Source organism: Erinaceus europaeus, chromosome 9 (assembly GCF_950295315.1).
Source record: "Erinaceus europaeus chromosome 9, mEriEur2.1, whole genome shotgun sequence".
NCBI lineage: Eukaryota > Metazoa > Chordata > Mammalia > Eulipotyphla > Erinaceidae > Erinaceus > Erinaceus europaeus.
In genome coordinates, this window is record NC_080170.1 from 56,184,935 (window position 1) to 56,250,536 (window position 65,602).

Consider the following 65,602-nt stretch of genomic DNA (forward strand, 5'->3'; position numbering starts at 1 on the left):
TAGGAAACTGAAAGTCACACATGCACGTAATTTTTCTGAAGCCCCCAACATCCCACTTGACTTAGTCCTTGTGTCACCCCTCCTGGACCTTGGCAAGTCTCTGCCATTTGGAGTAAAATTGGGGCTCCCTGAGCAGTCAAAGTTCCCCAGAGTGACAAATTCCCTCACTGGAAGGTGGCAGAAAGTGACCTATATGCTGGTATGGCTATCACCATAAGCCCCCCACATCAAGGCTCAGATGCCCTCCCAGCAGACCACACTGCCTTCTGAAAAGTGCTATTAATCATAACCATCTAAACCGAGTCTGATTCACCACATTACATTTCAGTAATCCCTGAAACAATTTGCATCATTTCCAAAGACTTTTACAGGGTCAGCAAATCCCAAAAATCTGGTGTTTCAGTGCTGGCTTGATCCCCAGCTTCTCACTCATGAAGGCTTCCGCCTAACAGACCCCCTACTTGCCCCCATGCCCTTTATCATATACTGGCAGAGCCCAGGCTCTCCAGAGGAGCCACCGAATAGCCCTATGCAGACTGTGCTGTCTACACACAGGCAGCACCATTCCAGATCACCAAAAGCAATTCCTGGATCTTTCTCTTCTTGTTTATTTATATGGTAGAACAGAGAGAATTTGAGAGGGCAGGGAAGATAGAGAGTGGGAGAGTGTTGTTGTGCAGGCCACAGAGAAGAGAGAGAGGAGGTCCGGAGCGAAGAGGGAACACAAATCTTTATTTGCGCTGGCACCTCAGAGTTGGGTGCTAGAGAAGCAGGTTGGGCCATGTGGAGGTAGCAAAAATGGCCGCCTCACGCAGTAACCTTTCCTGCATCTGAACACCAAAGTGAAGCGCTGGCAAGAGAACAAGGTGCGGAAGAAGAAGGGCTTTTATAGGAGCAGCTTTCGCAAGAATGGGAAGGGGGAGGAGTAACCATAGCACTCCAGGATAGGATAATAACTCTTGTGAGAATGGGAGGGGGGAGGAGTGACCAAAGCACTCCAAATAGCGCGGGGGGGGGGGGGGGGGGGGGGGGGGAATATACAATGCCCTGAGGGCACAACATGGCGAAACAGGCACTCCGAGAATGTCCCAACTCTCCCGGGAACAAGCAGTAGCCTGAGGGGACAACATGGCAGATGTGACTGCATCTGCACAATTTCCCAGCAGGAGAGAGACCTACAGAACTGCCTGACCACTAACAAAGCTTCCCCACCTCCAGCAGGTGGGGGATGGAGGATTGAGCCCAGGTCCTCTCACATGGTAACATATGCACTTAACTAGGTGCAACAACACCTGGCCCCAGGCCTTGCTCTTTCAACATTAAAACAAAGGTTTTAAATTTGACCAAAAAAAAAAAAAAAAAAAACATGGGGAACTAGGTAGTGGGACAGTAAGATACAGGTATGAGTTTAGGTGACTTAACAATGACACTGAATTATTATTGAATCAATTCCTTCTAACCCTCTCATTATATAGGAAAGATCTCTCACCCTCTTCAACACTCCAGCTTTTTCTACAGCCTGGAGGCCTGGCCTTGGGTAGTGGTAGTTAGCAATGGGCTTCCAGAAGTGGATTCTCCTCCTTGGGTTCTGAATTCAATGTACTTGTTACGGCAGGCAGTGCTCATTGGCCACTTGTGTGTGGAAAAGTCTGAGGCTTTCTAAGTGGGGACAATGCAGTGGAAATATGAGGTGGGCAGTGGGGAGAGGTCTGAATCAGGGCAGATGCTGTGTAGGACAAGCCTGAGACCCACTCACACAGGACCTGTGAGAGAGGGACTATACTGCAGAAGAGGATTCTGCTGCCAATGACTTGAAAAGCCAGAGGGCTGTTTGGTCATGCACAGCTCTCTCCCCTTCACTTGTGAGCATGGCAGGCTCAGTGTTGAGAGTATTGGGTTTGATGTACATTGGACAGATCTTTATTTTCTTAGATCTAATGAAGCAGAACAAGCTTTAAAGACAAATAGTAAAAATAGCAACCATAATGACTGAGACTCTTCACAAGTGAAAGATGTTCCCACATGTTGTAAAGTGGGGTGAGACAGCACCTGGAAAGCTGGGTCCTGAGCCCCTCTCCTGTTGAGTGCTATGCTGTGTGGCCTGAATGCAGGTGTTGACCTTCTCTGAGTTTTCATTCTTCTAGCTCCACTCACCCTGCCAGGGGTTTCCTGAGCCTGTGACCAGGTAGCCAGTCTGTAGTGTACTGTAAACTCCAGCTAGCAGGACTCCGCAGCAGCTCTGGGGAAGACCCAGTATTAATAGCATTTTGCTTGCTAACAGCAAGCGGTAGTGGGTCACTGAGGGCAAGTCCATTCTCTCACTACACCACTTAATAGGATTGAGGCTTATGAAAGAGCCTGAGGGCCAAGAGATGGTTGTGGTCTAGTGGCCCTGGGGGGGATGGGGGTGCTCCCAAATCAGATTATCCCTGATGAGGGGCTGGAGAGAAAACAAGAGATAATGGAAGATTCCTCACCACCACTCTAGGAGAGGTTCTGCAGTGAATTACAATGGCAGCAAGGTCATGAGTCACCACCTGCTTGCCTGGGGTCCTCCTGCTCACACCAGAGGCCCTGGCAGCATCGTCAGGGCTGCAGGGGAAAAGTGAGGACTGCACCACTAATGCTGAGGAACAGAGACACCAGCAGCACTGTCCAGCTGCATGAGGTACCCAGAACAGAAAGCAGCAGCAGGGGGAGAGAGGAAGCCCACACCCCAAACATACACACACACCACATTGCAATGCAAGAGCAAGATGATATACAGAGACTCTACTATATCTTAAGAGCTGGCCTAGGTATTTTTTTTTACCCTGCATTCCTTTTGGTTTTTGTTTGTTTGCTTATTTTTTAATTATCTTTATTTTATTTACTGCATAGAAACATCCAGAAATGTAGAGAGAAGGGTGAGATAGAGAGGGAGAGAGACAGAGAAACACCTGCAGCCCCACTTCACCACTCGCAAAGCTTTCCCCTGCAGGTGGGGACCAGGGGCTTGAACCTGGGTCCTTGTACACTGTAACATGTGCACTCGGCCAGGTGTGCCACCGCCTGGTCCCATCATTCCTTTTATAAAAGCTCATTTGACATGTGGCAATTACAGTTCAGAGGGGGTCAGAGCACCTGGTAGTGCTCCCCTTGCCACATGTGACAGCCTGGTCTCAAGTTTCACACCACATGGGAGCATTCCGGACAGCACCAGAGAGCTCTAAACATGATAGAACAGTGCTGTGGTATTTCTCCTCTCTCTGTCTCTCCCTCTCTCCTGCCTCTCAAAATAATAATAATAATAATAAATTGGACCAGAGAGGCCATTCAGCAGTACTCTAGTACTGCACATGCTCCCTATTGTTGCACTAAAAAAAAACAGAAAGAGAAAGAGAGAGTGTGTTTACTGAGTAAGAAGCATGTCTTGTCATACTTGCAACCTGGATTCTATACCACATTGGACATGCTATGACACTGGAGGAAGGTCCAGTGTTGTAGTGTTTCCTCCTCTCTGTCTCTCTCTCATCTTATTCAAATGAAAAAGCAGCTCGGAGTAGTAAAACCATAGTCACTTAGAAACCTGCCTTCATCACACAACATTCAAAGACCCACATTCCAATGAGTCAATCAACATGCACTCATTCAGATAGGAATGAAGTGTTCTAATTACTGATCATGATTTCTAAATAAATCAGGAATACCACTTGAATCTTCAAATGAATACTGGATTGCTACCAGTATTCTTCATTACTGGTGAAAATAGTCTAATCATTTTAAACTGGCTAATTCATATTTGAATTTGTATGACTACCCTATAAGCCAGACTAATGCGAGTAGCATGTTATTCATTCATTTTCACAGTGCAATTACTGAGCACCAATTATGTGAGAAACACCATGATGACACAGGAGGAGATTGAAAGAATAAATAAACAATAAATTAAATCATCGTGATCTCTGATCTTAAGACTAGCACTAGTAACTCAGACGATAACAGAAGGTACCAAGTAACCGGGTATTAGAGGAGAAGGGACAAGGACACAATAAGCTGGTTGTGAAGCTTCCAGTCCTGGAGGCTGGGAACATGCTGATTCCAGGTGGGACTCTGAAGTTGGAGCAAGTTTGGGAGGAAGCCCTGGCTCTGCCTAGAGGCGGCTCAGAGACACAGGCAGAGCACCAGGACATGGCCTGCAGGTGTGTGTGAGCCAGAACAGGGGTCTTCAGGAAGCAGTCAGGGTGAACAGAGATTCAGAGTCCTTGCTTAGAGGTGACCGCTTCAACAGTTATAACCAACAAGATGGGAAAAACAGTCAAGTGAAGAACAGAGAATTTGAATACAGAGCTTGGGGAACTTGCTGTCCTACTTGGGTAGGTGTCAGAAGCTCCCACTGATACACACACACACACACACACACACACCACACACCACACACCACACACCACACACCACACACCACACACCACACACCACACACCACACACCACACACACACACACCAGTTCATGCACCCCTCCAGCCCTACAGTAGACACTGTAGGACTTCTTCTTCTAGCGTTTGCCACTGTAGGACTGCTAGCTCCCAGCAGTCTCCTAGCTACAACTGCAGGACTAGGAACACTCAGTTGGCCAAAGAAAAGCTCAGATGGCTCTTCAACACTTCAGTCTCCATGCTGCCTCTTCTAAAGTCCACAGGTAACTGAGAGTCTGAGAGGGGAAGGTCACTGGCCCTGAACATTAGTATTCATTCTTGGCTCTGAATGTAGCCTGAAACCACTCTGCCAGAGAGTGGGGGCAGATCTCAGTTCTCCAACTCTTCATGCTTGGTGGCAGGCTTTCCTTCCACTAGCTGTGCCTCAGGTTCCCAAACAGACATTTCCTTTTCTTTTTTTTTTTATTTATTGGCTAGAGACACCCAGAAATCAAGAGAGTAGAAGGTGATATATAGAGAGAGAGACAGAGAGACAACTGCAATACTGCTTCACTGCTAGCAAAATTTTCCCTCTGCAGATGGGGACTGGGGGCTCAAATCCTGGTCCTTGTACATTATAGCATGTGCATTTAATCAGGCGCACCACCACCCAGCCCCAATCCAACCAAGCATTTTCTTTCTTTTTTTTTCTAGCCAGGCATTTTCTTTTTTATTTATTTATAAAATAAAAAAATATAAAATATCAACAAAACCATAGGATAAGATGGGGTAAAATTCCACACATTTCCTACCACCAGAGTTCCATATCCCATCCCCTCCACTGGTAGTTTTCCTATTCTCTATCTCTCTGGGAGTATGGACCCAGGATCATTATGGGGTGCAGAAGGTGGAAGTCTGGCTTCTGTAATTGCTTCTCTGCTAGACATGGGCATTGGAAGTCCAACCAGACATTTTCTAAAATGAGTATTTCTTGAGTTAGCAGTGCTCAGGCAGGGACTCCTAGGCCTGATTTACTTTATGTTCCTGAAATTACTTGACTTGGAAACTTTCTTTTTCAATTAGTGGCTCTGATTCTACAGAGAAACTGGGAACAGGACTGAACTTAACCTCTAGGCAGCATTCAAGCCATACTAGCCGGCAGTCGCAACTGTGTATGGAAGCCAACCTGCACTATCTCCACAGGCCCTAGTGGCCCAGTGTGGCTGTCCCTGCCAGGGACATGGTTCCAAGGTGAGGCAGGTCTGAGCAGCAGCTGGACAAGTGCTGAGCCCATGCTGGCTGGTGTTTGGGCTAGCAGACAACTTAGCCTGGGCCTCACATCACTGCAGAGAACAGTGCCTGCTGCACAGGCTGAGAACTGTCCAAGCATGTGCAGGGACTCAGCCAGACTGTGTCTTGACCACAGTGGAGAAGTACCACCACTTACCTTTTGCTTTCTTCTCTCCCTTCTTAGCCTGGCTGCGTCTAAGGAGGTTGATGCCGCCCGCTCCGCACCCAAGCCCATGTCTCCCTCAGATTTCCTGGATAAGTTAATGGGGAGAACATCTGGATACGATGCCAGGATCAGGCCCAATTTCAAAGGTAGAGAAAATTTCCCTCCTGATCCCCAGGGGTATGCTTCCCTAGATGACAGGAGCAAACAGCATGGAATAGTGTGCAGATGGCAAACAGGAAATTGAATCCCTAGACTCCTCTCTACCCAGGGAGGCAGACACTGGTCTTTTCCCCAGGAACCCAGACTCACACTCAATTCAACAGTGCCCCCAGCTGTCTGGAATGTGAATTAACAGCTGCTTGCTAGGCTCCAGTCAAGTGAACAGAGAGTTTAATGTGCATTATGGAGAAAAGAATTCAATTTTTGGGACCAGGAGATAGCTCACCTAGTAAAGCAAGTACTTTACAGTGTGCAGAGACCTGGGTTTGACCACCCAGTCACCACACAGAAGCACTATGCAAAGGGAAAGCTTCACAAGTGGTGGAGCACTGATGTCATTCTTTCTCATTCTTATCTGGAAAAAAGAAAAGAAAAAAAAAAAGGGGGGAGGTCTGCTGGGAGAGATGGATTTGTGTAGGCACAAAGAACCAGTGAAACCTTGGAGGAGAAAAAAAAAGGGGGGGAGATGTAAGTAGGTTTAGTTTTAGCTTTAAGCCCAGGCAGACTCTGAGCTTAGCAAGAATTCTTCTGTCTTGGGTCTGTTCCTCTGCTCTGCAGTGATGGAGCTGTATATAGACTGTACGTCAGAGTTCCAGGGCTTCAGCCATATGCCCAAAAGGAAGAGGCAGAGGCCAAGGTGACAGGCTCATGTGTTTCTTGCCCAAGAATTAGATCCATTTCTATTTGTCTAACAAGAAGTTTCAGCTCAATTTCATCCACTATGAACTTTCTATGTTAAGACACAATCACAGTTTCTAATACTTAGGGATTGAGTAATTGAGAAAGGCAATTAGGGGTAGTGGAAAGTGTGGCAAAATAGTCCCAGGTTCTGTTCTATCAAACCACCCAGCTTTCTGAGAAGATCCAGAAATGGAGATTCAAGCAAAATTTTCTCTTTCCCAAGACACAAAATGTGCATGCACACAAAATGTATCTGTGAGGTAGATATGCTCTGAAAAAGGCCAGTTTATAACCCAACCCAGTTATCTGAAGAGCTCTCTTTGCTCTCATTATCCTGTGAGATCTCCACCCACAAAAAGAGGGGCTGCTGTGACCACAATGCCTTGGGGGGTTTCAACCATCTCCACTTGCCAAGCACAGCCTTCTGGTAGCAGCCTGCTGGAAATGCCCAATGTCCCTCCTTGTACTCCTCAGAAGTCTCACTTCAAGGACTCACAACCAGCTTCATTATTTCTTCACTCTAGATGCCCTTCCTTGCTGCCCCTTCTGGCTCAAGACCAAGATCAAACAAGGGATGTGACAGCTGGTAGCAGCTTCCTAATATACCCATCTGTCCCCAATCTTCCCCCACCCCTTCTCAGAGCTCTGCACCCAGGCAGTCCTGTGAGAGCTATACTTAGTACAACTGACCATCCCCCCCCCACACACACACACACATACACACTCAGTTCTGACCTAGTCTCCCATTGTTAATCCATAAACTAGATCTCCTCCCCCACCACCACCACCACCAAGGACAACTACAGCAGATACCTTGAGTGGCCAGGCAGCTGATGAAGCAGAAGAGTGAGAAAAGAAGACCAATGTACCTCAAGTCAGGCGTTTGGGGTGAAACCTTCTACATCAGCAGCTAATTTACATCTTTTTGGAACAGTGGTGATCAAATCAGAAGGCTGGGAATGTTGACCACTGGGGCCTCCTCCAGCTCTCAAGAACTCAGCTCATTAACCCCTAGGGGCTCCCCTGAGCTGCACCCTGGGAGGGATCAAGGCATGTCAGGAGAAAGGAGGCACCACTGTCCCAGTAGTCAAGTGTCAATCACCCGAGTGCATGCCACCACACTGGGTGCACAGAAGGTCTGAAACACATGTTCGTGAATCAATGAGAAGACAGCCAAGAAAGATGCCAAGGCTTCAAGGATTCAAAACAAAGTGCTCAAACCCAGCCAGCTAAATTACTCTGACTTACTTTTGATCTAATGCCACTGATTTGTTTATCTGCTTATCAATTTACTTAGTTGCTCACTTACTTAGCAATAGAAAGAGTTTTAGAAAAAAATTGAATTTCACCCCAGACTATACAGTCACTGAAATAGGCCATTCCCATTCACAGTCTCAGAACTTCACTCTAAACTGCAATCCACTGGGGCAGATAGTCTCAGGCCTCTCTTAGCCCTGAACCATCTCCCATACTTTCCACACCTTTGAGTCCAATTTGAGACAAGGTGCTGTTTCTGGGCCCCTTCTCCCAGGCCAGGTATCTCCGCTCCCCTTGCAAGGACTGGGGACTGGAATACTAGCAAAAAGAGATTCCAGCCCTGAGCCCCATGGCCTTTTTTACACACCCATCCAAGCACAAATAAGGTTCCCTGAGCCTCATATAATCATAGCAACTGAAAAGGCCATCGGATTAGGCCAATGTGAGCACACACAGCAGGGAAGGGCCTGCACTATTTGCAAACTTCATGGAGACATACCTCTCCTGAAGCTGAGAGGGTGGGGAAGGGGCTGAAGGCAGGAGAGGGGGCAGGGACCAGCACACAGCAGCAATTCAAAACAGAGGGAGAGAATGCCAGCACTGGACTCTAGCCCTCCCGACACTGACCTGAGCTGTGTGACCAGCCACATCTGAATCTGTTTCTGCAGACAGACTCCACCAGCTTGGTTGCTCTGCATCTTCTTTAAGATGGTGGATCCCAGCTCCTGGGACCAGGGGTACAGCCCAGTGCAAACACTAACACAAAGCAAAATTAAACTTTAATATTTAATGAAATATATACATTATCCTGTTGCCAGAGGCAGGCAGATTGCAATTTTCTTGAGGATAATTTAATTTCAGATTTATCTGAATGAACCGTACCTCCCCATGGGGTCCTTTCAGCTGGTGCCCTCTCACACTCATAAATCAGGACCTAATTTATATGGGAGTCACAGTAGTAGTAGCCACTTACAAGGCCTGGGCAGGAGCCTGTGCCATCTCAAGATGTGGCAGTAACTCTTTGGGTATCTTAATGGCACAAGGCAAAACAAAAGAGAAGCCTGGATCTGAGTCTCAATGGGGGGATGGGGGTGTAAAATCTAATGGGCCTTTGTTTCATGAAGTGGCAAAGCTGATTTGCTTGTGGAAGGAATTACTATTAGCAGATAGAGCCACCCAAGGCAGATAGTGACCGAAACAGAATTCCCCACCCAGGCCTGGTGGCTCCTGTACGCTGCTGTGCTCAACAACCACTCAGGTGGTACATTAAACCCACATAGATTGGGGTTCACTGGATCTGGGGTGAATGTAGGAAACTGCAGTTTAACAGTTTAACCACACCATGCAATCCCACTGAGAACAGCCCTTTTGGCACATTCCTTTGGGAAGCAGTTGACTAGCTGGCCAATTACAGAATCTGCCAGCCTTGAGACCCACAGCCATATCATAGCTAACTTCCACAGGCTACTCCCTACCAACAGAGTTGAACTGCCCAGATCAGGAGCTACCAGCCTCCAGATGCCTGAAGACACTAAAGGCCAGAGGAAGGAAGGCTATCTCACCTCAGCCAGTTGACAGGTCTTTGCCAAAGACCCACAGTGCTGGCAGCCCCTTACAGGAAGACCTGATCCTCGCCTGAAGATTGTGTCACCTCCTACACGCTAAGGTTGTAGAAAAGGAGGAAATCTAGGTTCAGTGTCAGTAAAATGCTTCAGTGACATTTCAAGAGGGAGTGAAATGCATAGGCTGCAGAGGGCATGAGACCACCACATTCCTCCCCTGTATTAGAAAATTGGGCTTAAGCCCCACCCCACCACTTGCAGGCTAGATGAGCCAGGACTCCTCTAACCCTCTCTCCTCTTATGAAACAGAGACAGTCGTTCTGCCAACCAGGCTCACGCCTTCCTACGGTCAATGGAAAATTACTTATGTTTGCATCAATCTTCATGTGAAAGGTGACTACCCACATCTTGCCTACCTTCAAGGTCAGCTCAAGGCGAGTGCTTCCCACAGTCTTTGATGCCTCCAGAACCTGTCTCCTGCCTGGACTCCCACTGCATAACTCAGTCTTGTCAAGGGTCACCTGCTCCCCTCTTGCCAGTTCATGTGGAAGCAGACAAGCTCAATATTCTAGATGCTGCACTGTCTGTTTGAGCTTGAGCGTGACTCTCTGAGCCTCCTCCCAACAAGTGGAGCCATCAATACCACCAGCTTTGGAGTGAAGCAACTGTACTCAAATTCTGCTCAACTATCTCCCAGCTGTGTGGCTACTGGCCGAGTCTCTGAGTCTGTGTCCTCTCTGTGAAATAGAATTCCAGTGCTTTCTCACAGACAGCTGAAAGAATGGAAGGAGATGTTAGTAACACCTAACAGCACAGCAGCAAGCCTATGTTGCTTAGCAAACAGTAACTGCTAGAATAAATAGCACAAAATGAGGAGAACGGGCTTCAACTGGGCAGAGGTGTCTCTGGCAGTTAAGATTCCTCAGGGCAACTGCTCCCTGCTTCTCTCTCCTGTCCTTTGCAGTAGGGTTGGAAAAGTATTTAACAAAGACATATGGACTTCCCTTGAGGTCCTCTCTGGATTCATTAGCTAGTAATCCACATCAACACCCTTTCAGGCAATCATTCTTGGTTCATAAGTTCAAGGCAAAGAACTTGCTGTTCCTTGTGATTCCCAAGATGGTCTCCAAATGTTGTTGCCATAAATACATCTCCGCTACAAATTAGAAGCCAGTCGAGGGTGTTTGGGGAAGGGATTTCAACCATATGGCAGGATAATGAATCATCCTGTGTTAATGAAAGTACATCTCAGCTCAGTCTCCTGTGTTCTGTACCTGGTACTTACTTGGGGAGCTGGGAGCTGGGTGTAGCAATAGGGCTGGGAGCCCTGGGCACTCACTGTGGGGTAGAAGACAAGCAAGAGTATCCTCCACCAGAGTGTCCCATCCCTAAAGTCCATGCTCAGAAGCAAGGCAGATTCTGTGGTTTCCTCAAGGTCCTGGAACTAAGCAAGCATCTCTTGATTGGCAGGTCCCCCAGTGAATGTGAGCTGCAACATTTTCATCAACAGCTTTGGCTCCATCGCTGAGACAACAATGGTGAGTAAATCCAAACACAAGCTGCTCTCTCCTGCTAACTTTCTTATTTCCCAAAATAGGTGTCGTCTCCTCTGGTTTCCTGAAGGAGCCAAGGTCTGGTGCTTTTTCAGTCTGCAGTGTTCTGCCATGGGTTTGGAAGTAGTTACTTTCCTGGTTGTTTCAGGTGAAAACACACATCTGAAAATGACCACAGGCTCACATGTCAAACAACAAACTCAAGTTTTATCATTTTTTTCCTATGGGCCAGGTTAAGCACACATATCACCAAGCACAAGGACCTGGGTTCAAATTCCCACTCCCCACCTGCAGGGGGGACACTTCATGAGCCATGAAGCAAGTCTGCAGGTGTCTATTTTTCTCTCTATCTCTCTGTCCTTTCTTAATTTCTCTCTGTCCTACTTAATAAGAATTAGAAAGAAAGGAAAAGAAAAGAAGAGAAAACAAAAGAAAAAGCAAAAAAAAAAAAAAAAAAAGGCTGCCAGGAATGGTGGACTTGTAGCATCAGCACAGAGCCCTAGAAGTAACCCTAGTGGCAATAAAAATAATAATAAAATAAAAATGTAAATAATAATAATAATTTTATTTCATTTTAAAATTTGATTTGTGGGCCTAGAAGATGGTTCAGTGAGCTTGGCACTGAACTTGAGAGCATAACATCCCCAAGTTTGATCCCTGGTATTCCATGTGCCATAGCGATACTCTGGATCTCTTTTTCTCTCAAATAAGTAAATAAATAAATAGTTCTTAAAATACTTATTTATTTAAGACAAAGAGAGCCAGAATATCACTCTGGTATATGCAGAGCAAGCGATTAAACTCAGGACCCCATGTATGAGGATTCAATGCTTTATCCGCTGTATAATTTCCTAGGATGCCAGATTAACATTTTAGATTCAAAGGAAATGGAGGAGCCAAAGAGGTGGTTCAGCAAGTAAAGAACATTCCTTGCATGTGTGAGGTACTGGGTGTGTTCCCTAGAGCCACAGAAAATGGCAGAGTAGTGCTTTGACCTCTATTAATAATTAGGAAAAAATATGGAAAGACCTGTTTGCAAGTTTGACACTCAACTGCAAAATGGTAGATGGCTGGTTAGAGAGCCCGATAGGTCCACTCTACACTCTACTGTTGTATTTTAAATTCCCCATAGTGAAAAGTTTAAAATAAATCAGTTTAAAAAAATAGGGCTAGAAAGGGTATGTCAAAGTGTTAATAGCCATTATCTAGTTCATGGAGTTAAAGATAATTTCTTTTTAGCATTTTTATATTTCTCAAATTCCTGCAAGGAGCAAACAGCAAAGTGGTAATTATACAGGTAATGATGCTTTAAATTTTAGTTCTCAATCCTTGAAAACAAAAGAATTCACCATGCAGATGTGAGTAAAGAACCCATTCCTTGAGGAAATAGAGGTGGCATGTGGAAACAGTAGGAAACTGCCAATGTCCCATCAGGGCCGTCCTGCCTGGAGCCCTCTAGATCTCCTCCACTCCTCTGTTCTAGTGCTCACTTCTCCTCACATTACTGCAAAGAATGCCAGTCTTCATATACATATTTTTTTCTGATAGAGAGAGAAATTGAGAGGGGGGAGAGAGAAGGAGAAAGAGAGACACCTACAGCACTGCCCCACCACTTGTGAAGCTTCCCTCATGCAGGTGGGGACCAGAGTCTTGAACACAGGTCCTTGTACTTGGTAACCTGTGTTCTACCAGATGTGCCAGCACACAGCCACCTCAACTTTCATTTTGACCTCACTCTCTTCTTCCAATAGGGTCTCTAAGATATTGGGCTTCCTACACCCTGCTTCCCACCTCCCAATGGCACCCCTTACCTTTAGCACTAAGCCTGGTCCTCTGAAAATATTGAAAGCACTTGTGATCCTGTTCCTCTTCTTCCCTCACTTCCTCTCAGGAGTGGATGAGGTCTCTGAGCCCATGCAGGTGGGCCCTCAGCCCATCACCTCTGTGCATGTTGCTCTTGCCCAGTGTCCTCACCCAGGCTGTTCTTGTTCTCCTGTCAGTCTCTGCTCACAGTGCTGCCATGGAAAGCCTCCACACTCTCATGTGAGGCTGGACTTTGTTGCTGTAACCATTCACATAGTCACTTTGTCTCTTCTTGGTGAGCTAGACTCTCTGTTTCATTTCTGGTGAGACCCTCAGCCACTAGCAGTGATTAAGTAACATGTACTCACTTTTTTTTAAATAACTAAACCAAATAAGCTATCATGTCAATGCTCACTAACTTGCTTCAAAACATTGGGGGAGAATATATATATATGCACTCTCAGTTACATAAGGGTATAGCTCTCTGAGCTCTGGAGGTAATGGGGCAAATGTCCCAAAGTCTGTCCTTTTGCAAAAGACAAGGTCTAACATTTCTTCCCACTATGAAAATAGCTGATCAAATTTCCAGAACTCTCAGACCTCTCCTCTCCAAGTAGAATGGTCAGGAATAATCATGACAGCTTCAAATGAAGTCCAGATTCCAAAGCCAAGCTTTCCCACTTGAGGTAGATGACTTATGAGAGTCCTTGTGAACATCCCATTTTCTTTCTTATCCCACAAAAAGGCAGCTGATATGGGCATATTCTCAGCCCCTGAGGCAGAGCACTCACTTCTCTGAAGTGAACAGACTCAAGCCAAGGCAGGATTCCAAGTAACATAAAGAATGAGGGTACTCAAACAGAGGTGCATCTCTGTACCCACATCTATCACAATGACATGCAGAGACCTGCTTCTCTGATGCAGGTTCTCTGATGTGGAAAGACAGCCCACACCTTGAACTTACGTTCATCCAGCCCACAGTGGAGTTGTCCAGACCTGGGCTCATAGCCTACAGTGTGGAGCACTGCATGTGTCTGTGCTTCAATTTCCCTACCTGTAAAAAAAAAAAAACAAAAAAAACAGCCCAGTGATTAGCAAGCTGATGACTGATGTTTTGGAGTCAGTGCTATGTGCAAACAGTTTTGCTCAAAGAAAGCTTTGTAGGAGCTTTTAATGCTTCTGTGACGGTAAGGATGGAGACTGGAGGCTACAGCTCAAGCCTATCACTGGTCTATCTTTCCTGACAGTCTCTGGTCTCAATTTGCTCCACACACTCAGTCAGTCAGTGGTCACCATCTCCCCAGTGTTGTATGCACCCAGTTCTTCTTCTTCTTCTAGCGTTTGCCCTTCTTCCATAGCCAGTCAACAGCGTCAGGTTGAGCCTGATGTAAAGTTTCGAGACCTCCTTTGAATCTGGAGAGGTGGCAGTCATTGACTATGTGGGTCATAGTCTGTCTGTAGTCGCAGGGGCAGTTCGGGTCGTCTCTGGCTCCCCAGCGATGGAGCATAGCGGTGCACCGGCCATGGCCTGTTCGATAGCAATTGAGGAGGGCCCAATCATAACGTGCTAGGTCAAAGCCAGGTTGACGCTTGCAGGGGTCTGTGATAAGGTGTTTGTTCTTTACCTCAGCTGACTGCCAACTCTGTTTCCAAGAGTCTGGAACAGAGAAGATCAGTGTAGGCATAGGAGACCAGATTGGATGACGAGACGTCAAGCGTTGAACAGGGTGGGCGAAGATATCCGCATATATTGGCAGGTCCGGTCGAGCGTAGACGTGGGAAATGAACTTAGATGATGCCGCAGTTCTGTGACTATGAGTCAGGTGAAGTCTGTAGGTGGGGGATCCAGAGTACCTACTGTGAGCTGTGAGATAAAGACATGAGCACAGGGAGTCAGGTGGTAGCACAGCAGGTCAAGTGCATGTGGCACAAAATGCAAGGACCAGCCAGTCTGAGGATCGCAGTTCGTGCCCTGGCTCCCCACCTGCAAGGGAGTCGCATCACAGGCAGTGAAGTAGGTCTGCAGGTATCTATCTTTCTCTCACCCTCTCTGATTTCCCCTCCTCTCTCCATTTCTCTCTGTCCTATCCAACAACAATGACATCAATAACAACAACAATAATAACTACAGCAATAAAACAACAAGGGCAACAAAAGGAAAAATAAATATTAAAAATTTTTTTAAAAAAACACATGAGCGACTTCCGGAGGCAGAGCTACAATCAGCAGCAGATCTCTTTCTCCCCTCTCCTCTCCTCTCCTCTCCTCTCCTCTCCCGGATCAACTAGGAATACCAAAGGAGACCACCCAGGACTGAAACAAGACAGGACTAGAATGACCACAGGAACCCACTAAATCACCGGTGAGTAGAAACATGTGTGCTGGTGACAGAGAGGAGCTTAGGGAGAGATTAAGTGATTGCTAACAGTCCAGCAGTTTCTCAGTTGAGACACCACCTCCAGTCTGCTCCACCGACAAGGGGACAGATGAAGGGAGGAGAGGACACCCCAGAGACTCACCAAGTGCAACTCTGAGTCTCCATTGCTAATGCCCTCAGAATCTGGAACAGTGACAGGGAGGGACACCAGGGGAAAGATATCTAACCAGGAAACTCAGGATAAGACCTATACCTCGGTGGCATAGCTGAGGGGCTGTGAAAGTCTCTTTGCATAACCAATGTATTATCTCTGCCACACCCTGCTTTATCTCTTGGTCTGGAGTCAGTGATTAAGCTAAGAAGTCTACTGATAGTTTAAAAGCCCTCAGACTCCCATAGCCTGAAGGGAAGAAAAAAAAAGAGGCTTTTAAACCACTGGGATTAAAATACTAGTGAACAACTCAGGGATTAAAATACTAGTGAAACAACTATTAACTTCCACCACTGTGAACCCTTTAATTACCTTACTTAGACACAAGTCAATCCAGGCAATAGTGATCAGTAATTTGAAAAGTACTAAGAGAGGGAACTCATAACATAATATATAAAATGGTTAAAACAACAAGAAGAAATATTGGAGAAACAAACCAGGACAAGAGTCCAGCTTAAAGTTCTCCAGAGGGTGAAGCACAAAATAACGAGTTCAACATCCAAACACAAGCTGAGGAAATAATAACAGGAATGAGTAAAGAATTTGAAAAAATTTTAATCAGAAATACAGGAACAACAAATGAGACTATGAAAGAAAATACTAATTATCTCATGGTTATTAGAGAGCTGAAAGCTGAAATCACTGAGCTAAGAATGCAACTAGCTGAACAAGATAAAACAGTATCAGAGCAAGGCAACAAAATAGATGAACTCCAGAAAACAGTAGAGGGCAGAGAGAATAGAATCTATGAGGCTGAAGACAGAATTAGAAAGATTGAGGATGAATTAGAGACAACTAAAAAAGAAGTAAGAGATCTCAAAAAGAGATTAAGAGATGCTGAAAACAACAACAGAGTCTTATGGGATGACTTCAAAAGAAACAATATACGCATTATTGGCATACCAGAGGAAGAAAGAGAAGGAGAAGAAGAAAGCATTTTCTAGGCCATAATAGCTGAAAATTTCTCTAGTCTAGACAACACCAAAGACATAAAGATTCAAGAAGCCCAGAGGGTCCCTAACAGAATTAACACAGACCTAAAGACACCAAGACATATCATACTTAGAATGGAAAGGAATAAAGATAAAGAAAGGATCCTGAAGGCTGCAAGAGAAAAACAGAGTCACCTACAAAGGAAAACCCATAAGATTAGCAGCAGACTTCTCCATACAAACACTACAGGCCAGAAGAGAATGGCAAGATATCTATCGAGTGCTCAATGAGAAAGGCTTTCAGCCAAGAATACTATATCCTGCTAGACTGTCATTCAGACTAGAGGGAGGCATCAAAACCTTCTCAGACAAGCAACAGTTGAAGGACTCAACTATCACCAAGCCTGCCCTGAAAGAAGTTCTGAAAGGTCTCCTATAAACAATCAGACCACCATATATAGGACATATATCAAAACACTCTAAAACTCTACAAGAATGACGTTAAAATATCTTCAATCTTTGATATCAATAAATGTCAATGGCCTGAATTCACCTATTAAATGACACAGAGTAGGAAGATGGATCAGAAAATACAACCCAACAATATGCTGTCTACAGGAAACCCACCTAACTCAACAAGACAAACATAGACTTAAAGTGAAAGGATGGAAAACTATCATACAAACAAATGGCCCACAAAAAAAGGGCAGGAACAGCTATTCTCATATCTGACACAATAGACTTTAAAATAGATAAGATTTAAAAAGATAGGAATGGACACCACTTAATGCTCAGAGGATCAGTCAATCAAGAGGACTTAACAATTATTAACATCTATGTACCCCATGAGAAGCCATCTAAATACATCAAACTTCTACTGAAAGAGCTACAGAAATATATTAACAGCAACACAGTCATAGTAGGGAACTTCAACACCCCACTCTCTCAACTTTACAGATCATCCAGGCAGAAAATCAATAAAGACATAAGGGAGCTAAATGAAGAGATAGATAAACTAGAACTATTGGACATTTTCAGAGTCATTCATCCCAAGAAACTGGAATACACATTTTACTCAAATCCACACGGGTCATTCTCAAGGATAGACCATATGTTAGGCCACAAAGACAGCATCAGAAAATTCAAGAGCATTGAAATCATCCCAAGCATCTTCTCAGACCACAGTGGAATGAAACTAACACTTAACAATCAACAAAAGATTAGTAACAGTCCCAAAATGTGGAAGCTCAACAGTACACTTCTTAACAACATCTGGGTCAAAGAGGAAATAAAGGAAGAAATCAAAATGCTTTGAGAATTCAATAAAAATGAAGACACAAGCTATCAAAATATTAGGGACACAGCTAAGGCAGTACTGAGAGGGAAGTTCATAGCTATACAAGCACACATTAGGAAACAAGAAAAAGCACAAATAAATAGCCTGATCGCACATCTTAAAAACCTAGAAGAAGAAGAACAAAGGAACCCTAAAGCAACCAGAAGGACAGAAATCACTAAAGTTAGGACAGAAATAAATAACATTGAGAATAAGAAAGCCATACAAAAGATCAACAAAAGTAAATGTTGCTTAATCGAAAGAGTGAACAAAATCGACAAATCTTTAACCAGACTCACAAAACAAAAAAGGGAGAAGACCCAAATAAATCGGATACTAAATGAAAAAGGAGATATCACAACAGACACCACAGAAATTCAACATATCATGCGAGTCTTCTATGAACAACTTTATGCCACCAAGGTAGAAAACCTGGAAGAAATGGATGATTTCCTAGATACCTACCAACTTACAAAACTAAGTAAAGAGGAAGTTGATAACATGAACAGGCCCATCACAGCTAATGAAATTGAAACAGCTGTCAAAAATCTCCGCAAAAATAAAAGTCCTGGACCAGATGGTTTTACAAATGAATTCTACAAAACCTTCAAAGAAGAACTAACACCTCTACTTTTAAAAGTCTTCCAGAAGATTGAAGACACTGGAATACTCCCTGCCAGCTTCTATGAAGCCAACATCACTTTGATACCAAAAGCAGACAGGGACACAACCAAAAAAGAAAACTACAGACCAATATCTCTGATGAACATACATGCAAAAATATTGAACAAAATTCTAGCCAACTGAATACAGCAGTATATCAAAAAGATTGTTCATCATGACCAAGTGGGGTTTATCCCAGGCATGCAAGGTTGGTTTAATATATGTAAATCAATCAATGTGATCCACCACATCAACAAAAGCAAGACCAAAAACCACATGGTCATATCAATTGATGCAGAGGAAACCTTTGACAAAATCCAACATCCGTCTATGATCAAAACACTACAAAAAATGGGAATAGATGGAAAATTCCTGAAAATAGTGGAGTCTATATATAGCAAACCTACAGCCAACATCATACTCAATGGTGAAAAACTGGAAGCATTTCCACTCAGATCAGGTACTAGACAGGGCTGCCCATTATCACCATTACTATTCAACACAGTGTTGGAAGTTCTTGCCATAGCAATCAGGCAGGAGCAAGGAATTAAAGGCATACAGACTGGAAGAGAACAAGTCAAACTCTCCCTATTTGCAGATGACATGATAGTATACACAGAAAAACCTAAGGAATCCAGCAAGAAGTTTTTGGAAATCATCAGGCAATACAGTAAGGTGTCAGGCTATAAAATTAACATTTAAAAGTCAGTGGCATTCCTCTATGTAACACTAAGTTAGAGGAAGACGAAATCCAGAAATCAATTCCTTTTACTATAGCAACAAAAACAATAAAATATCTAGGAGTAAACCTAACCAAAGAAGTGAAAGACTTGTATACTGGTAATTATGAGTCACTACTCAAGGAAATTGAAAAAGACACAAAGAAGTGGAAAGATATTTCATGTTCATGGGTTGGAAGAATCAACATCATCAAAATAAATATGCTACCCAGAGGCATCTACAAATTTAATGCTCCCCATCAAGATCCCAACCACATTTTTTAGGAGATCAGAACAAATGCTACAATGTTTATCTGGAACCAGAAAAGACCTAGAATTGCCAAAACAATCTTGAGAAAAAAGAACAGAACCGGAGGCATCACACTCCCAGATTTCCAACTGTATTATAGGGCCATTGTCATCAAAACTGCTTGGTACTGGAACATGAACAGACACACTGACCAGTGGAATAGAAGTGAGAGCCCAGAAGTGAGCCCCCACACCTATGGACATCTAATCTTTGACAAGGGGCCCAGACTATTCAATGGGGAAAGCAGAGTCTCTTCAACAAATGGTGTTGGAAATAATGGGTTGAAACATGCAGAAGAATGAAACTGAATCACTGTATTTCACCAAATACAAAAGTAAATTCCAAGTGGATCAAGGACTTGGATGTTAGACCAGAAATCATCAGATACTTAGAGGAAAATATTGGCAGAACTCTTTTCCGAATAAATTTTAAAGACATCTTCAATGAAACAAATCCAATTACAAAGAAGACTAAGGCAAGTATAAACCTATGGGACCACATCAAATTAAAAAGCTTCTACATGGCAAAAGAAACCACTACCCAAACCAAGAGACCCCTCACAGAATGGGAGAAGATCTTTACATGCCATACATCAGACAACAGTTTAATAACCAACATATATAAAGAGCTTGCCAGACTCAACAACAAGACAACAAATAACCCCATCCAAAAATGGGGGGAGGACATGGACAGAATATTCACCACAGAAGAGATCCAAAAGGCTGAGAAACACATGAAAAAATGTTCCAAGTCTCTGACTGTCAGAGAAATGCAAATAAAGACAACAATGAGACACCACTTCACTCCTGTGAGAATGTCATACATCAGAAAAGGTAACAGCAGCAAATGCTGGAGAGGGTGTGGGGTCAAAGGAACCCTCCTGCACTGCTGGTGGGAATGTAAATTGGTCCCACCTCTGTGGAGAACAGTCTGGAGAACTCTCAGAAGGCTAGAAATGGACCTACCTTATGGCCCTGCAATTCCTCTCCTGGGGATATATCCTAAGGAACCCAACATATCCATCCAAAAAGATCTGTGTACACATATGTTCTTGGCAGCACAATTTGTAATAACCAAAACCTGGAAGCAACCCAGGTGTCCAACAGATGAGTGGCTGAGCAAGTTGTGACATACATACACAATGGAATACTACTCAGCTATTAAAAATGGTGACTTCACCGTTTTCAGCCGATCTTGGATGGACCTAGAAAAATTCATGTTAAGTGAAATAAGTCAGAAACAGAAGGATGAATATGGGATGATCTCACTCTCAAGCTGAAGTTGAAAAACAAGATCAGAAAATAAAACACAAGTAGAACCTGAAATGGAATTGGCATATCGCACTAAAGTAAAAGACTATGGGGTGGGTGGATGGGGAGAATACAGGTCCATGAAGGATGATAGAGGACCTAGTGGGGGTTGTATTTTTATATGGGAAACAGGGGAATATTATGCATGTACAAACTATTGTATTTACTGTTGAATGTAAAACATTAATTCCCCAATAAAGAAATAAAAAAAAAGACATGAACACAGAAAGAGGACACAGAGTGTGGTGCTGGGCATGCAGGGTGAGGATGGCCACAGACAGTGTTCAACACATCTCACCCACTCTCTCTTTGGTTCCTTCACCCAAATGCAGGACCTCCTAGGTCCTCCTGAGTGGATGAGCTGATGCTCAGCCCCCAAGTTCACAGCTGAGGGGAGTGAGATGTAGGCCTCACTTGAAGGGCTACACCCACTGCCATGGCTTCTGAGTAAACACCAAACAAGGTCCCACAAAGCACCAAAGCAACAGCAAGGCATGGAAACCCAACTGTGTGTGATGACAGACTTCAACATGGAGGCAGCCATGTTCCTACAAAAAGCCATCCAGGGAAGGTGGCCCTGCCTCACTGAAAGTCATTTTCAAACAGGCATGCTGCCTGGGAATGGCTTCAGGTGACCAGGGTTCTCCTCACCCACCAACCTTCACCCAAGTTCAGATAGCATTTATATATATATATATTTTTTTTAGTCATATGTCTCACTTGATTCACAGATGAATGCCTTCCCAAACAGCCAGCCCCCAGGCCCCAGTCTAAGTCAAATTCATCTGGGACTAGGGAGCCAAGGCAGAGGCAATAGCACCAGGGGGCAGTGGCTGAGGAAGGATACCATGACCTGTCTCTGCATGACGAGAGGCTGTGCTGGGTTTATACAATCCTCAGAACATGTGTCTCAACAAGAGTGACCACCCAGCCTACTGCTATTGGCACAGGAGACATCAGAATACATGGGACGCGCTATTGCACTAGCTACTAATTGCCCAGATGTCTAACCACAAATGTTAACACACAGGACAGGACACAGTCACCTTGAAATGCCAACCTCTATCTGGAACTAGTTAACTGAGTGAAGGAAGCATTCTAAATCGCTAAAGATAAAGCTGAAGTTTAATCCATTCACTTTTTTCCCAACTACATGACTTAACTCAAGTGAGTGAAGTTAGCACTGCTATTCCTGCTCTGCCCTCTGCTTCTTCCTGTCTCCCTTTCTCCCCAGAAATTCCTCTACTTCCTACAGCAGTTAAGTGTTTCAGCCTAAATCAGACACAGCAAGCAGTTCCTGCCTCCATCCTAAAGCAGCTCCCTGGGGTTTTTACATGCCCTGCCCTCAGTCTAGGAGGGTCTGTGCATGAGGAGCTTAAGATCCTACAGGTCTCAACAAAGGCGCCTGGGCTGAGGGTGGGGGGGGGGCAGGAATTCCTAGCTCCCCACCAATCACTCTCTATCATCAAGTTCTAGCTCCTCCCCAGCCCCTCCCCCCCCCCCCCCCAGAGAGCTCACTCATGCAAGTCCCTATTGTTGATGATTTAGTTTGCTTTTGGAAGGGGGATGTGTCTCCATATTCTCTAGACTTCCGGTGCCCTAGACTGCCTTCCCATGGGCACTTCCACATCTGGAAACTTAAGTGCTTGGTTATATTATATTCAACACATGACAAAACAACTCTAATCTTTTCCAGATTTCATGGCCTACCTGTAAAATTGCATGGAACAAACATAGCATCATTTCATAGTACTGGACCCTGTTTCCTGAGGGGCCTTTTAGGACTCTGTAGCTTTTCACTATTACAAACAAAGCCACTATGGATAATCTCATACATAACTCTTCAAGCATCTCCTTAGGATATATCCCCAAAGTGGAATTACTACATCAAAAGACAAGCACTTATTTTCATTATCTTGACAAATACTATTGCCCAACTCACTTCCAAAGAAGCTTCAATAATTCAGCCTCCCCAAAGCAGTATTCACCTCTCCCTATCCTCACCAACTAAGGTTATTACCAGGGTTTTTTATTTCTTGGTAGCACAACAATGTCATTTGCTTTATATATATATATATTTTTAAATATCTTTTTTTATAGAGACAGAGAGAAATTGAGAGCAAAGGTAGAAGAGAAAGAGACAGAAAGGGAGACCCATGTAGCATTACTTTACCACTCATAAAGCTTCCTTCCCCTTGCCCCATCACAGGTGGAACCTGGGGGCTTGAACCCTGGTCCTTGTGCATGTTAATGTTTGTGCGCTACCATGTGTGCCAACACTAATATTTTCATTTTATCTCTAAAGTGCTAGGGAATTTGAGCACTTCTGTATATGTTTCAGGCAATTCTGAATAGTATTCTAGGCTTTTCTTTTTACATGTACCTACTTAATCCATTTAGAGCTTAGATATCTGTAAATGTATTTGGTACTGATTTAGATTTATCATTCTCTAGCTAGTAAGTTTTTCAACATCATCTTAAGTAGCCATTATTTATCCACTGATTTAAAATTGTATATTTCCCATAACAATCTCCTCCATCAATACCTGGGTCTGCTCCTGGCCTCCATTCATTGTCCTGGTCCTCTGTCTGCATCTGTTCCAACACCACACTGTTTTAATTATTTTGCTTTGGCATTGTATCTCTGTCTCCCAGAGAAATATCTCTGTTGTTCTTCTTCTCCAAGATTGTCTTGTCCTTTTGTCCTTTCCAGACAATCTTCTTTCCCAGTGGAACTTTAGAATCAGCTTGTAAAAAAAAAAAAAAAAAAAAAAAAGTCACCTTAGACTGATTGTGATTAGAGTTTAATCCGGGAAGAACTAACTTCTTTTTTTAAACTTTTTTATTTTTTATACTCATTTATTTATTTTCCTTTTTGTTGCCCTTGTTGTTTTTTATTGTTGTTGTAGTTATTATTGTTGTTGTTATTGATGTCATTGTTGTTGGATAGGACAGAAAGAAATGGAGAGAGATGGGGAAGACATAGAGGGGGAGAGAAAGATAGACCCCTGAAGACCTGCTTCACTGCCTGTAAAGCGACTCCCCTGCAGGTGGGGAGCCAGGAGCTCGAACCAGGATCCTTATGTGGGTCCTTGCACTTTGCACCACATGCACTTAACCCACTGCGCTACTGCCTGACTCCCAAGAACTAACATCTTTGCAATGTTCTATAGACATCACATGTGCCTCTCCATTTACACAGGTATTCCTTTCTACTTTTTAGCAATCTTTTAGAATTCCTGTTTCAATCTATATGACTTGCAAGTTTGTTGTTCTTGTTTTTCATCCAGGTTAAAAAGCTGTCTAAGGCACCTTCCTATTCAAACTGTAGAAGCCCTGTTTCCAGCAATTAAAAAGTCGGGGACCCTCCCCTTTAGATCCTGCCATATTACCAGCTGCCAATTTCCTGTTCCTCAAATGACTCTTTCTTAAACCACTCGCACATTTACAAAACAGCCTCTAAATAAGACATGTAGTAATTAGGTCTCCACTGATCCAGTGATTAAATGTCTTAAATCACAAGAAGCTCTGTGGGCCTTGCCCAACCCTCTATTGCATGTTCATTTCCATTATTGGTTCACTCACAGAGGACATTGCATATCTATATTTCCAAGTTTGTGTGTGTGCGTCTCACTACTGTATGCAGTATAGCCAGCATCCTCCCCTTCCCATGTAACTGCCACCCTTGAATGTTTCCTTTGGTAAGCAGTCATGAAACTATCCCCTGCTTGATTTCCCAGTCCAGGGTTCTCTGCAGTGCTCACAAAGCAGAGCTCTCAGCTGCAATGATGGGGCGGGTAGACACAGGTCTAGCCTTGTCCACTTCCTGGATACCTCAGGCATGTCCCCTATTCTAACTTGAGTGGGCAGCTGGCCTGCCCCATGTGCTGACAGAGGCTCTTATCTCTTTCCTTCTCAAACCTCTGCTTCCTCCTACACAAGGCAAGTCAAAGACAATTTGCAGCACTACTTCACCATTTGTGAAGCTTCCTTCCTCCTAACCCCCACAGGTGCAACCTGGGGGCTTGAACCCTAGTCCTAGTACATGATAATAATGTGTGAGCTCAGGTACACCACCACCATCACTTTCATTTTCACTCCAGAGTGCTAGAGAACTTGAGCATACAGAAAAAGACAGAGCCTGGAATTTGACACTTTGAGTGCAGGGGGCACAAAGAAACTCTTGTTGAATGAATGACTGGCATGGACTGAATATGCCAGTGTTTTTCCTGTCTTATAAGCAAAGCAGCTGCCAGGTTACAGGATCTCAAAAAGTGTATGGGGGGTCCTGGTGGAAATTTTCAGGCAGGCGTTCTAGAAATTCCTCTTCCCTCCTCTTCCCCCCCCCCACCCCCACCCTCGGCAACCTGCAGACCTAGCTGGGTCACCTCAAACATCTGATAGTTAAAAACCAACCACCAAGGTGGAGCCCTGGGGTGGGGAATTCTCATGTTCTCCTCTGGTTCCTGAATCTAAACATGGACCCCTGGCATGTCAAACACTGACCCATGCAAATGTAGGGCTAAGTCAGCAAAATAGCATTTTGCTCTCAGCCTATTCCATTGATCTCTTAAGACTGATTCTCTCACTCTTGTTTTCTACGAGGGAGGAGAAATCAATGGGAGCAATGCTGAAGGGGAGAGGGGGCACAGTGGAGGAAAGGAGGGCTAAAGGGGGCGGTGGGACAAGGAGGCACACTGCCAAGTACTTCCAGGCCTTCTGCCCTAGCTCTCCACTCATCATTTCATAATGAGATCCTACAGTTTTCACTCTAGATGCTGGGTGCATATACTCTTTATAATCAATATGCACTTACTTTTATAATAAGTAAAACATAATATTGTTAAAATAGAAATAATGGGGGGGCAAGTAGAGGTATACCTGGTCCAGTGTACATATTACAATGTGAAAGGACACAGGTTCAAGCCCCTAGTCCCCACCTCCGGAGGTGGGGGGGAGCTTCACAAGTGGTAAAGCTCTTCAATAAATAAATATAATTTAATTTAATTTAAAAATAGAAATAATAGGCTAGCCCAGGAGGTGGCACACTAACTAAAGCTTTAGACTTAAAAGCATGAAGTCATGTATTTGATACCTGGCAGCTCATGTACCGGAGTGATACTCTGGTTCTCTCTCATCCCCCTCTTCTCTCATGTTAATAAATACATTTAAAATAAAAGTAATAAGGACAGGAAGACTGCTAAGTAGTAAAGTTTATAACTTGCATGCCTGAGGCTCCAGGTTTGCTACAGAACACCACATAGGCCATAGTTGAACTGAGTTCTGATTCTCACCCCACTCGTATTTTCTACTCCTCAGCATAAAAATAATAAATCAAAATAAAGATATTGTTAACAAAGTACAAAAGTAATACTGTCCTTGCCTCAGTCAGCATTTCTCAAAGGCCTCACCTATCTCTCAGATGGTATCTGTTATTTCACAGTCAGCTGCCAAGCTTGGCCTGCACATGCCCAAACCCCAGAACACACCTCCCTGCCATGTGGTTCACTCAGCTTAGTCTCAAGGGTTATACAAACTGTCCAGTGGTCCCGTGTGCCTTTCCTGGTTGGTACAACCACTGGTGGTCTTACCTCCAACATCACTTCTTCCTGGAGCCTCCCCTGAGCTCCAGAGGTCCAGTTGGGGATGCTATCTTCCCTGTTCCCTGTGGGAGCTGAGAATTCAGGGCAGTAGATACATAGCATAAACTAGTCTGTCTTGTCATCAGGGTTTTTGCAAGACCTAGAATACTTAGTAAAGACTCGGTTAAGTGTTGTGGGAGTGGAGAATAAAACCACTAATAATCAGTTACTACATTTGGACAGTCCTTAAAAACAAGCCTAACTCCTCCTAACAGTAATGCTGAGAAGCATATTTGGTTCCAGGCCCAGGTCCCTCATTGAATTGCTAGGGGAATCCTACAAATGCCTTGCAGTCTGGGTCCCTGTCTCTCCAGCTAGAAAATGGGGAAAGTCCTCCCAGCTCCCCTCCTGGGCACTGGCGCACTCAGGTTAACTATGGGAAGGATGGTGGGAGGGTGGTGCATGGAAAGATAAGATAGGTTCAGTCTCTCAAACTGCTGTCAATCAAATAGAGGAGATAAGACATACAGTGAGGTAGTATGAAATTAAATGTTGCTGGTGATTCTATTTTGCTAGAAGATCTGAAAAGGAAGAGGAGGGGAAGCACAGGGGTGTGGGAGTTACTGCAGGAGTTGAGTTGAGAAGAGCTGAGCTTAGCTGAGTAGGCAGAATAAACTTAGGCAGTCAGACAAGACAATACCCACAACTGCTTACAGCTGCTATCCACACCCACAAAGAGGACACCCCACTAAGAACAGCCATCCACACCCCAATGAGGGAGATGTGTTTGCTGAGGTTGGACAAGTGGACTCTAGTCCCAAGCCCCAGACAGTTTTCAGGATCTCACCAGACCTCACTTTCCTTGTCCTCACCATGAGAATCTGACTATCATGTAGGCAGTTTTTGAGGATTAAACATATGTGACAGTATCCAGAGCAGTGCCTGGTGTCCAACAGGCCTCTGTAAGAAATGCCACTTTCTCTCCTTCCTTCCACCACATAAGCAGGCTTGACTTGCCACTTGCAAGAACATTCTCAGTGCAGCTGGGGTTTGGGGACTGAGGCTATTCCTGAGGCTGTTCCTACCCAGCTATTTCTAGCATGTATTCTGACATGACCTACCCAGTGCTTTATCCACAGTCAAACACACAGAGAAGATATGTGCACACATACACACACACACACACACTCCACACTCACCAGACAGATAAACAAACCACATATCACAAACACATCACACTAGACAAAAGACACACACTACAGACATATATGACACACACTACACACAATGGAGACACTGAGACATACACATATGCACACCACAAATGCACACACACACACACATTTCATGTAATATCTGCAGGACAAGGAGACACTTCCTCCAAGCCATTAGACAGAAGCAGAGTGGAGGTTCCATCAACCATTCCAGGGGTTTTATTCCCCACCCCCACAACATTTAACCGAGTCTTTACTAAGTATTCCAGGCCTTGCAAAAACCCTGATGACAAGACAGTCTAGTTTATGCTATGTATCTACTGCCCTGAATTCCCAGCTCCCACAGGGAACAGGGAAGATGGCATCACCAACTGGACCTCTGGAGCTCAGGGGAGGCTCCAGGAAGAAGTGATGTCGGAGGTGAGACCACCGATGGTTGTACCAACCAGGAAAGGCATCCAGATGTGTTGCCTTCTCTCCCACCCAGGACTTAAAAGACAGGAAGTATGACAGCAAATGCCACTTTCTATAGGGCTAGAGAGAAAGGTTTCAATTAAACCATGTGACAGTCCAGTAAAACACCTGAGATTATGTAGCTACTGATATTTCTGAAGGCAGAGGACAGGGCATGTGCTTCAGAAACCCAACTGGGGAAGGTTCAGCTACCACTGCTGTTGGCAGATCAATAGGGGGGATAGAAAAACAGGGTCTCTCTTCCTACTGGGCAATACACAGTCACCCCAGGGGCCCAAGGATTACACAAGTCTCTCACAAAGCAAAAACCTCCCTTGATGTAGTGCTCTTTGAATGCCATCAGCCATTTCCTACTGTGAACAGGCACTACATGAGTCTAGTTCCTCAGGGACTGGCAGAGGTTGCTGAACAAACCATCTGCAGAGATCAGGGTCTGTGGTGCCTTCTCAGAGCAGCTTCAGCCATTGACAGTTCACAAGGCTTTAGCTTCTCTGGAAAAAAAAAAAAAGGAAGAAAGGAGGAATTGTCACCAGGACAGCAACTGCCGCTCTAGGTCTTGAATTATGCATAAAGTAAAGCGGGGTAGGGGAGGGGGGCTGTGAGTTCTGCCCCTTTGGAGGGAACCTGCATTCATGACTGAGACCTACAAGAAGGGACAGTTGAGGCCTGCAAGGATGTCCTGAATCGATCTGACCTATGGGAATTTTCTCAATGGAGTAACAATCACAGTGTATCAGAAAAATACTGAACTTGGCACTGGGTTTAGAAGCCAGTAAGATGTAATTCCATAAACTATGAACCCTCCCAACAGACAGATCAGCAGATGGTAGAAAAGATGACAGACTGCAAACAGTGCTGTAGACGCCAGGCCAGCAGGATGTCCACAGGGCTCCTGGAGTCATCCTTCCCTGGCTGTGGGGAGCCAATGCTCTCCTTATGTGAGACTGGCAGAACTACCAGGCATCAGCCTCCATCCTCCCTCCTTCCTGTCCCTTCAAGCTATCTAGAAGCTTGGTGGTGTACACACCTTACTGCACTGAGGGATGCTGACAAACGGGGTGTCAACTATACCTGTAGCATACCATTTCCCTTCTCAGAAAAATAAAACAGCAACCTTGGAGGTAACACAATAGATAAAGGACAGGATTCTCAAGCATGAGGCTCCAAGTTTAAGCCCTGACTTCACAAGTGCCAGAGTAATGCTCTGATCTTCTTTTTCTTCTCCTTCTTTTTCTTCTCCTTCTTCTTCTTCTTCTTCTTCTTCTTCTTCTTCTTCTTCTTCTTCTTCTTCTTCTTCTTCTCCTTCTCCTTCTCCTTCTCCTTCTCCTTCTCCTTCTCCTCCTTCTCCTTCTCCTTCTCCTTCTCCTTCTCCTTCTCCTTCTCCTTCTTCTTCTTCTTCTTCTTCTTCTTCTTCTTCTTTTACTTATTTATTTTCCCTTTTGTTGCCCTTGTTGTTTTTTATTGTTGTTGTTGCTATTGATGTCCTCATTGTTAGGACAGAGAGAAATGGAGAGTGGAGAGGAAGACAGAGAGTGGGAGAGAAAGATAGACACCTGCAGACCTGCTTCACCACCTGTGAAGCTACTCCCTTGCAGGTGGGGGGCTGGGGCTGGAACTAGAATCCTTATGCCAGTCCTTGCGCTTTGTGCCACATGCGCTTAAACCGCTGCACTACTGCCCAAGTCCCCTCGGTCTTCTTCCTATCCTCTCCTCTACTCTCTCTCTCTCTGTCTCTCAATAAATAAATAAATAGATTTTTTGTTATTTTTGTTTATTTATTTATTTAACCAGAGCACTGCTCAACTCTGGCATATGGTGATGCAGGTGATTAAACCTCAAAACTTGGAGCCTCACACATGGAAGTCCGCATAACCATTATACTGTCTCCCCTACCCATAAATATTTTTTTTATTTAATAAAGGATAAATTAACAAAACCATAGGGTAGGAGGGGTACAACTCCACACAATTCCCACCACCCAATCTCCATATCCCACCCCCTCCCCTGATAGCTTTCCCACTCTCTATCCCTCTGGGAGCATGGACCCAGGGTCATTGTGGGTTGTAGAAGGTGGAAGGTCTGGCTTCTGTAATTGCTTCCCCGCTGAACATGGGCATTGACTGGTCTGCATAACCATTATACTGTCTCCCCTACCCATAAATATTTTTATTAATTTGGGGGTAGATAGCATAATGGTTATGCAAAGAGACTCTCATGCTTGAGGCTCCAAAGTCCCAGGCTCAATCCCCCATACCATAAGCCAGAGCTGAGCAGTGCTATGGTTTAAAAAAAAAATCATTTTATTAATGAAACAAATCCAACAAAATATTAATGGGATGAAAATATGTGTTTAGTGGTCTGGGAGGAAGCGCAGTGAATAAAGCAGTGGACTCTTAAGCATGAGGTCCTGAGTTTAATCCCCAGCAGCACATGTACCAGAGTGATGTCTGGCTCTTTCTCTCTCCTCCTATGTTTCTCATTAATAAATATAAAATATTTTAAAAGAAAATATGTGTTTATTATAGTAACTTGAACCTTTAAATTTCTCAAAAGGAAATATTAAGACTTAAATGGTCTCAGTTTAGAGCTGAATACACCTAGGAATGCATTAGAAGGACTTGCAGGGTCTGAAAGTCCTGAGGGGCTGGTCACTGCACAGACTGTGCCTCAGCCCACATGGATGCACTCCCATACAGCCCCCACCACCACCACCACTGACTCCCATCCCCTGTCTGCAGGACTACAGAGTGAACATCTTCCTGCGGCAGCAGTGGAATGACCCCCGGCTAGCCTACAATGAGTACCCAGATGACTCACTGGACCTGGACCCCTCCATGCTGGACTCCATCTGGAAGCCTGACCTGTTCTTTGCCAATGAGAAGGGGGCCCACTTCCACGAGATCACCACCGACAACAAGCTGCTGCGTATCTCCCGCAATGGCAACGTCCTCTACAGCATCAGGTGAGTCCCCACCAGCTCCATGATCCCTAGAAGCCTACCACAGCAGACACACTAAAGAGGAACAGGCAGGTGAACAGGCTCTGACAATCCCACCACTCTGTGGGGCTGACAGAGCCAGCTCCACAGGGTGCCCTCAGCATGAGGAATGTGGCATCAGGAATGTGCTAGGAATGGAGGGGTGTTATGGAGCCAGGTAAAACAACAAACATCAAGCAGATGAGCTTACAGCCAGGTCCCAAAACTCTCCCAGCACCCCAGTAGCACAGCATGGCAGAGGAGCCCAGAGACTAAGGCCAGTTCACTCCCCAGACAGGGTCAGAGAGCTTCAAAGGCCTACACACCCCATACACACATGCAGGTGGGCACAGAGGGCAAGTGTCTTGCTAGGCATCCAGCATAACTCAGAAACAAGTAACAGCACAAAACCTGAGGAGTCGCTGCAGCTTCCAGGTACAAGCAGTCATCTGGGAGAGGTGTTCATAGGCCAGAGCCAAGGCTTCAGTCCCCCGGACCCTCTCTGACCTCCAGACCCCTGTGGAGTCTGGGAAGTTAGGACACCCTTCCCCCATGGGTATCCTTACCAATAATTCTCAGGGTCTCCTGCCTCTCCTGCCCCAGGAGGAACCATGGAGAAACCATATCTGTGCTGCTCGACAGGATAAACAGCCACCACTCACCGGCTGCTCACTCCCAGTTTGTATTCAATACACAGATAACTTCTGATCCTCTGACCCAGCTGGGTTCCTCACAGGGACAGCCTAACCCTCTCTTAGCCCACAAAGTGGGTTCCTTATGCCCATTTTTCAGATTACACAAGAGGGTCTAAAGACAAAGGCAGTCACTCACACATAGTCAATTGGCAGCAGAGCCTAGTTTCTGTCTGCTGGTGTGGACCCTATGCTTCTCTGGCCCTACAAGAGTGTGGGGCTTTCCACTCTGATATTTGAAAGAACAAATGGATATAGATTTATCTCAAGGTGGTCAGAAGAGAACAGTCTCTCCATTTCCACCAGGAAAGGAATGGTCAATGTCCCCTTAAGAGGAGGCACGGGTGTAGAAGGGGTTGGCAAGGACAAGTGGGACCCTCAACAGGGAAAGGAAAACCAGGAGGGCTCAGATGACAGGAAGATCCCTGGCTTCCTGTGGTCCTGGCCAGCAGGCAGGGCAGGGAAGGCCATCAGCTTGGGTGCTGCTGCTGCATGCTCCGACTACACATCTGGAAGATGAGCCCAGCACAGCGTGACAGAGGACAAACCAGCAGAAAGTCAGGTTCCCAAGGTCGTTCAACTTCAGGGAATTAACCCAGACTGACAGCTGCCCCACTTTGGAGCTTTTATCTTCAAAATTCAGCTGCACTCACTGTCCTGCTTGCCCCCTCCCACAGCCACCCAGCCCTTCTAACCCCCCTCCCAACCTGTGCTAGGGTCAAGTCAGCACTCTGGTTCAAGCAGAGGAGGGTCTCACACATGTGCATTTCTCTGGGCAGCAGGATGCCCACAGCAAATGCCCTGTCCCCTACAGGAGTTTTCAGGAATACAACTGACATATACACTCAAACCCCAGGACAGAGACAAGACATGAACACTGGCTGGACCACCAGTTTGCCCTGAGACCTTAGAGGAGTCCCTATGCCCGTGCCTGTGCCTGTGAAGTGGGGCCTGGTCTCCTGAGTCTCCCCAAGCAGGCAATCAGTTGCACACAGCTCTCCTCCTTAAGGGGACCCTCTCCCTAAAGCAGTGGAAGGCCTCCCAAAACAAACACCTGGCTCAGGAGTCTGAGGGACTTCCAACTGTGCCCAGAATGTTTCACAGATTATCAGTGTGTTTGGACATAGTGAAGACAGGGCTCTCTTCTGCTGATCCCAGTGTACTTGAGAGGCACCAGGAACTGCCCTCACATTTACACAGGTGCAGCTGGGGCAAAGGAAGGGGTGCCTCACCTCTAGGCCTGCAGCTAATGCCCTAGCAACAGGTTTATAGAAGGCATGGACCCTAGGATGCCAGAAGTCCCACTGAGGCTGTGAGGCTTTAGCATACTATACTACCTATCTGAGCTTCCAAACTGACATCTGGAATTTGAAAACACACACTTATCTCCACTCAGTAAACATGAGCTCCCTGACCCACTGGCCTCACTAAGGGCTTGGGAGAGTAACCAGTACAGAAACAGAGCAGCCCTGTCTGGGATATCATTCAGATTCCTTTTCTTCCCAGAATCACCCTGACTCTGGCCTGCCCCATGGACTTGAAGAACTTCCCCATGGATGTCCAGACATGCATCATGCAACTGGAAAGCTGTGAGTCTCTTGCTGGAGGTCTCCAAGGATAAGCCCACCTACACAGACACACATACACTCTTACACATACAGAACGGGTAGAGTCCCACACTCTTATCCCTGGGAGGCCAAGCTCTGGGGCCACTGGTACTTTCCAAAGGCGGCTCCATGTCCCCTGAGCCAGCACTCCAGCAATAGGAGAAATGCTTAGCCAGTCCTGATGAACTCACAGCAATGCTGCCCCAGTGAGGGGTGGGGTGGGTAGGATAGCTCTGCTCCTTCTCTCATTTCCTGTCAGAGTCAGGGGAGAGGAGGTACAGGGAGGAGAAGGGATGGACATAAACCCTGAGCCAGCTTTAATATCCTCTGTGAGAGGAAGAGACCTGGCCTTGTGGGCTCTCCCCAGGTACCTAGCATCCAACCTTCCCTCCAACTGAGACACCTCCCTCTGCTCCCCTCCCAGTTGGCTATACCATGAATGACCTCATCTTCGAGTGGCAGGAGCAAGGGGCAGTGCAGGTGGCAGATGGGCTGACCCTGCCACAATTCATCCTGAAGGAGGAGAAGGACCTACGCTACTGCACCAAGCACTACAACACAGGTGGGTGCATCCCAGAGCCACCTGCCCTGGCCCCACAGACCCACGGTGTCCAAGCCACACAGCTCTATGTGCAAGTCATGTCACTCATGGCTCCAGCCACATCAGCACACATCTGACAGTGTGTCCCATGTGCAGCCCAGCAGGTTTGTGGGTTACACTCTCAGGTCTGTACAACACTGCTCAGTAGCACAGTTCTGAGAATGAGCCCCTTCTGTTAAGGGACACATGACTCTATTTGGTGGTTAAGAATCTATGAAACCAGGAGTCGGGCTGTAGAGCAGCTAGTTAAGCGCACATGGCACAAAGCGCAAGGACCAGCAGGAGGATCCCAGTTCGAGTCCCCAGCTCCCCATCTGCAGGGGAGTCACTTCACAAGCGGTGAAGCAGGTCTGCAGGTATCTTTCACTCCCCCTCTCTGTCTTCCCCTTCTCTCTCCATTTCTCTCTGTCCTACCCAACAATGACTACATCAATAATAACTACAACAATGAAAAAACAAGGGCAACAAAAGGAATAAATAAATTAATTAAATATATTTTTAAAAAGAGTCTATGAAACCTGTAAAGTAGCTCTGCTACTGTCTTCCTGTGAGTCTTAGGCAAGTGTCTAATGCTCAGGCCACACACACTTACCATAGAGGAAGCTGAGAAAGACCATGATTTTTACAGTGAACATGACACCCTGCTTAAAATGAGCCCAATCCTGAAGAAAAGGGCAGAAGAGGTGTTGGAAGGATACCTAGCAGTGCCTGCAAGGACAGAGAATGCTCACAGTGGACTCACAAATGGAAGCCAGCTGGGAGGCCTGGGGGTACAGAGGAACTGCAATCCCCACCCCACCAGCTGAGTGGAGCAAATGCCAGACTAGTGACAGCCAAGGGAGCAGGGTGACCCTCAGGGAACTCTGGTGTAAGGAAGCCAGGGAAGTCTGGACAGCAGGCACTGACTGTGAGAACAGCTGACCCTGAATTATATCAGAGATGTCTCAGACACTGGGAGAGAGAGAGAGAGAGGAGAAAGGTGCTCTCCATGAGAATGGTTTCCCAGGAAGCAAGCTACCACTGGGGCTCTCACACCACCACCCTTGGCATCATAGAGCTCATCACACATTATGGCATTTGCTCATAACTCTTGACATTTTACAACAGTTGGCTCTGACCCTGCTCAGGCAAGTACAGCCCAGGGAACCCTAGGAAGGCCCCAGAGATTACGGTCTGGTGGTCTGGAGCTGAGTCCCACACAAAACTTGCCTGTCCTTGCTCCAGAGTTATCCCAAACCAGCACAAAGAACACCCACCTGCCAACTGTGCTGTGTCTTAAAGGCTCTGACAAGCACGTGAACAGTGCTGAAAGGACAGGTATGGTGGCATTTAGCCTGAGGGGTACATGTCTGAATCCCAACAGAACAGGATGAATCAGAGCTCCAAGAAGGGGGCTGCAAAATCAAAAGCTCAAGTGCAAGAACATGTACAACATGCTCAAGGCCAGTGAGCAGGAGCTGGGTCCGGGTCCCACTGAGACTGATGATAAAGATGGTGAGAAAAGGTCAGACTAAAAAGAGCTTTCCCTATAGGTAAAGTGGATTTATTTTTTTCTTTTAAATTTATTTATTCCCTTTTGTTGCCCTATTGTTGTAGTTATTATTGTTGTTGTTATATAACATGATGTCATTGTTGTTGGGTAGGACAGAGAGAAATGGAGAGAGAAGGGGAAGACAGAGAGGGGGAGAGAAAGATAGACACCTAAAGACCTGCTTCACTGCCCGTGAAGCGACTCCCCTGCGGGTGGGGAGCGGGGGCTGGAACCAAGATCCTTATGCTGGTCCTTAAGCTTTGTGCCTCCTGTGCTTAATCCGCTGCGCTACCACTCAATTCCCTAAAGGGAATTTCTTATATGCAAGGGAAGAAAGGGATGTTCTAGAAGAGAAAGTAACAGGATGTGGGTGACATTTAGGGAAAGTGCCTGGTGGAAAGGCAGAGAATTGCCCCATGTAAGCAACAAAACAGGGCTGCCAAAGACTAGGGCAGCCTCCATCCCTGAACCTTAGGGAGGTGCGCAGGCCCAGGTGCCACTTCATGTCACTATCACAGTGGTCCATGACCAAATATACAGCTACAAGGTGGCTTCACTGTTGTCACTGTCCCTGGCGTACCACATAGAGGAGACAGGCACATTGAGTGTGAAGCTGTTCTGACTTAAAGCCTTCTTCCTGCCCACTGGCCATTTCGCCTCCTCACGGTAATTTCTTGCAGGTAAATTCACCTGTATTGAGGCCCGCTTCCATCTGGAGCGGCAGATGGGCTACTACCTGATCCAGATGTACATCCCCAGCCTGCTCATCGTCATTCTCTCCTGGATCTCCTTCTGGATCAACATGGATGCAGCCCCAGCCCGTGTGGGCTTGGGCATCACCACCGTGCTCACCATGACCACCCAGAGCTCCGGCTCTCGAGCCTCCCTGCCCAAGGTGAGCCCCCTGCTCAAGGGCACAGACTCCTGCAGAGGACACTCCCTGTCTACCTTAGCTATGGGGGTACCTGCCTTCCTGGCCCACTGCTCTGGGCCAGACACAGCATTCTGACCTTCCAGGTATCAGCACTGCACCCAGCATTCTCTAGAGCTGGCATGGCTGTGTCCTGTATTCTGCCAACATTAGACACTCTACTTCATGCACTGTCCACACTCTCCTCACAGCCACCCCTGCTCCATTTTCTACAGATAGGGCATTCTACTCCTTTCCCCAGATGGAGGATACCTTGTGTTGGGGGTCTCCAAAGTCACCCCCACACTAGGAGACTGAACAAGATCAGAGCATTCACAACTGAATTTGTTACAATGACCAGCTCAGAACCAAAAGTGAGATAAGGAGGAAAATTTCAGGCAGGCTGAAGGACCCCTGGGAATACAGGTGACATGGCAGGTGCTCTGGCCCAGGTACACAAAGGAACCAATGTTAGTGTTTCTTCCCAGAGAGACAGAGAGAGACATCATGTTGAGACTCGTTTAAGATTCAGTGTCCAGGGTTCTCCTTGGGTGTTGGGTCTAGACACCCTCTCCAGGCACCAAAAATGCTAACTCCCAGTAGGAAAATGGGTGCCAGAAACACAACCATCTAGGCCCAGGGAGTGGGAGGTGGGGCAGGGGAAACCTGATCAGTGAAAGAAAATGGGGACCCTGCCCAAATCCAAATTCCCAGATGTCTGTCATTCAAGGGAACCATTTCACTTCACTCTCACTCCGCTCGGTACTAGACACACTCCACTCCTGCCACCAGATGCATTCTTCCACTCCATTCATACTACCAACCCCAGGCACGGAGGCCCGAGGTCACCTTGACAATAACTGCAGCATTATGTTCTGCTGTGAGACCCTGCATTGTGCTGCGTTCACTCCTAGCACCAGACATGGTGTTCTGCTCCCTGCAGACACACCCCCCTCCCATTCACCCACATCAAGGGACATGCTGCTCCTTTCACTGTGAGTGTGGCTCATTCAGCTTTCCGTGGTGCGGGGGCTGCATCCTACGACATTCCCTACCCTTGTCTGAGCAGTGTTCAGCTTCACGCACTCACACATAATACTCTACAGTTAATACAGTTAATGCCAGATACCACTCTGCTCCTTCAGCCTTGTGAGAAATGCAGCATTCAGCCGTTTCCAATTAGTGCTGCCCCTCACATTCTGCTTTGATACAAAAAAGGTGGAACAGATAAAGAACATTGTAATGCCCTTCACCTGAATTGCTACTATTCACCATTTGCCACATTTATTTTCTCTCTGTCTACATGTAAGTAGATAAGTAGGTGAGTAGATGGGTGACATTTTTTATTTTTTGGTATAATATTTATATATTGGATAGAGACAGCCAGAAATTGAGAGGTAAGGGGGAGATAAGAGAGCAAGAGAGACAGAGACACCTGCAGCAGGGCTTCACCACTCACAAAGCTATCCCCCTGCAGGTGGGGGCTGGGGGGCTCAAACCTAGGACCTTGAGCATTGTAATGTATGTGCTCAACCGGGTACACCACCACCCAGTCCCAATGGGTGAAATTTTTTGTTGGATCTCTGAAGACTATATATCATGACAATTCATCTCTAAATAGGGAAGAAGGATCGTGAGGACACTGTCACATTAAAAAAAAAACTATTAAAATGCAAATGATTACAAAAAGACAAAATAACTATTATTAAATAATATGGTGCCGGGCTAGCTTCGAGGGTTTTTCTTCCTGGGCACGTGCTCTCTGGGTTGGAGAGAGCTCGACCAAAGCCAACCTGGGCTGCTGCTTACTCAGAGATGCGGGAGAGAGACCAGGAATTTGTGGCAGAGCGGGAACGCAATGCAATACCTTTATTGATCAGAGACAATGCATATATATATATCTTTAACTGGAAGTGGCAAGTGGGAAAAGGAAATGGCTAGGAGAGGGGGGTGGAGAAAAGAGTGCAAAAGTAGAAAGTTTCCATAGCAGCTGTTTGTTGCAAAGGTTCTAACCAGTGGGATTAACCAATACCCTGCAGACAGGGCAGGTCTCAGGCAAAACAATGATTATGTAAATAGACCATAGTATCAGTGACGGAGCAGGGGGGCTGGTGTAATGCCCAACAATATGGTGGCTATTACTGAGTTATAAATAATATCATCATCCAATATAGACCTTTATTCAAACTTTTCTGTCAAAAAAATGTCACTAACTAACATAATGAAGGAGCTGTTCAAAACTCCTACGGTCTATGGCTGCCCTTTCCATCCAGAATGTCTCCCTTTGGTTTGGTTTTTATGAGATTATTGTGCTTTTAATATGTTATATGACATATTCCATTTCCCATCAACACTGGACATCAATCTCTCCTCTACCCACTCTTACAACAAGATCCAACACTTTGCCCTTTATGCTACTAACATCTGGTTTTAAATTCTGCATATTCACAATAAATGTATAAAACCAAAGTCTCCTAGTTTAACCATTAACACCTGACAACACATTTTGCTCAGCTCAACTGTAACAAGTATAATATCCTGCATCCTTTCCCTTATATTAAACTCAGCATTTCACCTGCTACTCTATTAGTAGTTGATGCCATGTTCTCTTTCACTGATACTTTTCACAAGACTCAACATTCTGCTGCCCCCATTATCAATACTCCACTCAGTATTGAGTTCTCCTTGCTTTCATACTCAACCTCATATTCCTTCCCACTCAGTTTAAGTGTAAAATACAGTGGATAAAACATTTAGATTTAATACCTAATGTACTGACACATCTGAACACCCTCATCACTGTCAAATTCCAAAAAATTTTCATTACCCCAAAAAGAAGACCCACACTTGGGAGTCAGGAAGTGACGCAGCAGGTTAAGCGCACATGGCGCAAAGTGCAAGGACCGGCTAAAGGATCCTGGTTCAAGCCCCCAGCTCCCCACCTGCAGGGAAGTCACTTCACAAGCGGTGAAGCAAGTCTGCAGGTGTCTGTCTTTCTCTCCCCCTCTCTGTCTTCCCCTCCTCTCTCCATTTCTCTCTGTTCTATCCAACAAAATCAATAACCACAACAAGGGCAACAAAAGGGAAAATAGACAAAAATAAAATAAATAAAATAAAAATAGAAGACCCACACTTATCAACAGTTGCCCCTCCTCCCCCCACCACCATCTTTAGCAACCAATAATCTTTCTACCGCTATAGATTTGCCTGTTCTGGATGTTTCAGATATATGGAATCATGATATAAATACTATAATGCCTAGATTATTTTGCATAATATTTTCATGATCATTCATGCTGTATAATATAGTAGTACCTTTTTTAAATTTCTTTATTGGGGATTAATGTTTTACATTCAACAGTAAATACAATAGTTTGTATATGCATAACATTTCTCAGTTTTCATCACAACAATATAACCCCCACTAGGTCCTCTGTCATCCTTTTTGGACCTGTACTCTCCCCTCACCCATCCCAGAGTCTTTTACTTTGGTGCAATACACCAACTCCAGTTCAGGTAGTAGTAGTACCTTTTTCATGAATGGATAATACTCTGTTATGTGGGACTGGCAAGATAGCTCACTTGGAGAGTGCACTGCTCTGCCATGTGTACAATCGAGGTTCAAACCCAACCACAACCATAACAAAGGATGCTTTGGTGGTGTGGTTTCTATGCTTCTCACCCCTCTGGATCTTAAAAAACTCTGGAATAAGAACAGATCACATTATGTTTATTTTTTATTTAAGAAAGGATAAATTAACAAAACCATAGGGTAGGAGGGGTACAATTCCACACAATTCCCACCACCCATTCTCCATATCCCATCCCTTCCCTGATAGCTTTCCCATTCTCTATCCCTCTGGGAGCATGGACCCAGGGTTGTTGTGGGTTGCAGAAGGTGGAAGGTCTGTCTGGCTTCTGTAATTGCTTCCCTGCTGAACATGGACGTTGACTGGTTGATCCATACTCCCAGTCTGCCTCTCTCTTTCCCTAGTAGGGTGGGTCTCTGGGGAAGCAGAGCTCCAGGACACATTGGTAGGGTCTTCAGTGCAGGGAAGCCTGGCCGGCATCCTGATGGCATATGGAACCTGGTGGCTGAAAAGAGAGTTAACATACAAAGCCAAACAAATTGTTGAGCAATCATGGACCCAAAGGTTGGAATAGTGGAGAGGAAGTGTTAGGGGGGTACTCACTGCAAACTCTAGTGTACTTCTGCTTTCAGGTATATATTTTGCACTAGTTTATGGATACGTGTGAACATATGTTCTCTCTCACAGAATCTGGTCTATATCTAGGTTTTGGGACTTTGTTAGAAAGTGAACCACCTGGGATGGAATTAGAGAATACTATGAAAGGAAAGGTCTCACCCGAGTAATGAAGCTGAAGGGTTGTCATTCCACACATAAAATCAGTTGATGAAATTTTGGGTTATTTATACTTTTGGTTATTTTATACTATATGTATAATGCTGCTATGAACATCTGTGTACAAGCTATTGTATGTAAATGTTTCTAATTCTCACAATATTCTAGGAGTGGAATTGTTGGGTCATGTGGTAACTATATGCTGAAATTTTGAAAATTTTTCAGACCTCCAAACAACTTTCCCAAGTGGCTATACCATTGTATAATGCCACCATAGTTTTGATTTCTTCCCTTCCTCACCATCATTTCAACTGTAGATAACTAATAAGTGAGAAATGATATGTGTGGCTTTCATATTTCACTAGCAATGCTAAACACTACATCATATTACTAACCATTTCTATATATTACCTTTGAAGAAACATCTGTTCAAATCTTCTAGGGAGTCAGGCAGTAGTGCAGAAGGTTAAGCGCATGTGGCACAAGGACCGGCTTAAGGATCCTGGTTCAAGCCCCCGGCTCCCCACCTGCAGGGGAGTCGCTTCACAAATGGTGAAGAAATGTCTTTCTCTCCCCCTCTCTATCTTCCCCACCCCTCTCGATTTCTGTCTGTCTTATCCAGCAACAACGACAGCAATAACAGCAGTAGTAATAACGATGATAAACAAGGGCAACAAAAGGGGAAAAGTAGCCTTCAGGAGCAGTGGATTTGTAGTGCAGGAACCAAGCTCCAGAAATAACCCTGGAAGAAAAAAAAATCAAGTGACCATCGATCCATGAGTTTACTCCTGGACTCAACAGCTCTATGCCTTTGATCTGAAGGTCTATCCCACAGCGGAAGCACAGTTATTACCATAGTTGTGTAGTAAGTTTCGAATGGGTAGTGTGAGTACTCCTACTTTGTCCTTTTTATTTTTTTAACTCTGTTTTAGTTACTCTAGGTCCTTTGCATTTTTGTGTATAAATATAATAAACATTTTAAAGTCAGCTTAGCAACTTATATAAAGAGAAGAATTTTGAGGGTGGGGATAGATAGCATAATGGTTATGCAAACAGACTCTCATGTTTGAAGCTCCATAGTCCCAGGTTCAATTCCCCACACCACTATAAGCCAGAGCTGAGCAGTGCTCTGTTTTTTTTTTTAAAATTTTTTTATAAAAATGCAGTCAATAGATGAATCCAGGGAGTAATTCCATTTCAACATTCTGTTTTTGGATCCACAAACACAGATGTCTTCCCATTTATTTAAGTCACTTTTACTTCCCTTCAATAAGTATTCTAAGTTCCAGTGTACCAGTCCTGCATATATTTTGCTAAATTTATTTCTTTTTGATGTTAATAGTAAATGAAATTGTTTCTGGCAGGGTAGATAGCATAATGGTTATGCAAAGAGACTCGCAGGCCTGAGGTTCTAAAGTCCCAGGTTCAATAACCTGCACCACCATAAGCCAGAGCTGAGCAGTGCTCTGGTAACAAAAAACAAAACGAATGAAATCGTTTCTTAATTTCATTTTTGGACTATTCATTCCAGCCTATAGAAATACAATTGATTTTTTTTTTCAAGTTGATCTTGTATCTTGCAATCTTGCTGAACTCATTAGCTCTATTAGATTTTTTTATGGATGCCTTGGATTTTCTATACACAAAACTATGTTATCAGGGTCATATATCTCTTCTTCCTTTCTCTCTCTCTCTCTTTTATTTTATTTATTTTTTCCTAGCCCCTCCTAGCTAGAAACTCCAGTAATATATTGAATAAAAATGAGACACAAACATTTTGGTATTGTTCCTGATATTAAAGGGGAATTTTCTTTTTCAAAAACTAAAACAAAAAAAAAAAACACTATTTCATATACACAGCTGTGAATTGTTCCTAGATGTTCTTTAATAACTTTAGGAAACACCCTCCTGCACTTAATTAATTCAGTTTTTCCATCATGAAAGGTACTGAATTTTTTTTCAAATGTCTCTACAACTATTTAACACATTTGTCCTTTATTTTTCTTATTTCTATATGTTACATTCCTGTGATAATTTCCACTTGATCACAGTGTATGCATAGTCCTCCTACTGTGTTATCAGACTTACTTTACACCTATTTTTACTTTGTTCTTATCATTTTATTAGGTGTTAATGGTTTATAGTACAGTTGTTGATACATGAGTACAATTTTTCATCTTGGGTTTGTTTGCTTTAGTGTATTTTCTATATTCCTAAGGTATTCCTAAGGTAGTTCTCTTATGTTGTTTAATTTTGTTAAAATGGTAATACTATCTTTTTTGAAAAAGTTGGCATTTCCTTCTACTTTCATTTTTCTGAGTACATGAGAAGGGTTAGTGTTAATTCTGTAAATGTTAGGCAGAATTCATCAATGAAGTCACCTGGTCCTTGGCTTTTCTTTGATTACTAATTTGTGTAGTGTTTTTATAGGCCTGATTCATATTTTCTAATTCCTGACAGTAATTTTTCTAGAAATCTGCTTCTTCTAGTTTATCTAATTTCTTCTTCTAGTTTATCTAATTTGTTGGTACACAGCTGTCCATAGCAATCCCTTATAGTTCTCTTTACTTTTATGAAGTCAATAGTAATATCCCCTTTCACTACTGACTTTAAAGATTGGAGTATTCCCCACCCATCCCCCAGCCCCTTTGCTCAGATTCTGTTTTTTCAAAGAAGCAACTTTTGGTTTTATTGATTTTTAGTTGCTTTTCTTTTTTATTTAATTTCTTTATTGGGGAATTAATGTTTTACATTCATTCAGTTGCTTTTCTAATTTGCTCAATTAGCTTGACAGTTAGCTAAAACGTGAACAGACATTTTTCAGTCTTTGTCCAGGGGTTGTATGTGTGTTAAGGAGCATCTTTCCACACTCCACGAGGCAGTGACTATCTTAGACCCTTCACACCCTGATAACCAGAGCCACTCCCAGGCTCACACACAGAAACACAGGAATATGTCAGGGCTTTCTAAAGCCTCTGATGGACATCTCAGACTCTAGCTTATCTTTGCAAGCTTCTTGATCAATCTATTGTTTGCCTCTGCTGTGATATACTGCCTCAGGAGGACATGGTATTCAGCAATTGTCACTGATTATTTTGAACAAATGCCCCCAGGGAAAAGGCCACAAGTCAGGTCAAATAAAGATGGCCTTGTGAGTGGGGTCTTAAGTGAACAGTAAGACATGTTAAATCCTGACACTTTCTCTGGGAATGGGGCTATCAAGAAACTCCTTCTCTACCCCAACCAGACACTGCAAGAAACTGTTCTATTTGCATACTATAGGTTTTAAATGCTGGTATAAAGTTGTGATAGGAGAATGGGGCCAGAGAAAGAGAAAACACCACAAAATCCCAAGGGAAAGGAAAACATATGTCTACACAAAAGCTTAAACACAGATGTTCACAGCAGCCAAAAGGTAAAAACAGCCTAAATGTCTTCAGCTTATGAATGCATCAACAAAATGTGGTACATACACACAACAAATATTATTTGGCCATAAAAAAAGAAAGAAAAGAAACACTACAATATGGATGAGATCTTAAGGACATTACATCTTTCTGGTATTGTGTAAGAAGTAACCTAAATGAAAAGGAACCAGTCACAGAAATGTGCTTATAGAAGCAGAATGTAGAGTAATCGTTGTTGAGTTCTGGGAAAGGAATATTGGGGGAATGGAAAAGGGGGAGCTTATAGCTAAAAGGACTGCTTTTGGAAGTGGTGAAAGCATTATAAAATTCACTATAGTGGCCATTGCACATCTTTGTGAATGTATAAAAACCACTGGGTTGTAACTAAAGGTATAAATTGTATGGCATGTGAATTATATCTCAATAATGTGGCTTTTAATGTCACAAAACTTGGGAGTCTTACTGAGAGTCGGCTGTTTTTCCTAATGAAATGTTTACAGGACTACTATTAGCTTTTGGTTAATTAAAAGAGTTCTTGAAAAGTTGTTTCTAGCCCATTTTGCTGTTCTTATTGCTTTTATAGAAGAGTTTATAAGGATCTTATCTGCCACTTGCCCTGACATCCCTCTTTTGCTTTTAACACTGGGAATATCCTGTCCCACAAATGATGCCAGGCAGACAAGCCTCCTCTTTAGACTCTTTCAGGCCCCATATCCTGTCCAGGGCTCCATGCATCTCTCCTGTTTTTCTCTGTACCCTAACATCCCTGCAGAGAAAGGGGGAGCAGTGAATGAAGAGAGTTGCTGGGGAGCAGGAAACACCAGTCATGCTCATCATGTCTCTCCCACACTCCAGGTGTCCTATGTGAAGGCCATCGACATCTGGATGGCCGTGTGCCTGCTTTTCGTGTTCTCTGCCCTTCTGGAGTATGCTGCTGTCAACTTTGTGTCTCGGCAGCACAAGGAGCTGCTCCGATTCAGGAGAAAGCGAAGGCATCACAAGGTAGGCCTTTGGGTCACTGCCTTTGAAGGGACAGCTGGTAGGAGACAGGAGCATGCCAGGCAGCCTTGTCTTGAGATGCTTGTTTCACTGGACCATCTCTCTCACTGGGTAAGGCAGACACAAAAAGTATTGGGGTAATCTATAGCTGGTCACTTTTCCAACCACAGTAATAAATACTACAGAAACAATCAAGTCATACCTGATGACAAAAAGGAGTTTGACAGGGCCAAGGTAGTAAATACTTATGAGTGCACACATGGACAGCGGAAATTGCTCACTGGAGCTAAAGCAAGACTGACTATTGCAATGGGCTTGGCTACAGAGGGAACTGCATGGAGGTGGTAATTTTTTTCTTTTTTAAAATATTTATTTATTCCCTTTTGTTGCCCTTGTTTTATTGTTGTAGTTACTCATGTCGTTGTTGCTGGATAAGACAGAGAGAAATGGAGAGAGGAGAGGAAGACAGGGATAGAAAGATAGATACCTGCAGACCTGCTTCACTACTTGTGAAGCAACTCCCCTGCAGGTGGGGAGCCAGGGACTTGAACAAGGATCCTTACACCGGTCCCTGTGCTTTGCTCCACCTGTGCTTAACCTGCTGCACTACTGCCCGGCTCCCTAGAGGTGGTATTTTAAGTCAAAAATCTAGACCAGGCAGTGGCACACCTGGTTAAGTGCACACATTACAGTGTGCAAGGATCTAAGTTTAAGTCCCTGGTCTTCACCTGCAGAAGAAAAGTGGTGAAGCAGGGCTGCAGGTGTCTGTCTTTCTCTTTTTCTCTCTATCCCCCTCCCCTCTCAATTTCACTGTTTCTATTCAAATAATAAATAAAAGATTAAAAAAAAAGAGAAAAAGAAAGAAGGAAAAAAAGAGTCAAAAATCTAGATCCCATGCTTTTACTTCCTATCTCCAGGAAAGTGCACCAGGCAAGAGTCTCCCAAGAATGACTTTATTTACCATCTTAACTGAATAGAGGAGTATTTGCCAGACCACTTCCGAACAATCACAGCCTTTTGTGAACTCAAGAGGTTTGTTTTATCCAGCAACTGCCAGTGGGATGTGTGCCTGTGGGAGCAAACTGGCTCCACATCCCAGCCAGTGACTAGGGACCTTCCCCAGTAGGTAGGCCCTGGCCCACAGCCACTTCCCAGGGAGATGGGCCAGAGACTTGCTTCTCTCGCCAGTCTCATCATCACATCAATTTGTCCGTTGTACCCACCTTTCTTCCCAGTTTTCCAGTTCACAGCTATCTTGTTTTCTCCTCCTGCTTCTTATTTTATTGAGATTGAAAGAAATTGAAAGGGAAGGGGAGATAGAAAAGGAAAGAGTTGTGAGAGACCCTTGCAGCACTGCTTCATTGCTCCTGAAGCTTCCCCCCTACAGGTGGGGCTTGTACACTGTAATTTGTATCCTCAGTCAGGTGTGACACCACCTGGCCCCCTGAACTGCTTTTCCATTGTACTCTGCTGGATGCCAAACCACTCGTTCGTTTCCTTACTCTCAGCTGAAGCATGTCTTCCTGAGACTCTAGTCAAGGTGCAGGACTTTCTTTCCAGTCATACAGTTATATTCTCCTAAGGCTCCTAGCCAAGGAGAAACTTTTATTTTTTTAATATTTTATTTATTAATGTGAAACACAGGAGAAAGAACCAGGCATCACTCTGGTACATGTGCTGCCGGGGATTGAACTCAGGACCTCATGCTTGATAGTCCGATGCTTTATCCACTGCACCACCTCCTGGACCACAGGAGAAACTTTTCTTTAAGTCACACCCTGGCATAGATGGTATCATCTGGAAGATGGGATACTTATTCATATGCCTGGGGGAAGGAATATCTTGTTCTACATTACACAAAAATGGTATTTGTGCTAGGAAAGGCCATGTTCTGAGTTTAGCTCCTTCTGAGCATTTATCTTGATCTATAATTATATATGCAACAATGTGATTGTTTCATGAGCCTCAATCCTAAATTATATGCTCCATAAGGACCGAGACCTTATCTATTTTGCTTGATGCTAAACCCCACAATGCATAGTCAACAGCAACAAGCAATTGCTGGACAAATGAACAAAGAGGAAGCTTTCTAGTGAAAGACTTCCTAGTGAGAGCTTTCCAGCAGCAGATTAGGGCAACCAGGAACCATCCACTGCTATCTACCAACCACACTACAGCAAGCTCTTACAGGCTTCAGAATGACAGTCTTCCTGCCACTTGATAGAACAGCTCCCCTGCCCTAGTCACACTGCCCAGTGTGCTCTATCAGAGGTCTCTGCCCTTTAGTGTACTTTCCTGTGACTTCAAGCTGGCCTCTCCCTAGGCCCAGTCTCTCCATCTGTGAAATGGATAAAGGGGCTAGTCGGGGGCTGTGTTGAGAATCAGACCAGATGTCAAGATGCTTTGAGTTTTGTTCCTGCCACACAAGTGCAGGGATTAAAATGATTACACAGCACAGATTTCTTTCAGTATGTTTCTTAAACATCAGCAATCTGATCCAATTAACTTCCAGCAGTTTACCCCAGGCAGAAAACAGACACTCCAAGACAGAAGATGTCCATGGGAGTTATGTATAACCATCTTTCTAACTCATTACTGAGAGAAGAAATTCTCTTGGGCACAGCAGGCCATTCCTGGTCTTAGGCTTCCATTAGGGAATGTGGATGCCTGACCTCTGACTCTCAAAAATAATCTCAGCCAGATCTAGCCACTCCCAGCTATCACTGAGATCTTGGTCTTCCCCACCCCCCCGCCACCATAGTCTAGCCACTTCTTATGGTTCCCTCGGCTCAACAAAAGTCACTATATCTGTTGTATAGATTTACTTAAGACTATGCCTACAATTTTAATAAGCATCAGGTAACTGGATTTGCACGGTATACCTCCAGGGGGCATTGTTTGCACCTAATTAAAATGTGTGTAGCACCCCTTATGGGTGTATAGAACTTTAGGCCAACCACTGTCTCCAGCCTGGACAAACGCCCAACTCAGCTGTTGCTTATTTTTGCTTGAGCAGGTAAACAGCCCTATGCTTATTAGGTCTTAAGCAAATATTTAAATAAATTTAAATGATTATCTTTAATTTCATCAGCAGTAGAGTAAGTTACCTGCATTCAAAAATCACGGGTCTATCCGCTTCATTGGACAGCCCCAGCAATCTGTTCCCACGTAGGAGTAGGTAGAGTAGCTTTCAGGTGTAGCCTCCTAGTCACCAGACCCTTTTACTTCTCCCCTCTCCTTCCTATTTGCATTTCAACTAGTGTGACATTATTTTATTGCCACCAGGGTTATCGATGGGGCTCGGTGCCAGCACTAAGAATCCACCGCTCCTGACAGCATTTTTTCCTTTGTTTTTTAATTAGGAGAGATAAATTGAGATAGAAAAGGGAGAGACACCTTCAGACCTGTAACTGCTCATATAACGCTCCCCTCCTGCAGGTGGGGAGCAGGGGTTCAAACCTGGATGCTTGTGCATGGTACTGTGTGAGCTCAGCCAGGTGTGCCACTCCTGGCCCCATGTGACCTTATTCTAGGGGCTCCAAATGCCAAAAACTACAAGGCTGCAAAAGCCCCTCTGGGCAGGGGTTGGTGGTTGGTGAGCTAAGAGGAGCCTGAACATCAAAGAGGCATGTGTGACCAGGTGTGAGGGGACAAGCTAAGAGTCTCCCATCTGACCTCATGTTGGGTAGAAAACACTTGGCCCCAGAGCACCCTCATATTTTGTGAACTTCTATGGTTCACATAGAGGCCCCTCATATTTTGTGAACCTCTATGAACCTCCTCCAAGCTCAATACCAGCATTTTCTCTTCACAAGAATACATCTAACCCCCTTACAATTTCAGATTCTACTGGATTCCATGCTTTTACTTCCTATCTCCAGGAAAGAGCACCAGCCAAGAGTCTCCCAAGAGTGAATGTACACACCGTCTTAGCAACTGAATAGAGGAATATTTGCCAGGCCATCTCTGAATGATAGCCTATTGTGAATTCAAGAGGTTTGTTGCACCCAGCAACTGCCAGTGGGAGCCTGTGAGACCTGCCCTCTGCTGGGAAGAATGAGAACAGCACAGCCCTGTCGAGTCTGTCCAGGGCTTCTAGGATCACACCTGCAGAGTAAAACTCAGTCATTAACCAAATGGGGCATTCAGTTCAACCCCATCCCTCCACTTTATGGCTAATGAGGAGGAAGACTTCACCCCAAGTTTTACACAAAGGTTTCCCTGTATGAAACTAGAGTCAGACACCCCACTCTCCATGGGTCTGATAACTAGACGGGCCCCAACTCCTCTACATGGCCCTGGCACAAACTCTTTTATGAGCAGGGCTGATGTCTACCTGCACAACCCCATCTCCCACTTCTGCCAGGAGGGTGTCAGACCAGGCACATCCAGTAGTCTGAGTTCTTGTGCATTTATCATGGGTCTTAAGACCATCCCAGTGCTAGGAATAAACCCCATTAAAAGAGGGAGGGTAAAGGGCCAGGTGGTAGTGCAGAGGGTTAAGTGTACATGGCATGAAGACCAAGGACTGGCATAAGGATCCTGGTTCAAGCCCCTAGTTCCCCACCTGCAGGGTTGGGTCACTTCACAAGCAGTGAAGCAGGTCTGCTGGTGTCTATCTCTGTCTCCCCCTCCTCTATTTCTCTTTGTCCTATCCAACAACAGCAGCAATAACAACAATAACAAGGGCAACAATAATAGAAAAATGGCCTCCAGGAGCAGTGGATTTGTAGTGTAGGCACTGAGCCCCAGTGATAACCCTGGAGACAAAAATTAAAAAAGGGGGGGGGTAGGGAGGCTGATGCTGCTGAAGACATACACATCAACATTTCTTATTTAAATAATATTTTCTGAGCTGTGTGATTATGTTCAGGAACTATGCACACAAATTCAGTGTGGAGCATGCCTTTGTCTTTGCAGAGCTCAGTCTGGTGGGGAAAGAAGTGGTGATGAGGTCTGTGATGGGAGGTGTGTGCAGGGAGCTGGAAAAGGGCACAGGAGCACCTGGCCTGCCTGTTGAGTCAGGGCCGCTCAGAGAACGAGTCAGAAATAAGGAGCAGTGGGGTCAAGTGTATGTCCAGGCAAAGAGGAACTAAACAAGCCCCAGAGCTAAGGAGGCACCAGCACTTTCAAGTGTGCACTATTCCAGGGAGATTGGAGCAAAAACCACCAGGCACAGGGTCCTGGAGAGCAAAACAAGCAGCTTCTGCATTTTGCTTATCATATCAGGACTTTTTCCTTTTTTTTTTTCCCCACTGAGTTATAACTGACATATAACATGAATTTCAGGTATACACATATATAACAGTGACTCAAGATTTGTCTCTATCACAAAATGACCACCACAGTAATCTAACTCACATCTGTCACCAGTTTGCCATGTAAGGATTTGCTCCTGAAGCTGATGTCTGCTAAAAAGTTCTAACAAAAGATGACCAGTGAGAACTGTGTTACAAGCGGGGGGGTAGGGGGATCCTAGGGACGGGGGTGGACCAGACTGTGGCTGTCACTAAACAGTGAACCTTGTTCTGCTGGCAGGGATAGAGCTGTGACTTCCCTGGGCGGCCTAGCTGCACCAGGACAAAAAGAAAGGCTCCTCTCTAAATGCCCCCTTGTGGAGGTGACATGGCCCACCACTGGCAGCAGGAGGAGTCGGGGGAGGGGGGAGTAGGTAGTGAGGTAACACCAGCGAGCTGATGAGTGTGCAAAACATATGGCAATGGAGCAGAGTATGCAACAAAGGTGAGTTGGAACTAAATAGCACAAAGTCTTGAATTGGTTCAATCCAAGTGTGCCTGAGGTTAGCAGGATGCAGAAATATGAAAGCAAAAGAAGCTACAAATGAAAGGGAAACCCAAGTAGCTGTGTTCTGGGCCACAGCCCCATCCCCTGACTCAAGGGAAGGGGTAGATGGAAAAGGGTGAGAAGGCAATAGAGGCAAAGCAGGGGATCACTCCAAATTGTGCCCTGGCTCCCAACAGAGCAGCACAGAGCATCTGCTCACCTAGAGTTGAGGTGAAGGGAGAGATCCCCACTCACAGGAATAAATGAGAGCCCTGAGACCCATAGAAGAGAGTGACTTGTCTATGGTCCTAAGCCAGGGAGCACCAGGGCTAATAAGAACCAGGATACTGAGCCCACCTACATCCAATCCCCTGGTCTGCATCTGTTTTGGTACCCAGGGGCACCCTCTTTGTAAGGCACAGCTCAAAGCCTTCAGAAACCTGGCTGGTGTTTTCTAGAGGGTCAGTGGGGACTGGCCTGACCCAGTTCAGGGAGCACCTTGCAGGGAGGGTGCCCAGCTCTGTCTCATTTTCAGTAGAGCCCCATGTTGAATCTGTTCCAGGAGGATGAGGCTGGCGAGGGCCGCTTCAACTTCTCTGCCTATGGCATGGGCCCAGCCTGCCTGCAGGCCAAGGATGGCATCTCGGTCAAGGGCGCCAACAACAACACCACCAACCCCCCACCTGCTCCATCTAAGTCCCCAGAGGAGATGCGGAAACTCTTCATCCAGAGGGCCAAGAAGATTGACAAGATATCCCGTATTGGCTTCCCCATGGCCTTCCTCATCTTCAACATGTTCTACTGGATCATCTATAAGATTGTCCGCAGGGAGGATGTCCACAACCAGTGACGGTCTGGGGCAGGGGGCTGGGGGAAGGTGGAGAGGGACAGAGAGGAAGCCTAAGGAAAGGGGAGGGGCACAGCCCCTCTGCCACATGTGCAATAGCAAATGCTGATGCATGAGTCCTAAATGCAGCACCATCAATCCATCCTGGGGAGGGGGGTGCTTTACAAACATAGGAACTGAAGGGGGATAGGGGGCGGGAAGCGGGAGTGACCACTCACAGAAATCTGAGATATTAGGCTGCATGGTCTTCCTATTTGGAAGGGTGTACAGTCCGCCCCAGGGCAGTAAGAAAGCAATGTAATATATGATATATACTCATGCTTAATATTAATGCAGAAACCACAAGATTCATTCCTTAACCTATGCCACCTAGTAACTGCTTAAACTTTTAAAGTCACAGAAATGATGGACAATTTTTTTCCCCAGAGTGGAAACAGTCACAAATAAGCTTGTTCTGGTGTGGGCCGTACCACCTCTCCAAATACCATGCCATTTTCAAGCTAGCCCAGGGGGGACACAATTCAAAAAGCCATTCTGTCTCCACTTCTGAGCGCAGTAGGCTAGGCTTGGGCACTGGAAATGGGGCTAGTGGAGAGCAGAGAAGGGGGTGACAGGGATAGGATATCTCCCAGACCAAGGACTGAGAATCTGCCCATCTCAGTCCCCAGGTCTCAAGGCCAAGGACTCAAATGGGCTTCTCTGAGCCCCTCAGTTCTGAGCTTAACACCCATCACTCACCCTTAACCACTACCAAGAAATTTGTTTCATGACATTGCCAATATGCAATCTTTTTTATGGTTATAAATAATCTCAAGATATAATATGCAGATAGATGAGGTATAAATCAATGCACTTTTTCAAATGTCTATTTTTGGAGGAGTCTCTTGGGAATTGCAAACGGGAGTGTGCTAGTCAGGAGTGAAATGAACTTATGGCTGAGGGGCTGCAGTGGCACATGATGGCACAGTGGACAACTGTGAGGCAGCTGCAGCTCAGATGTCTGGGTATTAGTCAGGGGTATTTAGAATGTCTTCATTATATTATATTTTGGAGGTATTTAGAATGTCTTCATTATATCTTGGCATTTCACACACTATAGTTCATGTGGGGAGTTTGGGAAAAATTACTCTATTATATTTTTGTAAGTCTTTTTTTCATTTTCCCTTTTGGTACTTTGTTAAGCTTTAACATTGTGAGAAGTTAGAAAAAGAGTTCTCTTTCCTTAAACTCTGAAGTGCCAGAATTATTGCAGGATCATTAAGGCACTCCCAAGAAAAAGGACAGAAACAGGACTGAAGGTGGGAGAGCCCTTGTGAAGGACTCAGTGTTTGCAGATGAAAAAGCTGCAAGATGGATGGTGGCAGAACTAAGAGGGAGCTGTCCAGTAGCCTGTCCCCTCTACCCAGGCCACTCCAATACCCACTGCTAAAATACCAACTTGCATTTCTTTCTTTAAAGTGCATTGCCATAGCTTTGCATCAGTTTAGTAGCTGACAATCAGTTTGTACTGAAACATCAGGGGTTTCCTTGTGATTTGTGACAGTCCCCCAGAGCACCTCTCCTAGGGAAACATCTCCAGTCATCAATGACACAACTCCTGAGGCCTAGAGTAGTCCCAAGGAAGAATCTAGGGTGATTTAGGTAAATAAAATGCACTATGCAGCCAAAACTAGATTTGGTTTTGACATTTCAATGATATGTTCACATTCCAAGGTCAATGAGTGACTTGCCTTTCTTCTTTTGGCCAGTGAAGGTCAAGAAACTAGGCTATATTCTAGTCTCAGATGGTCTTGGATTGAACCTGAGTCCTTTTTCCTAAGAAGCAGAAAAAGTAGTAAGAGTGGGAGCTAAGTCCCATTTTTCCCCACTGCAAACATGTTAGGAAAAAAAGTTATAAACGCATTTGCACCACTTATAACCACCAGTTCAGGATGAGAAAATTAGGCCTTGAACACTACTCACACCTTCCATTAGCATGGTGTCACTTTACATAGGGAAGAAAACCTCAGTTCAAGAAGAGAACATCAGGCTTTGAGCCACTACTAGCACCTTTCACTAGCACAGTGTCACTTTACTTGAGGAGGCAACCCTGAGTTGGTGCAGGGGCCTCTGGAGAAGTTGCTAGCCCCCTCCACTAGCACTTTAGGGAATATCACTTTTAATGGGAAAAATGAAGAAGCCCTTCTCTCCATCAGAAGGTCTAAAGCCCAGGGAAGCCAGAGAGAAGAAACACAAGGTCTCAGGAGGGACCACTCCAGGACATGCTCCCACATGCAGTCATCTGCAGACCTGGATTCTCCTAGACAGAGCAGCCATAGCATATGTCCAGCCCCTGCTGGTCCTTTAACTTCTGCCACCATGTTCAACTTGTAGGCTGACTAGGGGACTCTGGGTCTCACAGCAAGACTAACAGACAACAGGACTATCTCTGTGAGACAAGAGGGGAGGCACTGCAATCTATCATTATCCCAAGCTTGAGATCCCTTATGCAGAATGCATGAGAGCAGTGAAAAGAATCTGAATTTTAGTTCTGATACAGCATGCAAGGTAAGTCAGACTCAAAGAATAGAATAACTTAATAGACAACACATTTGTCTCATAAGCAAAAGAGATCAGAGAGGATGTGCTCTCCCTTTCTGGCTCTGACTGTTCATACTTGCTCAAGTCCACAGAATGAAAAGGGGGTGTCACTTGGAAGTCTGTCTTCCAGGAGAATGTGCACATGAGTCCAAACAAATCTTGCTACCTTTCTATTTTGGAAGATTTCTTTTTGCCCTATTTTATCTATGGTGAGCAAGGCTGGGAAAGCACATAGGTCATTATGAAGGCAGAAATACCCTCACAACCAAGAAAAGGTGCACAGTTTATCATCACTGTCTGATGTAGTCAAGACTTAACAATATATTATGTGGATTTCACCTTTGTAAAAAAAAATCAAGCCATATTAGGCTAAAATAATAGTTATAATTTTTAGGTGGTTCCAAACAAGCAGGGCAATACTTTCCTATTTCCACTTCATCTTGAGCATCTAGAATAGAGTCTTGGTCTGCATCCAGCAGTGAGATGGTAGGAAAGTTGATTTAAGAATGATGATAAAGGGGTCACTTTGTTTACTTGTATAGGGAGAACAGTAGAGAGTAGATTTTACCCAACAGTAAAACTCTGTTATTCCTAGGACCCAAACTTAGGATACAGCAATTGAGGTGACTCTTAATACTAATATAAATAAATAAAATAAATACTAATAAATGCCCATCTCTTAGTTTATAACATATTTCTGTTTCAAGAATAGCCAAAGTAGGTGACTCAGTTCTGCCACCTGCTGGTTCTTTCAAATTTCCAAAAATTAGTTCCTGGCTAAGGCCATACACGACGGACATGCCTGAATAAAAGGGAAACTGTGAGTTAGCGATACCTTAAATTTGCCTCTATTTCAAGCCTTGTCCAGTCATTTGATCCAAATAATTTCTTCCTTTAAGCTGGCAATATTAGTAAGAAATACACCTCTCACCTCAGAAGGCTGACCAAAACTCTTCATTCTATTTTATCATACTAGAGATAAAGCAAATATAAAAGGCATTAAGTGGCTCTTCCCCTTCAAATCACATAAGATTTCTATAAATTTTATTTTTAAAAAAGAGATGGTGTTTGAGAGGCTATGGAATACCAGAGAGCAAAAGAGGCTACTGCCCTAGTTCAGCTGGAACTGTCACAGAAAGGAGCAGTGTTCAATTCCTAGTGAACCACATACTGAAACTAAAGGGCATGATCATGTCTGCACTGATAAATGTCACATAGAAGCCGACCAGAACAGGGCTGGGACCACAGCCTGCTTAAGCCCTAGGACTATGGTCTGCAGCATTTCCCAGACTGGCTTGAGCCGTCCAGTGACGTAAGATATGGGATTGACTCAGCCAGCATCTCTGCACATTCTAGCCACCCTGCAGACCTACTCTGAAGGGGCAGGCAAGACCAGTGTTCTATGTGGGCTAGTCTTAGGTCAACAAGAAAGCTTGCTCTCCAAGGGCTTGGGAAGCTCTACTGAGACTGAATAGACATCTACCCCCAACATAAGCCATCTTTTATTCTGATCCAACCAGGCCAAACATTTCTTAACCAGACCAGCAAGAACCATGTTCTCAAAATACAGTTTAGCTTATCTTCCTCTACTAAGTCCTCTCAAAAAGCAGCTCCAGCAATTTGAAAGAAGAACCCTCTTTGCTTGCAGCTTTATCAAGCCAAAACCAGGAGCTTCGCCTGAGCTAAGGGAGAGGAAAGGAACCTTGTGAATAAGCACTGTCCTGAACTCCTTACATCAGTACCAGGAAACTGTAGCCTCAAGGACCCCAAGTCCCAATGAATAAGGACATCATCCTTGGATAGGTTGAAATAATCCTTGTAGAAATAAAGAATTTGTAAAACTCCTGCAATGCTGCCTCTGCATTCCAGCCCAGTGAGAAATGGAGGAAACAAGGCCTTAGATTGACTATTCCACTGAGCACTCAGGATGTCTAGAAGCAGACAGTCTCCCAGACGTGAGTTAGGTCCAAGGTGCTTGACTAGACTTGACGTCTGTACTAAACTGTCACCTTTTGAGGGCTCAACTTGTGAGAACAGCAGTGGCATGAGAAAAATTTGTTCGTACATAAGTGCAGCTTCATGCTATTCTGATGGATGGAGCCGTGAGCTTATTTTAAGCAATAATTAAGGTGTATTACCATTCTTTGGAATAGCAAATTAGTTCCAAAGTAGAAACTACTGCCCAATAATTTTTAGAGTCATTACGGCTTCTTCAGCTGGCTAACAGCCTCTGCTCCCCACTGCTGCCCTGCCCAGTCCCTCTCTGCTGGAGTCTCCAGTTTTATGAGTGAATCTCACCCTGTGAAACTATCTGGTTTATTTCTGAGGAGTGGGAGGTGGCAAGGAGATTCCTGCCTCCTTTGTTTCTTGGCTGTGATTTCCATGCTTCCCCTTGCCCAAGCATTCTGAAATGTCAAAGTCTGGAAAACACCCACTGAAACACTGGGTAGAGAAATTAGGGTATATTTTGGTGTACCAAAAATATACCTTCAAAAGAGCTAAGCAGAGGGTGGGGACAGATGGCATAATGATTATACAGAGATTCTCATGCCTGAGGCTCCAAAGCCCCAGGTTCAATCCCCTACACCACCATAAGCCAGAGCTGAGCAGTGCTCTGGTTAAAATAATAATAAAATTTAAAGAGAGCCCAGTAGTGAAAATGGTGTTCTAAGGCTCTCAACTGGCTATAGAGTATAGCAGAGGCTAAGTAACCTGGGAAAGCTGACTACAGAGGGCCTCCAATCCCACCCAGCATCCACAATCCCAGTGTCAGATGTGCACAATCAGATACATCACTTATGCACCTTTCAACACCCAGTCTCTGAGCTGAGCATGCCACCTCTGGAGCAGATAGAGGACAGCGGAAAGCAGGTGTACTTGTAAACACAAGAGTTGAGGAATCTATGTCAAAGCTGAACTCTTTAGATGAGTTGAGTCTTTAGATGGACTGGAGAGTGATGTGTCTGTATAGTGTCTGTCAAGTTTTCACTGCTTCCCTACTTCACTGTCAGCAGGAGGAACCTCCTGGTCCTCAAGCAAAAAGCAAGCTGAATGTTTTGCCATAATAAAGTCAAGGCATCTCACAACGCTAATGGGCTTGCCTCTAGACAGATCTCACCTGCAGAATCCATCACACCAGGACAACACTTCATCTAATGTCTTAGTTGCCAAGGCAGCTGTCTGGACTCTCCCTGCCAAGTCTCAGGAAGAACCAAAGAAATAAATGCATCACCAGAGTTGGGAAAAGACCCTCATGAGAAAATAGACCCTCACAGCCTGTGCCACAACTTAAACATGATCAGAAACCTCTATTGTGACTGAAAAACATTTGCCTGCTGTCACTGGAATTGCAGCTGTGCTTACAGGAAGAATTCACTTCACTGGTCTGCCTATACTCTAAACAAAGAACATTCTAGCAAATGTGGCTGGAACTGAGCCAGCTTTCTCCACTCCACAGGCAAACAAAACCTTACCCTGGCAATATGCTTTCTGAAACTACATCCACTCCATACAATCAGAAAAAACTCCCTAACATTCCCAGAAGGGACACTTTTACATTTTCAATCAGTGGAATTTCTTCAAAATGTGTATGGGGAGATGTTATGACAGTCGTCAGTCTCCTTTATGTGGCTCTGGAATTGGGAAAAGATTGCCAATTCAAAGTTGGTTTTTTTTTGTGCCCAAGTTTAAAAACTAAAAAAATAAATAAATAAATAAATTAAAAAAAATAAAAATAGTGTAGACTATTTTTTAATATTTTACTTATTTTCCTTTTTGTTGCCCTTTTTATCACTGATGTGGTTATTATTGTTATTGATGTCACTGTTGCCAGAAAGGACAGAGAAATGGAGAGAAGAGGGGAAGATAGAGAGGGAGAGAAAGACACCTACAGACCTGCTTCAACACTTGTAAAGCAACACCCCTGTAGATGGGGGCTCAAACAGGGATCCTTACGCTGGTCCTTGCACTTTGCACCATGTGCACTTAACCAGATATGCTACCGCCCAACCCCCAGTGTAAACTGGTTCTGAACCCTGCCCATCACTGTAGAGCCACTCTTCCTTCTTTAATCCTAAAAGGTCCAATCCGATTTTAAGGACCTAGGAGGCAGGTACAAAGATAGGTGTTTCCCATTTCTGTTTATTTAGCAGGCATACTGATTCATTCATCCTGAAAGGCTTCTCAGCTGTAAAGTTTTAAAGATACTCTCCAGCTGTGCTCAGATGCAGAATAAAGATCTCTCCACATCCCCACAACTAGCTTCAGGTCTCCAGATGTAGAGGGAAACATGAGCTCAGGGGATTGATCTGGGGCTCTTATTCTGCTCTAATATTTGGGGATCAACTCCTCCCTGACATTCTCCTCACTATCCTGTTTACTTCTTGTAAACAAGAGGTCATAGGAGAGTTTGCTCATGCCCACTGACAGCCAGCTTCTAGTCCTGACTCATCAGGCACCCTGGCCCTGATCCCACAGACATCATGTGAATACCAACTGTGTAGAAGTCACTAGATTAAGCACTGCAAACAATTGCCACTCAATCTCACTGTGACTAAACCATGAAGATCACAACATGCTGCAATGGAGTCCCTGTATGTTAAGTCTCTTTACATTATACAATGAAGTTTCCACAAAGTTCCTTACTTCTCAAAACACAGGGAAACAAATTCCAACACTATGTCACATATCCAAGTCAAAAACTGGCCAAAATTTGGACACAATTCTATCAACAGTGGGAAGCTATGGCTTAAAAATGAGTAGCCCATGTACCTCTTCCATTTGTTTCTAACCTTGAAAAGTATTTCACCCTATGAACTTGGCTCCTGACCCCAAGATGAATGCTTCCAAACTGCTGGGCATAAAATAACTGATGTGGTTTGTTTCTTTGCTGAGAGTATATAAGCAGCATGCTTGTTTTTATTTTGACTGCCAGTGTTATCACTGGGCCTCCCTGCCTACATAGTTTATTTACCCCTGGTGCAGGGTCCCATTTTTTTTTCTCCTTTAAAACAGAGTGAGAAACACACCACCACTCCACCACTTGTGTGCCTACCACCATGTAGTGTATGTTTCATCAGGTGAGCTATTGTCTGGCTCCTTCATACTTCAATATGAGTACAGCTAATAAGTACTTTGTGCCATTTTGCCTAGGTACATTTCTACCTACAAAACTCCTGGGGGCCAGGCAGTGGCACACCTGGTTGAGTGCACGTTACCAAGTACAAGGACCTGGCTAGGAGTCCCTGCTTCCCACCCCCAGGGGGCAAGTTTCCGAAGTGGTGAATCAGTACTACTGGTGTCTCATTTTCTCTCTCCCTATCTCCCTCTTCTTTCAATTTATCTGTCCTAGCAAAAAATAAACCAAAACTTTAATATACTATTAAGTACCAGGAATACTATTATATACTAGAAATCAATGCCTATTTCACCTAAACAGACATTCCTTGGCCTTTCTCAGAATTTGGTCATCAACATAAATCTGTTACAGCCCACATACAAGAGTGAAAGTCTACTAGTTGAGGTTTGGGTTTGTGAAAGCTGCAGAGTCTACATGAGGCTCCTATGTGGCTGTCTGACTGGCAGAGAGCAACTGAGTCAGCACTGGGGACAATGGCATATACCTGCCCACCGTGTTACATGAGCCTTCACCCACAGCCTGGAAAGGCAAGGATTTGACTATTATCAAAGCTCAGGACAAACTCTTCTCTGGAAGACTTCCCTAAATCTAGAATTCTTTTATAAACCATTCATTCAGCAAATAAAGAGCCTGTGACCACCCAAGGATGGCTCAGATCCAAGAGAAACACCAACTATACCCATGGAGTTTACAAAGAGGCAAGATGTGTCACAGGTGGTACGTTCCTACAAGGACATCAGCAGCACCATTATTAGGAGTGTGGGATGCAGAGAGTGTGAAACAGAGATGGAAGGTGCCATGAAGGGCAGACAAGAGTTCATGGCACAAGTGAACAACTTGAAACTCCAGAACCAACTCACAGGAAGACATGGTCAGAAAAGGCTGGCAGGATAAGGAGGAAGAAAAGCGTCATGAGAGACACCTCAAGGACTCTTGGAGAATAAAACACTTAAGCTCAAATCCAATAAAATATTACTTTCCATAGCAGTTTCCTCCATGAATTTATACCATTGTGGACTCATCCACCCCTCAGTGTTTGACACAGGCAACCACTTCCACTTTTCTGGTAAAGAGAACATCTCCTCAAGAGACACGATTTTAATCAGAGCACTTAAGTGGCAGAAAACTTAATAATGCCAGGAGGGCCTTACAGGCTCTGGAAGTGTAATGGAAGTATGGAATTACAAGGAAACAAATGGACAATAGCCCTCCCCTAGGAAGAAATGTTTAAGATGCCACAGCATCTCCACATCCTTTTGCTTCTAACTTAATCCCCTGGGTACCTGGACATGTACAAACTAAAACCAGCCTGACCAATTGATGGGACTATACGTAACCTGTTCTGTACCTCTCCCACTGTATCCAGTTTGGCTTTAGCCTAACAGGATTTTAAAATTGCTTTTACTTATTTGATAGAGACAGCTAGAAATCAAGAGGGAAGGAGGTGATAGAGAGGGAGACAGAGACCCACAATCCTCCACCACTCACAAAAGCTTTCCCTCTGCAGTTGTGACTGGAGGATCGAACCTGGCTCCTTACGCATTGAAACATGTGCTGAACCAGGTGCACCACCACCCGGGCCCTAGCATAACAGGTTTTTTAAGCTACAGCAGTGAGGCCAGAATGCTGTTACTGCTCTGATAACAGGCAATATCTCTGTGTGACATGTCTCTGGCTATTGGAGTGCTCACAACAAACCCCAGTGACTTCAGGTGTCTCGCCAAGGAACTGTTGCTTACATGACATTCTGAAATGGTCCAGCCTGGAGAAAGCAGTTTAGCTTTTCCAGGCAGGTCTCAAAAGTTAATAATCAGATCAAGAATATATATATATTTTTCCTAGGTTTTCTATCAGCTTTGTTTCTAACCTCCCTGCATCTGCTTGTCATCCCACCTACTATTTAGGAAATGGCTATGTAAAGAGCATGGCAGCATGGCACAGCCCCTTTTCCTACAGTACAAAGACATCAAGAACCAAAATTTTTACTAATATGAAATCCAGAGTGTGGAATAGGAGTGTCATGAAGAACAGAAAGCAGGCCCTGTATATCTAAGAGGCCTGTGGGCCACTGCAGTTGTAATGCCTTCCAGAACAGAGACTGGCAGAAAGGAGTGTAGCACAGGGAATGCGACTGGAAGACTAGTATAGTTATCTGCTTGGCTACCATGTGAAGAATGGGAGGCATGTTTGAAGACAGATGTGGAGTCCATCTTAACCTCCTGAAAATCAAGAGGGCTCAGGGCTGTGAGTACAGTGGTTCCCAGAAAATAGTAGGGTGCTTTCTTGAGAACTCCAGTTTCTCCTGTGCCCTTCCTATTAGCCAGGACTTCCTCCCCCATTCAGATCTTCCTGTACTTATTTTAGAACTTACCTTTCTTTCACATCAGTAACAAATCTGATACCTGCTTCACAACTTCGTTTCAAGCCCCCAAATCTGAGCATGTGGCTTGTGATAGGAAGGCACTAAAAGAGGACAATAGAGGCACAGGCACAGTCACAGTCCACAGTGACTCCAAAAACTTGACTGCTAAGACTTATATTTTCCATCATATCTGAAGACAACACTAAGCAGAGTGAGGGTATTTCTCTGGAAAGCACAGCATTCACACCACCAGCTTATTGATCCCAATGGAAGAGAAGACAAGCTGTCTCTCTCCTTTGCTTCTCCTCCCAAAGCAGAGCACCTCTACTTCAAGCACGAAATAATATTCATTTAAAAAGTGTAGAAAGAGAAACACATACAGAAATATAGTCTATTCCAATCAAGTCACTGAAAATATATAAAAATAAAATTCTCTTGAGAGAAAACAATGAGTTCAATTTTACCTAAGCTAGTAAAAATGAAAGATTATCCTGTCTTTTTTTAAGTGGTACCTAGTTTGTCAGACTCTACTTTTTCCACACTAGCTATATTTCTACCTCATTTAAAGGTATACACTCAACATGCCATTTATCCTGAATAGTATGCAAGAGACTAAACAGTAGGTGGTCCCAAACTGCACTTCACAGCAGTGAAAAATCATACTATCTCCTATTTAATGGTTCAACCTTCCAATTTTACGTATTTTCAGCAATAGTAAATGAGATGAGTAAATTAAATCTTACCACTTTTCTACTGAGCATAAATATCTATTCAACTCGACCTGTGTGCATAGTAGATTGTACAACTTTCTCAAACAAAAATACTTAATCTCAGCAGCCACGTCTAACTTTCAAGACAAAGAACCTCACAATCTCCAAATATGTATGAAAAGTAATTATGTATTTGAGTGCTGAATTGACATTTGAAATGTACAAAGTGAAGCAAAGTGACAAAGAGAAAACTCATGCATTAAGCACTCTAGGTAAGATATCCACAGGGTGTCCATGTCTCCTTGCCTGGACAAGGTTCACAATTGCTATTTGCGAAAACCACCTAACACTGACGCCAATTACTAATGTCTACCAATTTGTGTCCCTTTGGGTAGAGAGGCTGATACATGACTAGAAAGACAACAACTGTTTAACTCACTGTATTCAAGTAAACTGTACTTCCAAAAATGTATTTGGTCCTCTTTCATATTTTCATACATCGCATTCTCAAACTTGACAGGTCTAGGGAAGCTAAGAGAGGACCTTCCAACTACAGTTGCTGGGAAACACAGGAGTCAGACTTGGAAATTAGCCTGAAGAGTAACAAGAGGTAAACTACAATTCACAGACCATACAGTAGTATCAATGAAACAGTCCTTGTTAATTCTAAAACATCCCAAAAAGGATTGCATAATCAAATCAATACTTCATATTGTCAATATGCTCAAGGGGTGTTCCCAGTAACCTCATTCATTATACTATAGTAAGTTACTTTAGCCTCTGTCAACAGAGAATCCATCAGGTGGCAATGTCAAAATTAGCTGTGGAGTCTATTACAGGTAAGACAACTACAAGTTACTATTCTGATTCCAATACTTTTGAAAAGTACACAGTGGGTTGGACAGTATGGATTAAATTATAAAGTACTTGATCACCCTGATGAGGTTCCAGAAAACTCAAGACTCCCATGTAAGAGACCACAAAAGCCACAGGCCTGCACAGCAGGAACTAATGACAGCTAGCCAAAGTAGGAAAGACAGTAATTCAGTGGCCTGGAAAATTGCATTAGAACTACTCAACAAAGCTCCCCTTCTTTTCCCTGAAGGAAATGTGAAGGTCTGTTTTTCTATGGAATGTCTGTATATATGTATATACTTGGTATGGCCTTAATGCTGCAGCAAAGGATTTGTCTGACTACCACCTTAAGCAGCGTGTTAAGCAATCGCTTCCTTAATGTAAATTTTCTACTTCTTACTGTTCTCTCTAACCAATTTTCCCTTGCCTCTTACTCTTCCCTTTTTTGCATGAAATCATAAAAGTTATGGCAATTATTTTTTGGCTTGTAAAAAAAAATCTATTTCTGCAGTTTGAAGATGGAATGTAAAATTTCTGTGATACATGTATATAAGAATATATTTATTGAACCATCCATATACCCATACCCATGCTGATTCCAACGGAAAAAATTAAAGTTTTCTGAAATTTTCTTTGTGGTTAACTGATAGTTGTTACTGCTTAGCCAACTGTATGTGAAAGGACATTTGAAGTCTTGTGATTAGCTGAGAAACCTCCATAAAAATCTGGAAGACACCATTTTACTTAGGACAAGGATTTATGTTGTTCATTCAAGAAATATTTATTATGCTGCAGGAGATACAGAGAACTTAAGACACAGACCCTGCCCACAGGGGCTTACAATCTAATGAGGGACAGAACATACACAAGGTCAGAGCTCTCAGTCGAGAAGACAGGCAGCTACTGAGGTACTGGAGGCAAGAAGAAGGGGAAAATGAGGTAGAGCTGACTTAATGGAGGCTGACTAGGGAGGAGGAAAAAAAAAAAAGACAATAGATGACTGAGTGTGGTCAGAGTCAAAGCAGATGGAAGTGTTTAGTGGAAAGAAACTGAAGTTGGCACATAAAACTTGTCTGCAGAAAAAATAAGTGCCTAGGTACAGCAGCCACGATAGGAAAGCAAAGACTAATGGCCAGACCAGGAAGGAAGTACCTCTAAATGATAGGTGACATCCTTCTTCCTCTGCCCAACCTGAAAACTTTCATCCTACCCAATACTGAAAGGTATGGAGTTTAGTTCTATGTCTAGACGTACACCCCCCCCGCAATGTAAACAGCTTAGGGAGTCATTTAATTCAAGGACTATTTCTGTCAATGGCAGTAACTTCTAATATGGAGGCCAGTATAGATATGTGTAATCATTCTAATTCCTTCAAGGGTTAAGTAGGGTGCCCAAAGTGTGATGTGATTTAGGAATAGTTTCTAAAATGACAGTTGGGATATCAGCAAGACAGTTCACCTGCAAGGGTGAATCTTTTCAAGCACTCACAGTTCAAGCCCAGTGCCACTGTACTAGAGAAAGCTGCAATGTTGTGGTATTTTCCTCCCTCGCTCCCTCCCACTGTCTGAAAAAGTTGGTTCAGACCAAGGAAGTAGACCACAGTGAATCTGCTCAATTTAAATTCTGACTAGACCAAACCCTCAAAAAGGAACTTTACATTACTGTTTCAGATTTTTCCTCTAAGAAAAAAAAGTTCTTGAACTGGGTCTTTTAAAAAATGACCTAGATGAGGTTAGGGGTCACTACAGATACAAATCTCATCTTCAGGGAAGAGGGAAGGCACCTGAAGCTGTGAAATCAGCAATGCCTGGTTTATCAGAGTAGTTCAGAAGGGTTGGAGCATAACTTCCATGCAGAGTGAGAGAAGTCACTGGAAAGGAATATTAAGACCCTGACACATACATGGCGTTGCCAAGTACTGAACAGGTCACATGCCCAAGACCAGATCACTGCCCCTTAGGGGCTTACAGCTCTAAACAAGGTGGGGAAAAAGCACCACAATGTACAGAATGCAAAATGCTGAAAGATTTTAGGAGAAAATTACAGCTGAGTTTCAGCTATTAACACATTAGGATACCCAATAGCTTTCTGACAGCTAGTAGTAAACCCATCCCTGAGGGGAGCACAAATTATGACCTTAAGACAACAGGCCCTGGAAGAACTGGGTGCTAAAAGATAGTTTTGA

The 65,602-nt window shown here is 44.3% G+C and overlaps 1 protein-coding gene across 2 annotated transcripts; it reads left to right on the top strand.

Moving 5' to 3' along the window:
• The first annotated feature begins 5,876 nt into the window (after positions 1–5,876).
• Positions 5,877–51,889, top strand: GLRA1 (glycine receptor alpha 1). Of its 2 annotated transcripts, none has more exons than XM_007528762.2 (8): positions 5,877–5,997; positions 11,041–11,108; positions 30,793–31,016; positions 33,230–33,312; positions 33,755–33,892; positions 36,143–36,357; positions 44,999–45,145; positions 51,489–51,889. In XM_007528762.2, the coding sequence occupies exons 1-8, from the start codon at positions 5,919–5,921 to the stop codon at positions 51,774–51,776; spliced, it is 1,242 nt and encodes a 413-aa protein (XP_007528824.2). In that variant the 5' UTR covers positions 5,877–5,918; the 3' UTR covers positions 51,777–51,889. The 2 variants fall into 2 exon arrangements, with proteins under 2 accessions (XP_007528824.2, XP_007528823.2); XM_007528761.2 differs by having other exon boundaries at positions 51,465–51,793.
• The last annotated feature ends 13,713 nt before the right edge of the window (positions 51,890–65,602 follow it).

Excerpts from the sequence above, each read along its gene's own strand:
- GLRA1 (XM_007528761.2), top strand. The coding sequence starts at position 5,919 with ATGTCTCCCTCAGATTTCCTGGATAAGTTAATGGGGAGAACATCTGGA. Across the intron at positions 5,998-11,040 it reads GATCAGGCCCAATTTCAAAG|GTCCCCCAGTGAATGTGAGC; the intron begins GTAGAGAAAATT and ends CTTGATTGGCAG. Across the intron at positions 33,313-33,754 it reads CATCATGCAACTGGAAAGCT|TTGGCTATACCATGAATGAC; the intron begins GTGAGTCTCTTG and ends CTCCCCTCCCAG.